This window comes from Pongo abelii, chromosome 4, assembly GCF_028885655.2.
Source record: "Pongo abelii isolate AG06213 chromosome 4, NHGRI_mPonAbe1-v2.0_pri, whole genome shotgun sequence".
Lineage (NCBI taxonomy): Eukaryota > Metazoa > Chordata > Mammalia > Primates > Hominidae > Pongo > Pongo abelii.
Window position 1 is genome coordinate 178425796 of NC_071989.2, and position 60948 is coordinate 178486743.

General features: G+C 37.8%; 1 protein-coding gene across 6 annotated transcripts; it reads left to right on the forward strand.

Annotated features, from left to right (window-relative positions):
* Window positions 1-27254: 27254 nt before the first annotated feature.
* On the forward strand, window positions 27255-48404 carry SPDL1 (spindle apparatus coiled-coil protein 1). 6 transcript variants are annotated; one of them, XM_024247501.2, is made up of 12 exons: window positions 27255-27512; window positions 31833-32014; window positions 34469-34645; window positions 36771-36965; window positions 37564-37713; window positions 37811-37909; window positions 37988-38098; window positions 39964-40104; window positions 42089-42192; window positions 42585-42772; window positions 44896-45241; window positions 47688-48404. In XM_024247501.2, exons 2-12 carry the CDS (start codon window positions 31856-31858, stop codon window positions 47833-47835), a joined length of 1818 nt encoding a protein of 605 aa, XP_024103269.1. In that variant the 5' UTR covers window positions 27255-27512; window positions 31833-31855; the 3' UTR covers window positions 47836-48404. The 6 variants fall into 6 exon arrangements, with proteins under 6 accessions (XP_024103269.1, XP_024103268.1, XP_024103270.1 ...); XM_024247502.3 differs by having other exon boundaries at window positions 27315-27512; window positions 39970-40104; XM_063724384.1 differs by having other exon boundaries at window positions 27338-27537; window positions 31754-32014; window positions 39970-40104.
* Window positions 48405-60948: the final 12544 nt, after the last annotated feature.

Sequence of the window (60948 nt, forward strand, 5' to 3'; positions counted from 1 at the left end):
TAAGTTATAATTGCCTTAGAATTATTAGGACAAAAAGTATCAGCTTTTAATTGTATTTAGAGAAACAAAATTTGTCTAATAAATTGAATGGAAATGAATACAACAGCCTTCATTTCAAGACAGTTTATCTGAGTGTTTTGTAAAAATAGGGCATTTAACAGTTTTTTCCCAAGGGCATCTCAATCATTTGATAGATTTGATAGCCAAATCATTCCCTTTTGAAACATTATAATTACTGTGTGTTTTTTGTTGTTGTTGTTAGCTGGCCCACCCTCTGATCAATAGATCTGAGTAGAAATCAAGCAGTTCTCTAAACATCATTTTCATTGATGTCATTAAATTTTGCTGCAGTAAGTAGAATTCTAAGACAGCTCCCAAGATTCCTGCCCCCTGGTCTACATGAACTGTATAATTTCCTCCTCACGAGTGAGAGTGGGGACTGTACATATGACGGGATAGTCACACCTGTAATATGTCATTCTTTTTGCAAGTCTCTGTTGTAGCCAACTGGTGTGAGCTCCTCTTGTTGGCCTTGGAGAAGCAATCTGCCATGTGTGAACTGCTGATACAGTTTGGGTATTTGTCCTCTCCAAATCTCATGCTGAAATTTGATCTCCAGTGTTGAAGGTTGGACCTAATGGGAGGTGTTTTGGTCATGGGGACAGATGCCCCATGAATTGCTTGGTGCCATTCTCCCAGTAAAGAGTTCTTACCCTATTCATTACCCCAAGATCTGATTGTTAAAAAGAGCCTGCCACCTCTTCCTCTTTCTTTCTTGCTCCCTCTCTCACCATGTAACATGCCTGCTCCCCTTCACCTTGCAGCATGAGTAAGGCTTCCTGAGGCCTCACCAGAACCCAAGCAGATGCTGGTTCCATACAAGTACAGCCTGCAAAACTGTGAGCCAAATAAATCTCTTTTCTTTATAAATTACCCAGTCTCAGATATTCCTTTATAGCAATGCAAAAATGGACTAAGACAACTGCCCATGGAGATGGTCATGTGCAAAGACAAGAGGGTAGCCTCTAGGAGCTGAAAATGATACCTGTTGCCAACCAGCAAGGAAATGCAGACTTGATTCCTATAACCACAAGGAACTGAATCCTGCCACCAACTAGTATGTTTGAAAGACAACCGCAAGTCTCAAATGAGATCAGAATCCCAGCTAACACTGTAATTTCAGACTCACAAGATTCATGAAACCCTGAGCAGAGGACCCAGCTAATCCATGCCAGGGCTCCTGCCCCATGGAAATTGTGAGATAGTAAATGTGTGTTGTTTTAAGCCACTAAGTTTGTGGTGATGTCTTATGCAGCAATAGAAAGCTAATATGCTTGCATTTTTTAAGTATTTATATTATTTGGTTAAATGTTTAGAGAAGCTCTCTATTATAAAAGATTGGCAGAGTTGTTGGCAAGCTAATTAGCATAGAATGTGTTTCTGAGTGAGAACAAATTTTATAAATGGTCAGCTTATTAACAAATATTTTATTGGATATTTTAATTCTCTATGATTTTTGCTTCCTTAAGTAACCCTGTAACTATAAGTCAAGGGACATGAAAACAAAGACTCTTTCCCCACCTTTAAGATAGAATCCCTACCCTTAAAATTTTTTGATTTACACTTTCAACAATGACAACAATGACACTTTCCCCTCACTTTCACAGGTTTTTATCCCAAGGGAACCCTTTAATAAACATCCTATACAACACACTGTCTCAGAGTCCTCAGAGCTGGCATCCCAGGAAACCCAAACTGCAAACCCAAACTTCTACAATGAATTCATGTGCAACTTATTCTAAAAGATCTGTACACACACACACACACACACACACACACACTTCCCGTCCTATTGCTCTTCACTACTTCCTTCATCTCTGTGCTACAATCTGGGATCATTTTTCTTCCCCTTGAGTAATTTATTATGTCTTTTACAGTGAGTCTGTTGCTCAAAAATTCTTTTAGTATTTATTTGTATAAAAAGTCTTAATTTTGTCTTCATATAAAATTGTGTTTGACACTCTATTACAAATTGACTGTTATTCTCTTTCCATGTTTTCCAGACATAGTTCCATTGTCTTCTGACTTCCATCATTTATGTTTAGAAGTCAGTGTTATTTTTGGCTTCTTTGTGAGTAATTTGTCTTTTTTCTTTGTCTACTTTTATTTTTTTATTTTGAAATAGTTTAAAAGTATAAAAAATTTGTACACAAACACAACAAACTAAGCAATATACATATATCCTAGTTTTATAAATGAATAATAATTTATTGTAAATTTAAGTCAATGGTCTTAAATTCTCTCACCCATTCTATTTTCTCTTTTTTCTTTTTATATCTTTCTTAGATTAAATATTTTTATTATTAAATTTTCTTTATTGTCTCATTAGTCATACATTCTTACCTTATAGTGGTCTTCCTGGAAATCACAATATTCATTCTTTATGTATCCAAGTCTAATATAAATGAGTATCTTGGCCACTTCCCAAGAAACTCAAAGATGTGCAAGCATTTTAACTCTATTTACCTTTCTCCTGCCTTTTTACTTTCATGTTACTGTGTTCAGATATATATTCCATTAGAGAACTTTGTCCATTTTCCTATTGAGTTGCCTCTTCTCCTTATTGATTTATAGCAACTTTTTTCATCTTTAATATAATGGATATTAGTCCTTTACCAGTTTTATGTATTGCAAATATTTTCTCCCAACCCATGCTTTTCTTGCTTTAATGGCTTTCTTGAGGTATAATTGACATATAATAAATTACATATATTTATGTGCACAAGTATGTATACATACAGTGTGCAATTTTATGAGTTTTAACATATCTATACACTCATGAAACCGTCGCCACAATCAAGATACTGAACACATGCATTATCCCCTCAAGAGTTGCTTCATGTTCCTGTGTAATCTATTCCCCCTCACCCTGCCTCCTCTCCATCCCCATTCACAGGCACCCACTGGTATGCTTTCTGTTGCCATAGATTATTTTGCATTTTCTAGAATCTTATATGAAAGGAATAATACAATATGGACTCATTTTTACCTAACTTTTTCACTCAGCATAACTATTTTGAGGCTTATCCATGCATGCTGTTGCCTCATCCCTGCTTACTGTATTGCAGAGTAGGAACTCATTGCATGAACATGATAAAAATTGTTTCTTCATTCACATGTTGATGGACATTTGGGTTGCTAACACTTGATATCAGTACTCTTTTTAACTTTAGTGGGTGTGAAGTGATATCTCACTGCAGTTTACATTTCCCTGATGACTAATGTTACTGAGCACTTTTTTGTGTACTTACTAGCCAAGTGTTTACACCTTTTGCCCATTTTTTAATTGAGTTGTTAGCCTTCTTACTGAACTGTAAGAGTTCTTTGTATATTCTTGATATAAGTCCTTTGCCATATAGATACATAGATAATATTTTTCCCAGTCTGTGACTTGTCTTTCAAAGGGTCTCTTTTCTTTTCTTTTTTCTTTGCTTTTCTTTTCTTTTTTTCATACATCTCAGCACCAGCAAATCATGCTCTGAGAGTTATTGAGTAAATCCCAGAATCCAAGCTCAACTGTTTATGCTATTATTTGAAAAAGAATAATTACTGTTCTGTGTTCCCACCAGTGAAGTATTTACACAATATCCCCTGATGTCAAATAAAATACTGTTTAGCACAAAGGGCTTTTATTTCATTGTCATAAAGTTGTTGGCCTTATAATACAAGCATCTCAAAAGTAGTGACGTTGTTAAGCTAGAAGCCTGTGACTGATTTAAAGTTCAGAAGTTATCAGCTGTAATTAATAAACTGAGCTCATTCTCCAAAAAACATTTTCAGAGACTATCAAAAAACAGACACTCTTAACTTGCAATATTTAATTTGAGACTGCTACTGAGGCTTTTAGCTAAATTAGGCCTGTGTGAAAGCAATTACTTCATTACCAGGGTCCTTCAAATTTTCCTCCACAATATCACTGATTTCATACTTGAATCACATAATTGTCCTTTAAAATTTAGGGCATGTCCAAAAAGTCCTTCCAAAAGCCAGCTAAAAGAATTTGCTCTCTCGCATCAATTGCAATAATACACCTGTAGGGAGGGAATCAGAGGAGAGAGAGACCAAGATGAGAGGGAAGAACATTGTCCTCCAGAAACTGAGTTCTGTAAAGCAGAACAAGATGACATGGGGGGACTGTCAAAAACTCTCACAGTAGAAGAATCCACTTCAATGAAAGATACAAATCCATTGGGCAGAACAATAATTGGAAGTGTAATATTAATATTAACTAGCGTGCTTTATTCCCCCTTCAGTCTTCCTTGGCTGGTACTCACTGCTCACAGTTTAGGCATCTAAATGCAAAAATGCAAATAATGACAAAAGAATTAATCTCTTGGATTCTAAACTTTAAAAACCAAGGACTAGACCTAAAGAATAAAATTAGTTTCTCCCTCCCAACTTTCACCTCCCCACTCACTGCTGTACTCTGACAAGATCATTCTTGGAGCTGATATTCTCAATTAAAGAAGAGTGAAGATCCATGATGACAGAATTCAGTCAATGATTTCAGATAGGATCCTAGATCAGAAAGAAAACATTCTAAGGGCATTGCTAGGACAAGTGAAAATTGTTGTATATGTATGTATATTGGTAATAGCATTGCATCGATACTAAATCCCCAAATTTGATAAGGTAGAAAAATGCTTTATTCTACAGAGACAAATGATGAAGTATTTCAGGGTGAAATGTCATGATGTAGGTAACTAACTCCATTGATATAGGGAAAAAAGAGAGAGAGAGGATAGAAACAAAGCAAATGAGACAAAAAACATAACCGTTGCTGTATCTATATAAAAGGTATACAAATGTTCACTATATTAGTCTTACAACTTTTGTGAAGGTTGTAAGACTTTTTGAGGTTTTTCAAAGCTAAACACACTTTTTATATGGGAGACAAGAGAATCAGAAAGAAAAACTAAATAGTGAGATGCTGGTCGGGGACTCTCAGCAAAGGAGCTAGTGTTTGTTGCAAAAGGAAAAGTACATGCCGGAGTATGTTTGGGAAAATGATGGTAGAGGGAATTTGTACCCCACTTCTCACCTGGATTCATGGGAGGCAGCAACCTTGCACAGAGGAATAAGGTAAAGAGGGCTGCATGGGATGTTGAGGGCCAAGAGGGCTGAGGGCAGCCAACCACATCACCCAAGGCTTTGCATCATTTCCCATACTGCAGAGGAATTAGTGAATGGCTGACAGTGGGCTTCTCTCCCTGATGCCATTACGCTACCTGCCATTCCAGGAAGAAGGGTAGAGCGAAAGAAATGCTCAAACTACTGAGTTTAATCTGGAAAGACTGATCTTACCCACAACTGACTAATTTGATTCCACTCCACGAAATTTATTCCACAGAATGGGGGCTCTGGATTGATATGAAGCTCAGTGCTTAAGAAAAAAAATGGAGTGTTACATTTTTTATATACCCGTGTTTCTGTGGCATGAGAGTCTATACTCACAGCAATATTTTCTAACAAACACATATTGTTTGGAGAGTAGTAATTTATTCTCTACTTTGAACACTGGTAATTTAATCTGTATTCTCTTCCCAGGGATCCCCTGTGATCAGTATTAACGGACTGGGGCGAGAAGAGAGAAGGTGACTTCACATTTATGAATATCAAATAATGAGGGCTCAGCTTTTTGCCTTCCAGCAGTCGAGTTCTTCTTCTAGGAAGTGCCTCTCTGTCAGGGTAACAAACATTTTTAAGTTGACTGATACATTTTAAAAGTAGTATGTAGAAAGGCTTTCTAAAATCAAAATCCAATTTTAGTGATTACATAGTTGTTTCCTTAAGCTCAGGCAAGGCACTTTGTATACTCATAGAATTTTGGAAGAATTTTACAGTTATAATTGTCAGCTTAAATTGTGTTTGAATGTCAGTCCTCTTTTAAAGAAAGAAAAGACAAGGAATATTCCCTCTACTTTGTGTCATTAAGCTGGATTTTTACTTGGCAGCACTCAAGGTGGGGATTTTCGCAACATTAAGATAACAATCTCTTCTCTGTAGATTTTTAGTACCCCAGGGATTCAAAGATCAAGTTGCTTAGAGACCCCATGGAATTTGCAGAAAAAGCAAACTCTAATCTTGACATCTGTAATTAATGTTTTTATCTTACTCCTAAAGTTTAGTTTGCTGGCAGCTTAGCTGCTCTTTGGAGCGGAATAAGGCTCTATCTACACCACGTCCCACATGACTTTCTATCCTGAGAGTGGGGTGGGGAGCTCTGGGGCTCTCTATGGGCTCTTTTCTCTTGGGCTCAGTGTCAAGCTCTTCTTCTAGTTATGTAGTGGTTGCATATATGCCTAGGTTTCCTTCCAATCAATTGTGCTGCAGGTTTCCTAAGCTAGGCTAATGCTTGCCTTGTTTCCAGTGCATTTTATATTGGGCTCACCGACCAATACATATGCATGCATAGAGCACAGGATCAATTGTAGGTTGTGAAAATATCTGTATAACATATTACTCAGTGAAATGTGAAAATATCTATAAAATTCTGGTACAATTTAAATATATATCTTTTTCTCAGTAACCAAGACCACTGGGCACTCAGGCAAAAACAAATTAACCTGAGCTGTATCTGTACATAAACACACACACATACATGCACATGCTCAAATATGTATTTGTGACTGAGGCATGTGCCAGTTCTAATCACTCCCACTTTTTTTACATATTTATATTGTAACTCTTTGGACTAAGGTGCACAAGTGCTTGGTTGACATACCAATGAAAATGAAGAGAGGTAATCTATCATCCCTCCCACCCTTAAAAGACAACATAGTCACTTAAGTAGCCAAAGTTGTCACAGAGAATATCATGATCATCTTTTGTACATTCCACAAACATTTATGGAACTTCTAGTCTGGGGCCTGACATCTTCACTCAGAATGCTACAGCAAGCAAGACAAAGTGGGTCCTGCTACCTCTCAAGTGCTAGAGGGAAGAGAGACAATGAACAAAGAACAGAATCGATAAAACAATCACCAGATGGTGGTAAAAGCCAAGAAGAAACTAAAATGGAGTGATGTCATAGAGCGACTGTAGGACTGCATCAGATTGAGAGATCAGGGAATGTGCCAATGAAGGTTACTTATGAGCTGAGACCTGAATCACAAGTGTTTAGGATATAGCTCTATGGTCTAATTTTTCAGGTCATTTTATGATGTGGCTCCTTCATGCACATTTAAATGAAGTGACTAGAATACACACCTGGTGGATAGGGTTCTATATTATACCCTCAGCTACCTCCCACTTCCTTTTTAAGCTTCATTCTAAAATGACATTTTAGAAACGTAAGTGGCAAAGCTAGACCCGTTAGCTATAAGTGATATAGAAATCCCAAAAAGATGTTCCAGCAGGGATTGAGCTGGCCTTTTAGACAAAAATAAAGAGGTCATTTCTTTGTCGACTGCCATCGACTTGCATATCTCAGCCTCTATCAGTGACCAAAATCATCCAACAAAATGACTCCTTAAGTGCTTATGATGAAGAACAGCTACCAGAACACCCAGGCAAGCATTCTTACACTCATATCTTCTGTGAATCCATCAGCCAGCAGTTCCCATGCTCAGGGTAAGGAGCAGACATATTTCTTGTCAGTAAGTTTATCTATTGAGATGCTGTAGAATGTTCTTATCTATCATCTTGTACATCATATACCATAACTCTTATGGCTTATGACTTGTAGACAACACAAATAGCCACCTGAAGGTGTCCTCATGCAAAATTCTGCTGTTGAGAAAATAACCACTAGTCTTATAACCCTGTGGCAATCCTTTATTCTCCCTAAATACTAATTTTTGCATGTCAAAAAAAGTTAAACAGATGAACTCTAAATTTGAATTTTAGTCTTTTAGATTTCCTAAAAATGATTCAAACAATATTTCCTTGCAAGGGAAGATATAAAACATTTGCTTGAATTCAAGAAAGAATAATATCTGAGCATTTTGAGCACTGTATCCATTGGGAACATGCATGGCTGCAACTAATGAAAAAGTAAACAGTGGCTTCAACAAATAAGGCTTTCTTTTTCTCTCATAACAAGAAGCCTGGAGGTAGACTTTAGGTGGCTTTTGCTCAGCAGCATCACAATGTTAGGGTCAGCATATCCCTTGCATATCCCTTGATCTTTTCCTTATCTTGTCACCTCAAGTTCACAAACTGGCTGCCACAATTGCAAAAATCATACCCTCATGACTGACTGAAGAGCTGGGAGATTAGTAGAGGCAGGAGGAGTGCCATCCAGGTTTATCTTTCTATTTGGGGAAAAAAAAGTATTTTATAGAAGCTCCTGCAGCAGCCAACTCCTTTGGTTTCATGTGTCACATGACCAACTCTAGGTCCAAAGTGCCTACGACTTTGCTCCTCCAGACTGAATTGTGGAAATCCCAGTCTTTTCTATGGTTTTTGGGTCAGCCAAGCAACCATGTCTACCACAATAATTTCTGTATTATATCTTCATATCCCTACGCATCTCCTTAATTACAACTCCCAGGATAGTTATCTAGGGTTTGACTAAAATACGGACATAGAGCCAACATTAAACTATTGAGTAATTGAGATTTTTGAAGGCACTGGCTTATAGGAAATGTTAGCAGGTAAAACCAGTACCAACTGAGTCAAACAGAAAAGACTGCCTCAATGTTTGCCAAAATACATTAAGGCTAGCAGTTGGCTGATTAAAAAAAAATATATTTTCTAATTGTAAAAGAAATATAAGCTTATTTAACAAGAATTTTTGATTGTAGGGAATCATAAAAAGAAAGTGAAAGTCATCTAAAAGTAACTCCCTACATATTTGGTACATTCCCTTCAAAACATTTTTTGTAAGCGTTCTACATATTTTCTTCCTTTCTCCACTCTGTTCTTTCTGTAACTATGCTAAGTTCTTCTGAAATCTGCTTTCATCTACCGAATATATCCTCGTTCCCTCTGCATATGGTTGCTGTGTTATATCCCATTATGAAGTATCATTGTTAAGAATACAGATCACCCCAGACCGTCTGGGTGTCACCCCCAACGTGACCACTTATCAGCTGCATAACTTCTTTGTGGTTCAAATTTGTCATATTAAAGATGAGATAATAATACTATCTATGTACAGGATTTTTGTGAAAATTAAGCTAGTTAATCCCTGTAATGCACTTAGTAGAGTGACAGGCAAATAATAGCGCTCTATAAATGTCAGCCAGTTTTATTGTATGGAAATATGTCAACGAATTTTATTAATCCTGAATTGGTAGATATTCAAATTATCTTAAAATATTTGATTTAATAAATGGCCCATCCATTAATATCCTTGAAAATATATCTTGTCAAATAATGTCCCAAGGATACATTCCCTCAAATATAATTGTTGAGCCAAAGGATATCCACACTTTAAATTTTGACACTTATTTTCAAGCTGCTCTTTAGAAAGCTTGTTCAAAGCCATGTAGGAATTGACTGTTTTTGGATAAAGGAAGGTCTGTCTTCCCATTCTAGACATTAATTTTTGCCAAACCAGCAGTGAGAATTCTCATTACTCTTTTAATTCACATTTCTTTAATATGTAAAAAGGTTTAAAATTTTCTAAGTGTTTTTTAATCATTCATATATATATTGAGATGGAGTTTGGTTCTTGTTGCCTAGGCTGGAGTGCAATGGTGCAGTCTCGGCTCACTGCAACCTCCGCCTCCCGGGTTCAAGTGATTCTCCTGCCTCAGCCTCCTGAGTAGCTGGGATTACAGGCATGCACCACCACGTCTGGCTAATTTTTTTGTATTTTTAGTAGAGACGGGGTTTCACCATGTTGGCCAGGCTGGTCTCGAACTCCTGACCTCAGGTGATCCACCTGCCTCAACTTCCCAAGTGCTGAGATTACATGCGTGAACCACTGTACCCAGCCAATCATTCATATTTTTAATGAATCATTTGATTGTGTCCTTAGAGGCTTAATGGATTTTTTGTTGTAGGGGTCAGGTGACCTATGTGCCCTTTAAATTAAAGAGTCCAACAGCAAAAGGGAGTCTGACAATATTTCAAACATTTCTTTTCGCATTCTCAATGACTGCTACCAAACTTTTCTCAGTTTGAAAGAAATAGCTGGTTAAGAGGAATTTTCAGCCTTTGTGAGATGTGCATCTCTTTAGAAAAATCTATGAAAAGGAAATAGTAAAAAGATGTGGGGAAAAAAACAGAAGAAAGCTATTTTAAATAAGAATGAGTTACTGAGTTATTTATTTGATTATTTTTTATTTTGATTATATTCGACTTATTATTTTGACATGCCCTGAATTGGCAAGGAGAAAAAATGAGACTACTGTCTTGCTAAGTATTGCTGGTACACATCTTTGTGGGGGTATGAATCACATAAGGCAACTTTTCAACTTTCCTAGGACCACTTGCCTCAGCATCACTCGAAGAGCTTAAATATCCAATTCTGGAATTTAATCCTCCAGACACTAAAGATGAGAGTCTTTAAAGATATATACCAGATAGCTTCATGTTGTAAAGGCCCTTTCTAGGAGATTCCTACATGCACCAATTTTGAAAAAAAAAAAACTTTGGAAAATACCCATTTAGTAACTTCAGTTCATTCAATTGTTCATCCATTTGTTCAAAGAGTAATTAAAATAATTACTGAGCAGCTACAATGTGCCAGCCACTGTTCTGGAGATGGAACAGTGAATTAAGCCCATGGTCTAATAGGGCTTACATTACAATGGAGGAAGTCAAACAACAACAACAAAAAACATGCATTGTTATGCAAGGTGGTAAGTGCTATTACAAAGACTAAAGCAAAGTAAGAGGAAAGACAGTGATGGGGGGTGAGTACTTCTGTAGGTTTATTAATAATCTATAACTTTCATTTGTCTCTTTTTTTGAACAATAAAGTTACTTTAAAATCAATCTTAGAGGCATTCCAACTTCTCAGTTCACCTGAGTTTGGGGCTGCCTCTCTCGTCCTCAACACATTCTTGCTTCCTTCCACCCTCACCTATTCCTGGGGACCTCTGGTCCTATGGGGTATTAGCAAGGGATAGACTCAGTGGCCAAAGGGCTAGCCTTCTCCATCAACAGGACCATGAACAAACTAATGTGTGGTAAATAAAGAGCCTAGACAGCAATCAAGCAATGATAAAATATGAACCAAGGCAATATTTACAACCTACCTACGCCCAATAAATTATCAACTGAAATCTTCAAGAAGCACACAGGCCAAGACATGGTGGAAGCATCCAGCACATCGGACAGTGCCAGTAGCGTGGTAAGGTACAGCTGTGGAGGTCCTGCTGGCAGCTGCCAATTAACTTCCTGAGCATTATATTGCTCAATGCTTGGGTTAAATGAAGGTCAAGGGGTGGGAGGTGGAAGAATGAACCCAGAGCTTCAAAAGACCCTGAACCAAATCTGGTTAAACCAAGCACTGGTCAAGGAGCTTTTAGACCCTAAACCTAAAATGCAGCCAGAAACCCATACCAACAGTTACTCCTCTTTCAGAAGTAGCTGCAACAGCAACAGCAATGGAAATAAATATCTGGCAAACAGATTATTTGGCAGTTAGAGTTGACCATGCAGTTTTGGGTATACAAGTAGAGGTCTGCTCAAATAAGACCAGAGTTTATTCTCCTCCTTCTCCTTCCCTTTCGTCCCTTCCTCCTCTCACTCCCCCTCCTCCTCCTCTTCCTCTTCTTCTTCCTTGTTTCTTCTTCTTCCCTTTTTCTTCTTCTCCTCCTACTTCTTCTTCCTTCTTTCTTCTTCTTTCCTCTTTCTTCTCCTCCTCCTCCTCCTACTTCTTCTTCCTTCTCCTTCTTCCTCTTCTTCTTCTTCTGCTTCTTTCTTCGTCCTCCTCCCTCTCTTCTTCTCCTTCTTTTTTTAAGAGACGGTCTTGCTCTGTAGCCCAGGCTCGAGTACATGGAGTGCAGTGCCACAATCATAGCTCACTGCAGCCTTGAACTCCTGGACCCAAGCAATCCTCCTGCCTCAGCCTCCTAAGTAGCCGGGACTACAGGCATGCACCACCACACACAGCCAATTAAAAAATTTTCTTTTACGAAAAGGGGTCTTGCTATGTTGCCCAGGCTGGTCTTGAACTCCTGGGCTCAAGTGATCCTCCCACCTCAGCCTCCCAAGTAGCTGGGATTATAGGCTTGAGCCACAGCACCCAGTAGAGTTTCTTAACTGGTATCCATGCACTGGCTGGTCCACAAACCCTATGATATAAGCAAGCCTCTCTCTCTCTCTGTCTCTCACACACACACACACACACACACGCACACACACACATTATCCATAGGTAGATATCTGTGTGTGTGTGTGTGTGTGTGTGTGTGTGTGTGTAGCAAGGGGGCTGTGTACATGTACATTATTTTTTCTGGGAAAAATTCTTATAGATTTCATCAGATTCTCAAAGGAGACTGTAACCCAGTAAAGCTTAGGAACTATCATCTTAGACCAAGGATGAGTATCCTTTAGAACTTGAGCTGGAATATATAATTCAGCCACAGAAGGCTCTTGGTTAGAATGAATGTCATGGAATACTACTTTCACACAAACCCCAGCTACTGACACTCACCCTCAGGGTTATAAAATGTCTCATGCCTTGTGAGTTCAGTCCTTTGGACAGGAAGCTAAAAGTTTTGTGTTTGTTATATATGAAGATCCGTGTTAGGGATTTTAAAAAACACATTACTATTTTAGGTAGCTGTCAGTGCATGGTAAACCATTCAAAACTTAGTGGTGTTATTTACTTACGAATTGGTAATGTCAGCAACATGGATTAGGTTCAGCTAGACGATTCTTTTGCCTAGGAATTACAAGGCATGGTTTAGAATCCCACATTATTTTTGCCACATTCATTAGTCAAGGTGCATTACAAGGCCAACCCAGATTCAAAGGTTGAGAAACAGACTACTTCCTCATGGGATGAGCTGCAAAGTCACACTGCAAAGGGGCTGCTCATAGAAGAATCACTGTGGTCATCTTGAAAACAATCTTCCACACCTACATGCTGAAGAATTCATAGTTAAAATAATATGTTATCTGTGATTTGCTTGAAAACATCCCAGAAACAAAACTGGTGAAAAATAATTAAAAGAAAAATGGCAAAAAGTGATCATTGTTGAAGCTCGATGATGGGCACATGAGGGTTATTTACATTAGTCTTTTTACTTTTGCATGCATTTGTAATTTTTTAAATTAAAAGGTTAAAATTAAATTAACAAAACACATGCTTTCTATGAATCCTTATAACAATTATCTTTTCCCCTTTTACATGTGTGGACAGTGACTAGGGGGCAGTCATGTGACTGGTCATTGCTAAGGTCACTCATAGAATAATAGCTAATATTTACTGAAGACATATAATGCACCAGCACCTTCCCAACATTGTACATCATATCTCATTTAGTCCTCACAATACTACGCATCAGGTGGTATTATTGTCTCCATTCCTAAGATAAGAAACACCAGAAAGCTGCCCAAGTTTACAAAATAAGTAGTGAAAGCATGATTTGGATCCAAGAAATGTGGCTTCAAAGCCTCCACCCTATGAAGAGGCAAAGCTGAGATTACAATCAAGCTCTGTATGGCTCCAGCAGCAGGACCTCCCACTCCACAGTGCTAGGCTGGGACTTTCAGAGCCAGTGATTCCCACGTCATTTTCCTTCGCTATACTGCCTGTCTGAATTTCCCTTCCCAAATTTGCACATTGCACATTAATACCGCACACTCAATAGGGATCTGACTAAGTGGCACAGCCCACTTCCCATAGGTGGAACACCTCTATTTTCTTCTACTAAATATATAATATATCTGTAAGTGCTTTATAAACTGTAAGGTAATTTGAAAGGTTCACTTGTTCTACAAATTAAGTAGCATTTTAAATGAACAACTAGTTGAAAAATTATTTTTAAGACTCTCCAAAGAAGTTAAATCTTGTGGTAAAGCTCTCCTTTGGAATTGTCCTTACCAACATCTGCAAGTGTAAGCGCGTTTTCGTTCAGGGTGAGAATTGTAGGTGAGAATCATCATTGTAGGAGGAAAAGCAAGAAGACTCATGAAGTGGGAGTTTGGGCTATCAAAGTTTGTTTCCAGGAATGACCTAAGAAAAACCAACTGGGAGCAGCTTGGGATTTTTCAATTACTCTTCCTTCAGAGTGAAGATACTCTGTGCTACTCCTAAATGCTCTCCTGTCTATGTGTTAGAGCCTCAGCCACTCCAGCCTGAGGCTGTAGCTTGTCATTCCCGACTCTGAGGAAGTAAGAGAGACAATGTAACAAAATACTTGGCAGGAAAATCAGAGTGGAGGGATTTCACTCCCATGTTATACGAAATAGCACTAGGCATTGCCTGAAAGGATCCTTTGTCCAACCCCATCAGCAGCAACACCACATCCCAACTGCAACGGAGAGGTCTATAGATGCAGAGTTGAAGTGTGTGTGGGTGTGTGTTTGTGTATGGATTCATGACTTATTTAGAAACATACCAAAACTTAAAAAGAGAACGTTCGCTCTAAGAGTTAGTTACTGATACAAAGAAATGTGACAGAATATTTTATAGAGATTCAGAATAAAAATTGTTCTTCTGGGGTCCCAGGTATCTGTAAGACAGGCCTGTGTTCCTTCCATGATAAAGGGAAAGTAAGTAAAATGGTGTCTTCCACACATACAATACTTGTCAACAGTCTTCTCCCAAGCATCCCAGCTGTGCAGAGGACATTAAAGGATTGAAGACATTAATTGATTGATAACATGGAGCTATGCAGTACTTTCCAATGCTTCATCTTTCAAGAAATCAAAATTAAGGAGCATGAGAAAGTAGAATCAGCTAATTACAAAACTTAACATTATATAAAAATATAGAATGAGAGATAGAGAGAGAGAAAGAAGAGAAAAAAGAAGAAGAGAGACAGAGAAGCAAACTTCTTACAGACAAGCTCCTTAATCACTCAGGTTTCAAACTCAGTCAATTACAATCACACATAAAACAGTCAAATATTTAATAAAAACACGGCTGAAACTTGACCTCAAATACTTGTAGGTGCATTGTATGTATCAGGTTTCCCAGAAACAGGAGTCATAAAAACACATTATTTATCAAGAAGTATTTTCTCTCCCCATCCAAGTAAACTCTTCCCCTGGAAACCACACAGCTGTCGCCTTTGGGAAAGAGGCTGGATTGCGGGTGCTAACTTTCCTATCTTTAAGTTCCCTCAAACTAGGCAAAGGCAAATCAAAATCTGAATTCTCTTTAGCTTTCAGAATTTCAGAGAAACCAAAAGGCTATACCAGAATATCAGCCACATGCTATGAAGGCATCATAGTTGAGAGAGTTGGAACTGCTGAGTTTTTAATTTTAAAGTTGGCGCTACTCAGCCTGGAATGCACTCTAGGTCACAGCTCTCAGCACATGCCCCCTTGCAATCACAGCCACCAGACATTTTTCTCTCACTGTGGGAAAGTGTCAAATCGTTTCTCTTTGCGTGTGTGTATTTGAGTCACAGGAAATGGTCTTTATATCCCACTCATAGGAATGAATGAAGTGTGAGAACATTTTAATTTCATACAAATGCTTCATGTCTTTATCAGACTGGATTTGCTTTGTTTCCTTTGCAGAGCTGCTTAAAAATTCCAGTAATTCTAAAAGTGATGCGGATTCATTATGGGAAGTGTGTACATACAGATAATAAAAGCAAAGAAGCAGAGGAAGCCGTCTAAAGACATGCAAAGACAACTACTGTTAGCATTGCCTGTTGTCTGGAAGCCTTTCTTAAAATATAAATTTTTCATTATTAAAGGTCATCTTCATATTTTCAAGAAAAATGCCTTTGAAAGAATTAAATATTTCATCACAATTCTGATACTTATAATTAAGAATTATGACATTATAATTTTCACTGTAAGTAATGCTTATTGTAATAAACAATAAAGAACATTGAAAACTAAGAAATAAACCTAAACCAGTATCTATGTAATTACAGGCAATTAAGGGTAATTAAAATATAATTGGCCTTGGTTAAAGTCAAAAGAGATATCATTTGGGTCCCAGCTCTGACACTAACCCATAGTGTGATCAAGAATAAGTTACTTGGCTGGGCGCGGTGGCTCATGCCTATAATCCCAGCACTTTGGGAGAACGAGGCAGGTGGATCACTTGAGGTCAGAAGTTCAAGACCAGCCTGGCCAACATTGTGAAACACCATCTCTACTTAAAATACAAAAATTAGCAGGTGTGGTGGCAGGCACTTGCAATCCCAACTACTCAGGAGGCTGAAGCAGGAGAATCTCTTGAACCCAAGAGGCAGAGGTTGCAGTGACCCTAGATCATACCACTGCACTCCAGCCTGGGTGGCAGAGCAAGACTCTGTCTCAAAAAAAAAAAGAATAAATCACTTTACCTCTATTAAGTTCAGTTTTATCTGCAGAATGAAGTGGCCAGATTTTATTCCTAAGGTCCCTTCTAGCATTAAAGTTGTCTGATATCAGTTAAAGCAGAGTCAACAGTTAAACACCTCTTTGCTATATTTTACCTGTATAGGCAATCACTTCTAAATATTCAAATTACTAATTTTATTTTTCATTTATAGATGAGCTTATCCAGATGATACTTTACTTCTTCATCAGTGAGAACACAAAGAAGTAAACCAACTTAAGAGTTATTATGTTAGTCATAAATTTATTCATATGCTAAGCAGACTAAATTGAAATATGACAAAAATGACTTTTAGAGCCACCACACAGTCAAATTTTTCCTCAAGCAGAGTATCCGATAGTCTATTGCAATGTTAAGAACTTCATTTGTATAAAGGAGAAGAATCCTAGAATCAGGTTGGAGTGATAATGTAATTGAATTTTGCCTCATGGCATGGATGGCAAATTCAAATGCATACAGGAATCACACACACAGGTAATATAAATATCTTCTTATATCTGGCCCTTTTGAGAAAAGCCGATGACAAAGTGACAGGCCTTGTGAACTGGAAAAAGCATACCCAGTATAAGATCCAAGGAACTGGTGGATTGTTGACATGAGGAGTATGGACACAAAATAGCCAAATCTGATTTTTCAGAATATGCTGGAAATCCACATTGTGTGTGTGTGTGTGTGTGTGTGTGTGTGTGTGTGTGTAAATTCCCAAGTTTCTAGCTTTAAATCAAAGATTTTTTTTTTCTTCTGCACTGTGTGTGGGCCAAACAGCACAATGGTGGGCCACTAATTTGCAAACCTACAACTTATACTGAAAAACCGACTTCATCCATTTTCTGGAAGAAGAGAGACAGAGAAGCAACCTTCTTACAGACAAGCTCCTTAATCACACAGACATGCAACTGAAACACCAAACAGTGGAAGACCAAACCAATCATCTGTGGAGGGGAAGAGTAAACCTATATTGTAATAAAACAACCACAACATTTATGCCTAAGGAGATAAATTTTGAATATATTTTCTCCAAATAGCTAATGATGATTGGATTGTTTTATCCACAGGCAAATAAACACGCAACTCTTTGCTTTTCAGAGTTGACATCCTACAAATACAAACTAACCATTTTTAAATGAACTTGGTAAAGAGCCTTATTATCAATGTATGTAATTTCCTCGAATTTAGGTTGGGCAATAAAATTATCCCAAAGCCTCTGACCAAGTCCCCACCCTCGTCCAGCCACAGTGAGAAAGGAGGAACAATGCTAACAAAGATATTCCACTGCTGTGCTAATGCATCCAACACTAGCACACTTTTCCCTCCTTCTTGTTCCTATAAAAACATCTGTGCAAAGTGGGCCCAGCTGGCTTGCAAATATGTTCCAAGACGCAGGCCAGTTTCTAGCCCTTTCGTATCACCCTTTGTCTTGTCTCCTTTCTGCCAGTGTGCATTTCTGTCTTAAGTAGCTAATGCTTAGTGAAAAAAATCAATGTTAACAGGTTAAAAGTTAATGTGCTTCACCTGTTTCACCTCCGTCCATTAGTAAACTTGGACCAGCAAAGGGGGATTTGACATATTACCTGTTTGCCTATCTCCTCCATGGGGGAAATTATGAGGGGTTCTCAAGAGTTATTCATCAAAATGTCAGGCTCCAATTTGGTAAAATCATTATAACACCTGCTTTCTGGGAATTATCGTGAAATCTCACTCCTTTTCCCTTTGTAGAGAACCTGCTGTTGGCTAAGAAATACACCCACCCACGACTTTTATTTATAGTTCAAGGTCTATTTGGGATGGTGGGAAGGAAGGAAATTTCAGGAATCAGCTAGTAGTGAACAGACCTTAGAGACTGAGGCAGAAAAGCATCCAGACTGCTTGGGAAGCCTCCTGAGATTAGGGGGTTCTTTCAACACTGCAAAGGACTTCCAAAGTTTCCATTAGTTCAGACTCACTGAGTTATAAGAGCAGTTCCACCTGGAAACTATCTCAATTTCAGCCAAGGCAGCAAGCATTTGATATTCAGATAGATTAAAGAAGAAATAATAACGTGTAAAAAAAAATGTGAAGGGGGTTGGGGAATATGGGAGCAAGTCTGAGGCACTTGAAATCATCAAAAAAGTTCAAAGTCGCAAAACAGTGATCCCTTAGAGAGTACAGAGCTGGGGTTCCTGGAACCAAAACCTATAATCAAGATTCAGGTCTTCACCTTTATCCACATCCTAGTTCTTGCAAAGTAAACCTCCTCGGTCTTCTTGGCTCACTGGGGGATTTTAGAAGTTTTTTAATTCCCAAACTGCTGGTGGCTCTTTATTTACCACCTTCGCAGCAAGACAGTAAGTGCTAAAAGGCCACAAACCCTGAAGTTTCAAGGGATGGTGCTCTCCTCAACCCGAATTCAGCTGCTGACTTTCCCAAGAATAAGCCATGCTCTCCCACCATTAGTGTTGCCAGATGTAGCAAATAAAATTGCAAGGTGCAAGTTAAATTTGAATTTCAAATAATAGTAAATAATTTTTATTATAATCCCAAATATCACATAGGCATACCTATACTAAAAATATCCATTTAGTTGAAATCAAATTTAACTGGGTATCCTGTATTTTATCAGGTAACCCTGCTATGAACAGATTCAGAAAGATGGTTGGACTTTACAGCCTAGTGCATTGAAGAAGAAAATTCATTCAACAAAGCTAGTGAAGAGGAATTTTTAAAATGTATGAAGCTCTTAACTGCCAGAAAAATGCCAAAAGATCCACCTTATGTGCCTCTTTATGTGATCAGCTAGACCAGAGATTCTATACCCTGGCTGCAGGCTAGAGTCACTAGGGAAAGCTAAATGTTTCTGATGCGTGCACCCTGCCCTAGACCTAATGAATCAGAATGGAATTTTATAAAGATGCTCCTTGATTCTAAAGAGCAGTCAGGTTAAGATGCACTGAGCTAAAGAGGCAATGAAGAAAAGCTGAAGTGTGGTAGAGAATGCATGATTGTTTCAACTCAAGGTTCCTAAACTTTGCTACATATTGGATTCACCCAAGGATTTTTGAAAATCACTGACACCTGGCACCCACCACAGACATTTCGGTCTATTAGTGCTAGGTACAGCCTGGGCATCAGGATTTGTAAAAGTTCCTCAGGCTTTTCTAATACAGAAGAAAGTGTGGAAAACACTGTGTGACCCTAATATACCTCTGTTTCTTAAGAAGAGAGCAGCTCTAATTACTTTCGTGGGAGTAGGAATGAAATCTGACCTTCCAACCATATTGAAAAATAAATTAGATGTTACTTTTTAAACCTATTTTTCCCATGTTGACTTCAAGATTTAAACCTTATTAATGGGATGTTGTTTTCAGGAGCTTAACTCTGGCTCTGTTTATAGGATGCGTATTAATCTCTTTGCCAGGAGTTTTATAGATGGGAGAACGACAGTCACCCAAGACCCTTCTATAACTCTCTGCTTTCAATCATATATAATGATAATGATTACACACTCATGAAACTCAGAGGCCATACTTCATTCGTATATCAAGATTGCACAAACTGATGGATTGACATTAGAAGAGTGTGATGCCAACCTCCAGACTAAGTCAAAGAAGGAGAAGAATAATCTGTGCCTTGCTAACGCAAATGTGGTCATAAGGGATGCTGACCTTTCTTACAAATTGCTAAATGCACACTGATCCCTCCAACATTTAAAAGGTTACTCACCCTCAAGAGATTATTCATCCCTGACTTGACAGAGAATGCAAGAACATTACTTGAGTGCCAAAGCCAATAGATACGAATTTCCAAAGAAGCATGCTTTGTGGGAGGATATGGGCTTTACCCCAGCTGTTTGGGTAATCTGAGAGCCAAAGAAAGATATGACTGTCAGAGAAGACACCTGATGAGTTCCAGAACTTCAGTTTAGGGAAGTATTTCACACGACTAAACAATTTATCAAAAGTGGCCAAATACTGCTAGCAGTGTGTAGTATGTCATGGGTGAGTTGATGGGATTCATTTGTGATGAAGCCAGAGTCCCAGCATCTTGCCAGGCAGTGGAGAGGTAAACAGACCAGAAAAGCAATGATTAATACAAAGAAAGGAACACATCTACTGTCAGGACCACCTCAAGTTTTATCACCATGGTAGGAAGAAAAGGAGATTTTGCTGTCTGTCTAGGGTATTTCAAGTCCACAAAACCTTCTCATTCTTCATATTTTGAGAAAACTTTGGAAACATAAAATTATTTTTTAAAAACAAACATCTAACATTTCTCATGACTGTACTTTTGGACTTTCTTACTTGCTCAGTTGATCATTTCATAACTAAAGGACTTTAAAGATTCCTGAAATTATACAATGTTTTTAATATTTTCTAGTTTGAAATATTAATATGACAACACGGGCCAGATTTGTTTTGAAGGATACACATAAAATCTATGACATGATAAAATATTAGGAAATATATGTTTTAAAGCTTTAAGTTCATCAAGTTATTGCTTTAAGATAACTTAATATGTGAAATTGAGTATTTACACAAAGGTGAACATTTACTTCAGCCAAGCATTCTTTACTTTCCAGGCCTCTTCAATTATTTTACGTAGCACATTCCCAAGTACATTTAAAAATGCTTGAATTACAGATACTACATCAATAAATAAATTCTTGGTGAAAAAATACTGGTTCAAGTGAGGAACACCTACATTGTCATAAGTGAATGAAGCAATTAAACTTGCAGAGGGTGTCAAATACCCCAAACTAGTTATTTGGTATACTGGTATACTCAGGAACATTTAATTGATTTCATGGAAACTGATTAATACATGCTCAGCACTTTTCACTCAGAATTAAGAATAACAATTCTTCTACAAGTTACTTTGATCTCTAACAGATATAAAACAGTTCATAGATTTCCCACTTAAATCAATGAATTTCATTTGATACTAGTGATTTGAGTATGCATTTTTTCATTCATTCATCAAACTTAACTTTAGCCCTTGGCATGCTTCAGGCACTATAGTACTTGCTGGGAGATACAGCTTAGAGAGGGAGGCAGACATAAATTACACAAATTACTACAAGCTATTATAAGTGGCCTGAAGAAGAAGCACAGGGTGTTATGAATTGTATATAGGGGACGTGCCCTAGACTAGGGACTCAGAAAAAGAGTCCTGGAGGGAGTGACATTTAAGCTAAGACAGCGCTCTTAATAATAACAGCTCCTATTTACTGACATTATGCTAAAGGTGCTTTGAAAGTGTTAGTATGATCTATTGAATTAGATACTTTGATTTTGCCATTTTGTGCATGGGGAAACTGAGACTTAAAAAGAGCAAGTGGCTTGTCAAAGGTAGACACATCTAGGAAGTAACAGAGCCTGCAGTTAAACCCAGATGCTGACTCCAGAACACGTATTGTATGCTTAACTATTAGTTATAGTACCTCTCCAGAGAACAGGATGAGACGAGTGAATTAAATAAAGGGAGGAAAAGAGTGTTCCAGATGAGAAATAACTATAATCTCAAATGACTAAGAGCGCAGATTATAACAAATATGTGCACTTGGCAAATCTAACTGAAACTAGCAAAGAAACATTTCCCAGCAGAATCTAATTTCTGTTACAGAAAGAGGCTGCCTTCGAACAAAATATTTGCAAAGATTGTCACCTAGTGGCAACAGGCAGGAGGTGGGTTTTGGGCTGGTATTTCTGAACAGGTGTATACAGTTGCTTACCTGGGGATGCTGATCATCAATTTCCATGTCTACCGTGTGCACTGGGCAATCCCAAATGGATTTTCCTAGAAATAAAATACGTTAACCTAAACATTATGAGATCAGCAACCACTTCTTTCAACTGAATTGAGATACAAACAGAAAAGGACGGTGTCACAGTCTCAAGCCCTCAGAGACAGAAAAAGACCCCAAGTTTTATCCTATCCCTCTGTGACTTGGGCCAAATAAATTTGGGCCAACAGAATGGTGAGCAATCTAAATCACGGCTAATGAATATGTTTTATTGGACAGTGAAGTTTCGGGTTGCTTTACTGGATAAAGAGCCTCCAAGTAGTTGAGGGACTGTCAAAAAATATAAGGGATATGTAATGAGTGCTAGAAAGGAGGAATCCATAACAACTACAGTCTTTTAAATGGTTGCGAAAGTTAGGACTTTCGTTTTTAATATCATGTATATCTTAAATTAACCAGAGTGAGTACACTTCTTAGCAAGTAAAAACTATAACTGATATAAACATGCAGTCTTAATTCTAACTGGCTTAGGTGCTAAAATCACCTGAAGAAGTTAGTTTAGAGGTGTGGCGGTAATCTGAAGTGAAACAAAGATTCCACGTAAGCTGTTTGAATCTTTATTTTCTTCCACAAACGATTAAGCCCCTTTAGGATAAGCTTTCTTTTCATTCAACTAAGACATTTTTCTCAAAGAAGCCAGATCCAGTCTCTGGAAATTAGCAACTTTCCATTTTAGCCGAAATGTAGAATGGGAACTTGACAGGTTAAACGTCACAGGTTAGTCTACTCAAGATCAGACACAAGTATTGCTATGTGTATTGGTTAAAACCCTTTACGTTGCTGGCTGGCCACAGTGGCTCATGCCTGTAATTCCAGCACTTTGGGAGGCCAAGGCAGGCAGATCATTTGAGGTCGGGAGTTTGAGACCAGCCTAGCCAAAATGGCGAAACCCCATCTCTACATCTCTACTAAAAATACAAAAATTAGCCAGGCTTGGTGGTGGACACTTGTAATCCCAGCTACTTGGGAGGCTGAGGCAGGAAAATCGTTTGAACCCGTGAGGCAGAGGTTGTAGTGAGCCAAAATCACACTACTGCATTCTAGCTTGGGTGACAGAGTAAGACACCATCTCAAAACAAACAAACAACAACAAAAAACCTTTATGTTGCAAACAACAGAAAACAGAAAACTCATAGTGACGCTGTGTGGTTTGAGCAAAAACTGAACAGTCCAGGGATAGCTCTAGCTTCATGAGAGGCTTGATGCAGGGCTCAAATGGCATGACCAGAACTCTTTGCTCCCTCTCCTTCAAGCAGATTTGTCTTTCATGAACCCAAGTTGGCAGCTGGAAGCTCTGGGTTATAAAGTTTAAGTACAGAGGGTATATTAATCTGCTCAGGCAACTGTAACAAAATACCACAGACTGGGTGGCTTAAATAACAGACATTTTCTCACAGTTCCGGAGGCTGGGAGTCCAAGACTAAGGTTGGTTTCTGGTGAGGTCTCTCTCCCTGGGTTGCAGACAGCCTCCTTCTCACTGTGCGCACTTGGGAGTAGTGGGGGAAAGAGAGGGAGAGATAAAGAGGAAGGGGATCTATCTCTGATGTCTCTTGCTCTTCTTATAAGGACAGTAGCCCTATCAATTAAGGCCTCACCCTTGTGACCTCATTTAACCTAAAGGGCCCTGTCTCCAAATACAGTCACATTGGGAATTAGGGTTTCAACATATGAATGTGGGGGGGGCAGGCAATGGGGGTGAGGACACAATTCAGACTATAACAGAGGCAGTTAACAAAATCCATTTTTCCATCTGTCCCAGTGAAAAATCTCTTTGGCTTAGATTCCATCACATGCACATCTTTGAATCAATTACTGTAACCAGGGTGATGGGATATCCTAGAGATGAAAGGTAGCATCAATTTTAAAGAATTCATATGGCTGAAAATTGAGAAAATAGAAATTATACAAAAGAATAATCAGAATTCTCTTGATGGGAACAGGAGGAAAGAATTCATGCTAGGATGTTAGCTGATAAATGTCTACTATATTGGGATGGTGCACTCTTTCTCTGAGAGAAGATTCTCCCTATTTAAAGAAAAAATAGTATAGCTATAAGTCTCATTCAGAGTTCAAGCTGGTGCTATACATTGTTGATATAAGAGAGATCGCAGACTGGGTTTCCTTATCATTATTACTATTAAACAGTCAAACCCACCTGCCTGATACAATGATTCATTCTGATATCTAATTATCACAGTGCAAGTTGTGACAATTCAATTTCCTGATCTCTTCTCATATGGCTCCTGTTTTTCTTGTTGGATCCTTATTCTCCTCCTGTGCCATGGATTAGGACAATCCCAAAAGTCCTGCACACACCCCTCTGTTCTCTCTCAAAGCTTTTTTTCTTCATCTCGGCCATCCCCCAAGTTTCAGTGACCACAACCTTGAGTGTAACTTTCATAACTTCATATTCCAGCCCATCCTATAAATCACAGAACTCTACATTTAATCTCATTCTTATTTGCAGACTCTGTGTCTCAGAGTCCTGAGCTTGTTTTTGCTTGATCCCAGTGAAGACTAGCTTGCAGCTCTACTTAATAACATGGAGGAACAAGAAAGTCTAAGTCATCCTCTAAGTAAGGATTTACTGTTTATTGTTTGGTAAATGTCTCTTCAACTAAACTCTAAGTTCATTTAATACAGAGACTATTCATCTATAATGCCCAAAATAAATGATCATTCAATAAGTTCCTGTCAAAATATATGCAGCTTTCAATACAACGTTAACAGTCTAATCCTCTCGTTTCGTCTAGAACAGTCAAAATGAAGAAATGATGACAAGTTCACTACAGGAGTCTATCCCAGTTTTGAACAGCTATAATATTAGGAATTGTAACTGAGGGCCACAGAGTTGGGGGGTGGATGTTGTTTCCCAGAATCTGAACTCCCATCCTATGCTTGGTGAATCCACTACTGTGTGAGGAGGCCAAGTCCCATCTCTCCTTACGTAAATGGAAAATAACAGATACAAGGTAGCTGTTTTTTGCTTCTTCCCGACCTTTGGTATTTAGGCCATGGTATGCGGACCTTGGCTGAGTACGGAGATCTGCATCTGGTACTGTGAATCAGAAGTTCCATGTAAGTTATCTTAAAAATAGAACCCATCTAGAATTCATTTCACTTGTGACATCTAGCGTCCAGTGGTGGTATTGGCAGTCCTGTATTCAGGCCATCCCTAAAGAATGACCTTTACTAAGACATGGGGTAGCCTCTACGACTTTGCTAATGCTGTCCCCTCCCCTAGAATGCACCCCTCCTTAGCTCTGCCATCCTTCAAGGCCCTGCTTCAAGTGTCACATGCACTGGAAGTTTTAAAGGAACATTCAGACAAAATATACCTCTCCCTTCACACAACTCCTTTAGTGTGGGGCACATACCACTTGTATAGCATTTACAGCCCTGTAAGTTCTATTTATTTTTTAAAATCTCCTACTATATTGCGAGCATCTTCTAGGCAATAGTCGAGTTTACCACATCTCTGAATTCCTCCACTATGCCTAACACATTGCGGTCACTCAATTAATAGTTTAAAATATATATTTTAAAAATAGAATAGGAAGAAACATTAATAACATCGGGTATACTTTCTCTTGTAACAAAGGAGAAAAAAATAAGTTCAGATCGATTTTAGATTACCTAATTGCAGCCAGTCATGATTGGCCTAAGCTAGAACAATCTTGTCCTGGCTCCTGAGTTAAGGAATCTTTGTTCAATGATAGGGAAAACGGTATTTGTTTCATTTATCCAAGAACATAGGTGTGATTACAAATGAATGAGCATCTGGTTCATTGGAGTCCCAGACAAATCTGTGAGACTACACTGTGAGCAATTTGTTGCCAATCTTAAAGCTCAGATCAACCCTTTGAGTCTGGCTTAGCTCAGGCAGAAATTGTAGTCTGCAAAAGAAACTGAGAAGAGGAGGGCAAGGAGAGTGTGGCATCCCAAGACATAAAGACTCAAATCAACGAGAGCAAGCAACTCTGTCAAATTTCACCAGAAGTGAGGACTAAATATTGACTACCGAATTTTGCAAGGTAGGAATCACTGGTAAACCTAACAAGAGCCACTTCACAGTATTGGTTGGGACCAAATCCTGGTCAAAGTGGGGAAAACAAACAAAAGAACAAAAGGTAAGAAAATGGAGATAATGGATGTAAAGATTTTTTTTCCCCAGAAATTGTGTTATAAAGAGAAGAAAACAAATGGGGTCGTTGCTGACTGGGGTCAAGGAGGATTTTTTATAAAATGAAATCATGAAATGATTTTATGGCAATCACTGCAGCATGTTTATGAGCTGATAGGGACGATCCAATAGAGAAGAAAAAACTGAAGATGCAAAAAAGAGCAGTTAGAGCCAAGTTCTCAAATAGGCAAGAAAAGATGGGCTCGAAAGAACGACATGATCCATGTAACAGTTACTAGGACTCATCAGTGCTCATTAAATGTTAGCTATTATTATTTCTGATCGCTTCGATTTTTGAATAGGCTTACAAAACATTATTATAGGTTTTGTAAAACATTATTATAGGTTTACAAAACATTATTATTAAAAACACATGCAAACAGCTTGGACTCTAAGTCAGACTGCATTCAATTCTAGTTCTACCACTTGGACAAGGCACTTTTTTTCTTCGGGCTTTTTCTCTGTAGAAAACGAGGAGTAATATCTGCCTCATAAGGCTGTGGGCTTAACTGAGATAATCTGTAAACTTTAGCACATGGTGGGAACTCAAATATTAACGCCAGTATTACCACTGGTAGGGTGCATGAGATCGCACGATGGTGCCAAAGGTGACTCTCCACCGCCCAGCCCAGCGACACTGTTCCCCTAGAAGGCACTGTCGTAAAAACAAAAAAAAAAAAACCAACAAACAAAACACCAAAACACGGAAACTAAAAGCAAATACTTAGAAGACATGCGAGAAACCAGCCCAACGAAAAATTTATGTGAAGGAGCCACGTCTGCGCCTGCGCCTGCGCCAAGCTCACGGTGCGCCACTTGCACATGCGCAGTAGCTGTAGGAGGGGGCGGGCGCTCCATTGGGCGTTTCTCTTAGTTTTTCCTTTACGCGCGGCTTGGGCGGACGTCTCGTGAGATGTGGGACTTCTCGCGGGAACTGCATTCAAAAAGCCCAGGCGCTTACTCGAGGGTTAGCTGAGTGAATGAGCCGGCGACTGTGGAGTTAGCGTCCTGAATGTGAACGCCCTGATCTCCCATTAGGAGCCGCTGGCTGCGGCAGCAGGGGACCAGCGTGAGAGGTAGGGGCAAGGGTCCTGATGGGAGGTGGGTGTAGAGAGCGGCAGTGGGGAGGGTCGAACAGGCCCTAAAGAAAGCTAGGGTCCGGGGTCTCGGCCGAGGCCTTTAGCTGAAACATCTCCTTCCCCAGGACTCTGGGGTCTTATACACTGGGTTCCGAGCCGGTCTCATCTTCCGTTGGACCGCCTCGCTCCCCTCAGGGATTCCGGACAAATATGGAAGGCTGGGTCGGTTGCCGGGTCCTCAAAACGATAACCGCCACTAGATCTGCGCTGTGCGGTACGGTAGCCTCTAGCCTGCACTGAGAAATGGTGCAGATGGGAGATACACACTGGGTTTCAGAGATAGCGCACAAAGAGTAATATCTCATTAATAATTTTTATAATGATTACATGTTGAAATGATAATGTTTTTAATGTATTTGTTTAAATAGGTAAATTAATTTTTCATCTGTGTTTACTTTTTAAAACGTGATGGCTCCTAGAACATTTAAAATCACGTACATGGCTCGCGTTATATTTCTGCTGGACAGCACTGCCCCAGCCGTGTGTCAGATTCTACCCTAATTGCTTTTCATTCGTTATCTCATTTAATCCTTTCAATAACCGATTAGGTGGGTGTTATTGCGCTTGTTTTTATAGATGATTAAACAAGAAATTAAATAACTTGTCCAAGTTCATGCAGCCAGTGAGTAGTGGAGGCGGGGTAAGAACTCAGGCAGTTTGATTCCCAGAGTTTCCTGTCTCCCAAATGCTTTGTGTGTGCTATATTTTTGAGAAGCAGGACAGAAAAATGGTTGCCGCACCAGGGTTTGTAGGTAGATTCTAGTTCCCATCACACTTCGCCTTTTAACTTGCGGGTAACCCTAAGCAAGTTACCTAAAACTTTCTATGCCTCAGCTTGCATGTGTAAAATGAGGGAAATACCTTCAACCTCTTGAAGTTGTTGAGATTGAATAAGAATGTGTATAAAGCACCAAGCACAATGTCTGTCACACATTAGTAGTTTTTAATCAACCACGGCTATCTCTCTTTGTAGATCGATAGATTAACTCTTTCTCATCCGTTAGACCTCTGCTGAAAAGTTACCTCCTCAGGAAAATTTTTTTGTCCATGTTCGCTTCTACGCGCTGCCCCCCAGATTAGGACAGCTCCCCCTTGTTACAGGCTCAGGTAGCATACATCTCTCTCTTGCACTTATCATACTTGTAACTTGATAGTTCAATTACTTGATTTAATGTCTTTTACTAATAGATTGTAGGATTCAAGAAGACAGGAATATTGTTTTAGGTTACCATTGTGTTGTCAACACTAGCACAATGTCTGACACAGTAAGAATTCCAGCAAATCTTTTGAATAAACTAGAGCAAATTTTTTTTGGCTTCTCTGGATATGCCTGGCTGGAATGTCTTGAGGTTAACCCTATTTTTATTTTGGTAGTTGAGATGACAGTATTTACTTAACTCAGGCTTATCAAGATAATTAGATGAGATAATATATTTGAAGCACTTAGCATGGCAAATGGTAAATCCTTAACAAATGTAAGTTATTGTAAACAGTACAACATTTAGTTGGCTGGCCCTATCATGTACAGGCTTTGAAAAGGTCTTGCATTTTAGAGCAGTGACTGCCAAGCTGGGATTACCTAGAACACCTTTTTTTCTCTTAAAACCCTGTATCTCTTCCCTTGTCTTCATTCTCAAAGACCTTGCTTCCTAATTCATTGATAAATTGAAGCAGTTAAAAGGTTACTTACACAGACTTCCACCACTATACCTGCTTATCAGCATCCGAACTCATATACTTTGGTTTAAATGAAATATCCATACTTCTATTAAAACCAGTCTCTGCATTAAACGTCATCCTGTTTATTCAGGGACATCACTAGCAATTCTCCAGTGTCTTCTAGATCATCAGTTTTTCTTCTCTCCTGGATTTATCCCATGGCCTACAAAATAACAGTGTTATTTTTTTCCATCTTAAAAATAAATTAAAAAACTTGTCCCTGCTTCCTCTCCAACTGCTGCTCCGTTTATCTGTTATCCTTTGCATCAAACCTGTGCTTGCTGTCTTTATTTATCTCCTACCATTCTCTCTTGAAGGCATTCTAGTTAGGCTTTCACCCCCACCTGTATATCAAAACTGCTCTTGTCACCAGAGACCTCCAGGAATTCAGGTTCAATGGCCAGTTCTCTGCTCTCACCTTAATTGCCTTAGCAGCATCTGGCATGATTGATTACTCCCACCTCCTTAATACACTGTTTATTGCCTTCTAGGACAACACATACTCCTGGTTTTCCCTTTACCTCACTGGTCACTCCTGATTCTCCGCTGTCTTCTTCCCTACCTCATAACAGGGTTCAGTCCTTGGTCCATTTCTCTTTAAATACTTTTATCCTCTATAGACTGATAATTCTCAAATTTACATATCCAGCCAAGATTCCTCTTCTCATATATCCAATTGCCTACTTGACATAGTTCATGTTCAAAACTCGAATTCCTGATTTTATTTCCAAAACATTATTTACATCAGTGCTTCAGCTGATAGCAATTCCATTTTACTAGGTGCTCAGGCCAGAAGGCTTGGAGGCATTTTTTACTTTTCCCTTTTTCACACATCCCAAATTATATCTTTCAGAAAATCATATTGACCTTACCTTCAAAACCTTCACAATCTGGCTATTTCTCACAGCCTCCAATGCTGCCACCCTAATCTGAGCCATTTCACATGGTCTCTGCTTCCAGCCTTGTTCCCCTTCTAAACTAGTCAACATAGCAACCAAAATGATTCTTTTAAATTGTATCAGATCCTCTACTCCAGACTTTGGAATGACTTCCCATGTCACCCAGAGTAGGAGCCAAAGTCCTTATAATGGCCTGATTTGCCCACTCTCTACTATCTCTTAGCCAAATTTCACTCCCTGGGCTTCTTCCTGCCTTAAGGATTCCCCTCTTGCTGGAACATTCTTCTTCTAAATAGCTGCATGGCTGATTCTCTCATCTTCTGCCTCCTGGTTACATCACCTGTCTCTTCTTCCCAGATTCTTATTCTGTTCTATTTTTTCTCATCTCCCCTTTCTAATTTATTAATATTCTGTTACTTACTGTTTATCTTCCCCTCCTGGAATGTAAGTTTCATGAGGGAGGAGCTTTTTTTTCATCCATTTTGTTCCCTGATGAATCTGAACTGCCCAGAATGGAACCTAGTATATAAGGCATTCAAGAAATACTTGTTCAGTGAATGACTACATTGACTTGAGACATGGGGAACATCTTGTAATGGCCTGGTGCCCTTTGAAGGCAAAGGTGAATTTGAGTCTTGCTTAGGAGGCTGGGACCAAATAGTAAAGGATAATTACTAAGGTTGATTAAAGTGGAACGTTTCTATATATAATGTTTAAGTCTTTGTTTATAAATCTAGAATGAAAGCAACATCCTTTAATTCTTATGGATATGGTTTCTATTTTTGCATACTTTTATGAATAACTAGAAAAATACTAGTGAATCTCTTTCCAGGAAAGCAGATTTAATATATTCAGGAAGTTAACACTGTTGTGAAAAATTACAGACATGATATTCCTTACTTTACCTTATGAGCCTCATTCACAGCTGCCTTTTTATATTTTATGTGTTTATAGTACCCAGACCTTCCTTTTCTGGTGGTATTATTGTTATTATCATTATTATTTCTCAAGACAGTGTCTTGCTCTGTCAGTGCCATGATCATAACTCACTGAAGCCTCTAACTCCATCAATTTTCCCTCCTTAGCCTCCCAAGTAGCTAGGACTACAGGGGCTTGCCACCATCCCCACCTTATTTCTATTGATTGATTGATTGAGATGGAGTCTTGCTATGTTGCTCAGGCTGGTCTCAAATTCCTGGCCTCAAGTAATCCTCCCTAGTTGTTGGGATTATAAGCATGAGCCACCATAACTGCTACTATGAGGTTTCTTGATTACTTTTTTTGTTATTCCCTTAATTTTGATTATATGGATAGTGGTCCAATTATGAGACCAACCTTACCTTAACGTATTGGAAGCTTAGCATACAACAATGAAACAGTTTTCTGATGGTGAACTGTTTAGAAGCAAAATTAAACGTATTCTATTCCACTCTTTAATTTTTGATCCCAAATCAGTAACAGAATTGTCAGAACAGTTCTTGCTCTTGGAACAAGAATGCAAAATACTTATTAGTCAGGAAGAAAATTTTAATGTTTTTATACAGCAGTAGTATTGAGTAGATATATTTCTTCTATTATTGATATTATTGCATGGAGTTTTTTGTATAAGCTTAAGTAGTTTTATTTCCTCTATTTACAGTTGGCTAAAAAAAAGAAAAGAACATGGAGGCAGATATAATCACAAATCTTCGATGCAGGCTCAAAGAGGCTGAAGAAGAGCGACTAAAAGCTGCACAGTATGGTTTACAACTAGTAGAGAGTCAAAATGAATTACAGAATCAACTGGATAAATGTCGTAATGAAATGATGACCATGACTGAGGTAGGACTCTGGACTCCTCTGTCTGCAAGAGTGTGCCTAGCTATTGAAGATTTGTCCTGTTTAGTAATTAATAGTAGTAGTAGTTTATTCTTTTCTGAAGATTTTAGATCTAGTTCCCGCCCTGCCCCGTCCCTGTTAAAAAAAAAAATGAACTAAATGAATTCCTGTTATTCTTTCCAACCTAGTATATTCAGAGTTTGAAAGATCAAGTTATCATTACTCTCTTTGCCACATTTACTACCAGATTTTGCTTTGTCTGGACACTTCCTAGATGACCTCGCTTGTTTTAGACCTCTAAACATCTAAGTGCCCCATGACACTACACCAAGCCCTTAGTTCCCCCTCTGAAATCTGGGTTTGTGTTCAACTGCACACTAATAGACTTCTCAAACTTAACACAGACAGAAGAGTGGATTCCCTGTCCGTTAACCAAATATTCTTTTACAATTTTTTTTAGCTTATTTAGTAAATGTAATAGCATTCAGTTTCTTGAACACCAAAAATCTTTGGTATATAAAGATTTTTGGTATATTTTTGGTTTCTTTATATACAAAAATCTAGAACTTTTAGTCAATATCTTCCCTTTATTTCTCACATTTCACTCATTAGTAAGTTCTAAGAACTGGACTACAAAGCATGTATCTTTGCTACTGGCACTGTAGTCCAGATCACCATCATCGCTCCTAGACAAGTAATGTAGCCTTCTGTCCGGGTTGCCTGCTTCCATTGTTGCCATTCACGCCATTCATTCTTCACTCAGAGTCTAAGTGGTCATGGAAGAATACACCAAAGGTCATGCCACAGCCCTGCTAAAAACCATACAACAGCTTCTGATTTTATTCTGATCTGAGCTCCATCCTTGGATTTGTAGATCCCTATGTGACCTGACTCCTGCCAAGCTTCTGACCTCACCTCAAACTGCTTTGCCTTATTCTTGACTATACTAGTCCTCCCTTATGGGCTTTACACCAGCTATTGCCTGTTTTTGAGTTGTTTGCCCCTCACTGCTCTTGGGTTGAGTCCTCAGACTTCAGCTTTCAGTTAAATGTCACCTCAGCAGAGAGGCCAACCCTTACTATGTAATGTAAAGTTGCCCTGATTCACTTTTTTTTTTTTTTTTGAAACACGGTCTCGCTTAGTTACCCAGGCTGGAATGCAGTGGCGCAATCTTGGCTCACTGCATCCTCCACCTCCTGGGTTCAAGAGATTCTCCTGCCTCAGCCTTCCGAGTAGCTGGGATTACAGATGTGTGCCACCACATCCGGCTAATTTTTGTGTTTTTAGTAGAGATGGGGTTTCACCATGTTGGCCAGGCTGGTCTTGAAATCGTGGCTTCAAGTAATCTGCCTGCCTCAGCCTGCCAAAGTGCTGGGATTACAGGCATGAGCCACTGTGCCCGGCCCTGATTCACTCTTAATTATCTGCATTGCTAATTATCTCTAGATTATAAACTCCATGAGAGAGGGAATCTTGTATGCCTCGTTCACTATCCTGAATGCCTGCCACACAATTATTTCTTAAAAGAATGAATGAATAAATCTGGGTAATTTAGCAAATGCTCAGTAGCATATTTAAACTTGAATCTCAACATTGTAAATATGGCAGGTAAAAAATATCTGTAGCAGGTAAAAATAACTAGTGATGGCAACCTTTGTGTTTCTACATAGTACTGTTGTAAACCAAGAACTGAGTGCAAAGTCATAAAGGCAAAGTAAAGATTACAAATATCACTAATAGAAAATAAAACTGTTATACTTAATCATTTGGAGTCATAACTTATATTTCAGTGTTTAACAGTTAATACTCTTTGCCTTCCTTTAAAATAAAATGGTTTTTGAGGGGAATATTTTATCATTTTTTAAAGCCTCTTGAAGGAGTTCATACTCATAACCTTTTTAATGTCTAAACTTCCCTGTGAGTAAGCAAAAGCCCTTCTAATTACTCCTTTTGTCTCAGCACTGCATTCATTTTGATAGACATTTTGTGAACATTTCTCAGATGACTACATTCTGAAAGTAAAGGCTAATTCAGTATTTCTTTTTTTTTCAACTATTATTACTACTACATTGTGTTCAGAGCTACAAGTAGAGCATCTCATTATCAAACTAATAATTCTCATGAGGAAAGCTTAAGTGCTGGTAAATCTTTTTTTGTTGTTAGCAGAGATTACTTGACTTGACGTGTTGACATACCATGGAGCACATTTTACTTCTTGACAAGGCACGGAAGCAGTAAGGTATCCCTTGCATGGGTTTAACATAGTCTCGAAATACATCTCAGGGGTTTATTAAGACTGATTAACTACAAAGTTATTCCAGGTTTAACATGTCTTCGTTATTTGGAAAGCAGCAAATGCTTGAAATAAGAATGAAACAATTGAAGTTGAAAACTGATTATATGTAATGGCTTTAGGCTATTTTTATGTAATTGAATTGTAATTGAATCTGTTTTCAGAGTTATGAACAAGAAAAATATACCCTTCAAAGAGAAGTTGAACTCAAGAGTCGAATGTTAGAAAGTTTGAGCTGCGAATGTGAAGCTATTAAACAACAACAAAAAATGCACCTGGAGAAATTGGAAGAACAACTAAGCAGAAGCCATGGACAGGAAGTGAATGAACTAAGAGCTAAGGTTGGGATATCTGCGTTTTTCAGCGCAAAATAGTCCATATTTATGCAGCCATCTGTAAACTTTAGATGATAAAGATTTTCTTAAGTGTCAGCTTTGCAAAATAGCCAAGATCTAAGTCTTCATTATCTTAATATTGGGGATGGGAACACTGAGATACAAGAGTTTGTCTAAGGGACTTGTATAAATTATATCCTACTACTTAAATACAATTATTTAATTTTGGTTGCTGGATATTTGTGAAGGTTTAGTTTAGTGACTAGCATGGCCTCTTTGCTGATAGTGGGTACAGCAGCCCCTTGCAGAAAGCCTGGTCTCCTAGCCTTCCCTGCAGTCAGTGGTATGCTTTGTAATTCTGTAAAACAGACCAGTAGTTTCTTACTAGTTAATGTGTATTACAAATGACACTTTATAGTTTGTTTACTGAAGATAAACTAATACATGTGATCCAGTTCTTACAATAATTATGTGGGAAGGTACCATTATTATCTCCATATACCAGATGAAAGAGCCAGTGTTTAGACAGACTGAGTAAATTGGACGCAATTCAAGAACTAGAAATTCTCCATCTAGATTTGAACTGAGGCTGTCTGACTCCAAAGGCTGGGTTACTGAATCACTACATAGTCTAACAGCATGTTACACTGGCTCCATTTCAAACATAAATGCAAGATAAATGATTGGTCAGTGGTTTTCCCTTTTCCCAGCTACCCAACGCTTTCAGGTTGCTTCTAAGGAATCCAGAACTTTTTATCATGGATCTGCTTTGTGTATAGTCTATACTCTGACTTTTCCAGACACTGTCTACCAAAACTTGCCTGACTTTTGTCCTCCTTTCTCAGAAGTCTGTTACCCAATTTTCAGCTTCTTGTATAGCAGCCTCTAAGATTTTTCTTTTTCTGTATGCCACCTATACTATTACTTAATTTCTCATTGACTCTCTTTAAATGTTTACTGATTTTAAGAAACATCAATGAAATTCCTCTTTTTTTTTCTCCTTTTTTTTTCTGAGGCAGAGTCTCACACTGTCGCCTAGGCTGGAGTGCAGTGGCATGATCTCGGCTCACCTGCAACCTCCGCCTCCTGGGTTCAAACGATTCTCCCACCTCAGGCTCCTAAGTAGCTGGGATTGCAGGTGTGTGCCACCACTCCCGGCTAATTTTTGTATTTTAATAGAGACGGGGTTTCACCATGTTGGTCAGGCTGGTCTGTAACTCCTGACCTCGTGATCTGCCTGCTTCGGCCTCGCAAAGTGCTGGGATTACAGGCCTGAGCCACCATGCCTGGCCAAAATTACATATTTAAGCTTGCTTATTTTTTCGTAGTATACACTAAAACAAACATAGCTATCTAAATATACCTTTGTGTAATATATAATCATCTTGCATACCACTCTGACAGGTAATATCATCCAGCTTGTCTGAAACTAGTTGGATTTGAGGCCCTAATGACTGATAATGATGTGCTTTTTTCCCCCTCTGGTTGTTATTTTTATTTTTGTGATAGTTTTCATCACCTAAACAAAAAAGAGTAATAAAGGGAGTATTCAGGGACTGAGGTAAGGCTAATTATAGAGATGGCTTTTTTTTTTTTTTTTGTGGAGCAAAGAGTACATTAGTGAAATATTTTGTTTTACTGATTTTCTCAAATCACTTATGCCAAAATTTGGAGTTTTTTTCAGTACCTTTTCTTCTCTTATTTTTCACATTAAATTCATCAAGTTCTAAGAACTTGACCTACAAAACATCTATGATGCTACTGCCACTCCAGTCCAGACCTTCATCATCTCTTCTCTGGACTACTGCTGTAGTCTTCTGACCAGGTTGCTTGCTTCCATTGTTTCTCTTCATGCCACTCATTCTTCACACAGTAGCCAAGTGGTCAGCATCATAGTGCCTCCAGATTGCTTCTGAAGCATCCAGACCCACCCTGATTACTCATGGATTATTTCTATGTTTATTAAACAAGGTGTGTCACTATCTGTTAAAAGATGCCTAACCTTGGGCAAATAGGAAACTCCAATAGTATCATCATTCAGTAAGTTTGGTTCAATCAGTTCAATCAGTGATGTTTTTTTAGAAAGAAAATGACTTTCAATTTATGAATTTTTTTTTTTTTTTGGCTTTAGATAGAAAAACTGAAAGTGGAATTAGATGAAGCCAGGCTTAGTGAAAAGCAGCTGAAGCACCAGGTAGATCATCAGAAGGAACTCCTCTCTTGTAAGTCAGAGGAACTGCGCGTAATGTCTGAACGTGTGCAGGAAAGCATGTCTTCAGAGATGCTGGCTCTTCAAATTGAGCTGACAGAAATGGAGAGTATGAAGGTAATTTTTAATGGCATGTGTTTCTCAGGGTTTTCTCTTTTTTTTTCTGGCATATTTTTACATGTTTTGGTAATAATTCTTAAGAGCTAGTTTGAAGGCTGAAACATTTTTTGACCTAACTTGCGTCTAACTAATTAAAAAATGGGGTTTTTTTTAGGTGGATGACTTCATTCGTAATATAATTTTAGATTATATGATTATGTAAGGCAGCCTTTCTTTTAGATTAATGAAATCTCTGGAAGAATTTAGAGGCATATACTCTGATCCCAGATTTTATCATAAGAGCCCAGTGTAAAACGTTGGCTCAGTGGAAGTTGAAATGCATGTGAACTTGGTTTTTTCATTGAAAGCTAAGGTTAATTAAAAATTAAAGCCTGAAATTCATAGAGGAAAAAGGGCAGTCTCTAAAGCCGTTTGTTTTCTTGCTGAAAAATGTAACAGTACTAGTAATTTCTGTTATTTTAGTATGTGCCTGACAACTTTTGACTGGTTCTTTAGTTTTAATTTTGGATGTGAACCACAACTGAGATAAACTGAGCAGCTGCCAAACGAAAGATTATTCAAGAGAATTTCCTCCTTTTCAATTCCTGTTAAATAGACCACCCTCAAAGAAGAAGTGAATGAACTACAATACAGACAAGAACAGCTGGAACTTCTTATCGCTAACCTAATGCGCCAGGTAGACCGGCTTAAAGAGGAAAAAGAGGAGCGAGAGAAAGAAGCAGTTTCTTACTATAATGCCCTGGAGGTACTATGATTACAGTAACATCATATTTTCATTTATCATAACTTATTTTCTTGCTAATCTAATCTCTGTTGCCTATATTGTTTTCTTTTGAATTTAGAAAGCTCGTGTAGCAAATCAGGATCTTCAGGTACAGTTGGACCAGGCACTCCAGCAAGCCTTGGATCCCAATAGTAAAGGCAACTCTTTGTTTGCAGAGGTACTTATAAGTATCCTAACTACTAAGTTGGTATTTTCATTTACTACCAGAACAATTAAGCATGTTAATATTTTGTAGGTGGAAGATCGAAGGGCAGCAATGGAACGTCAGCTTATCAGTATGAAAGTCAAGTATCAGTCACTAAAGAAGCAAAATGTATTTAACAGAGAACAGATGCAGAGAATGAAGGTATAGAACTTTCAAAGGTTTATTAAACATTTTGTGTCAGCATTACATGTACAAATACATCAAAGAAACTAGCTTTTTCTGCAAGGAGTGTACTTATGTAGTTATTTCTAGAACTGCATGATTTCAAAAAATCAGTTTTGAAATTAAAAGATTCATTTATACTTTAAAAATCTTGGAATAAATATTTAGTAATAGTATATTTAGCAATGATTTTTGTTTGTTTGTTTTAATGGTTACTCACTAGCTTTGACTTAAATCTTTCTTTGTGGAGTAGAAGAATTTATTTCTTATTCTTGGCCTGATTTCTTTCCAAGCATAGCCCTAGGGTTCCTACTTCAGCTGAAACTCGCTGCCTCACCATTCCTCTGCTCTTTCACCAAGGCTTATTATGGAGTGAAATTTGGATTATTCAGGGTTCCCTTTCCTTGTAGCCCCTCAAGTCAAGCACATAGACCCTTTTAATTTTATGGGTTTTGTTGGTTGTCATTCTAGCCAAATAAGAGGTAGCAGAAAAACATGTGGAAATTAGAAAGATTTCAGTATTGTAACAGTCCTTAGAATCCTGATCCCTCATCCATTGTGCCTCACTCTACTGAGGTAGTAATTGGAATCTGAAAAGGCTTCCTTCCTTTTATTCAGAATGATGGGCTTTGCCAAAGAAATGGGAAAGGTTAATGGTTAAACTTGGGAGTTAGGTGGATTTGGGTTTGAATCATAGTTTTGTCACTTGCTAGCTCTGTGACCTTGGATAAGTATTTTAACTTTCAAAGCATCAGTACCTCATCTATTAAGTGGAGATGATAGAACCCCCTCTTAGAATTGTCCTACAGTTCAATGAAAGTGTAGTAAAATACTTACCTGCTGCTTAGCAAATGAGTGTTTAATGAACAACAGCTGTGAATTTTATTTCTAAGGATTTCCAGACTGTGCTGCCTCATTTCCTGAGACTCTCCCCTGTCTGGGAAGTATTTCTTTATAAATTTTCTCACGTTTACTTTAGTTTTCTTACAGAATTTGTTGGGGTTACTTTTAATCTACCAATGTGGCATGATATTCCAAACTATCTTTAGAGACTAGAAGCATTGTGAATCTTAGGCTAAGTGGGCCTAGCCTCCAATTTGAAACAGGAACAAAAAGGATATCCTTTAAAATGTTAAAAGTCATCTGCAACCTCATATCATTGCTTGCTTTACTCAAAACTATATTTAAACTAATAGGCACTCTTTTCAACTCCAGAAATTTCCAAAGGCAGAAAGAAATGCTAGATTTAGAGTCTACTTAATTTCCCTCTGGTAGCTTTGTAACTCCAGATTTGGGGTGGGGGAGGTATAATTAGGTAAGTTGAGTGCTGCTCTAAAAAAATTAAAACATGGTATATTGAAGATTACCCCAGTATACCAAGATAGCCTTTTATCTTTGCTTTTCATGTCATTTGTGAATCTAACATTTGTGGCTGTCAGTAGCTTGGTTTTCCTCACTTAATTAAAGTTAATTAAAATTTTTGAGAAACCCATCAGAACCTTAATAAGAGTGAGTGCTTATGATAAGCAGTCTGCAGCATTTGGCCAGGCTTACTTACCGGTTCAGTGGTGTGCTTTCAGACCATAGCCATGCAAGTCAGTTTTATGTTTCACAGAAGTACAAATAATTACATTACAGACTTCAGTTATCATTCATAAGTAGTCAAAATAAGTATTCAAATGTTACGTCTACAAAAAAATTTCTTATTAGATTAGAAATAGCTAATTTAGTTAGTTTCCAAAATGAGTTCAAAGTAATATAGTACAAATTATGAATTGTATCAAAAAAGTAGTTGTTAGAACCTTTCTCTCACTTAATTAGAGGGGGTAATTTTATTTTTCTAGTTACAGATCGCCACGTTGCTACAGATGAAAGGGTCTCAAACTGAATTTGAGCAGCAGGAACGGTTGCTTGCCATGTTGGAACAGAAGAATGGTGAAATAAAACATCTTTTAGGTGAAATTAGAAATCTGGAGAAATTTAAGGTATGTATAACACTTAAAAAAACACACATCCAAATTTTGATTTGAATACCTTAAAATTTGGTTTGTTTTTTAAGTTTAAATTATTAATAAATATCTTGTGGGAGATACTTTGAGACTAAGTAAATGCCTGTTTCTCCTTATACTTAAACATCCATTGGTGATTCTTGCCTGAAACATAATTCTGTGATGATTGCTAAATGAGTAATTCCATCACTTCTTCTATATTTATTAGTTGGAATTTTAATACAGGGACAGAAGAGAAAAATCTTTTTCCTCACTTACTCATTCATTTATTTATATCTGTATAGCCTCATGGATTCTTATTTTATCCTATGAGTTATAATCCATTGCTTACTTTATTTACTCTGATACTCAAATTGTCCCAGATTTGATAGTCAAAGTGCTCTTACTTGAATACTTCCTTAATCTATGGCACAACAAGGTTTTCCTAGCTCACCTGCCCCACTTCTGGGATTAGCATTTCTTCAAGGAACATTGGTTTATTTTAGTGGAGAATGGTATTTGTGTAAGCATTTGTGTGTGTGTGTGTTTAAGAATTCACCCATGTTTTCTACTAGTACATGTGTGGTTTCATTTTTTTTCATTTTTTACATTTAGAGATCTGATCCCCATTGAAGTTCATTTTTGTATATAATTTGAGGTATAAATCTAATTTTATCTTCTTCTAAATAAGTAGACAGTTGTCCCAGAGTCATTTGTTACAAAATCAATCTTGATCCCAGTGATTTGAGTTGACACCTTTATCATACATCAAGTTTCCCTATATACTTGAGTCTGTTTCTAAATTTTCTGTCTACGCCATTGGTCTGCTTCTCTGTGTGTCAGTACCACACTGTTTTATTAATTATAAAGGCTTTTAAGTATGTTTATCTGGTAGGACTATTTCCTCACTGTACTTTTTATTTTTCAGTGTTTTCCTGTCTATTTTTGAATGTTAGCTTTCATTTACAAACATCTTGTCTAGCACCAAAAAAAGCTTGTTGGCTTTCTATTAAAATTGCATGCAATTTAAGATTGTATAAATTAACTTACGGAACATTGATATCTTCATTAACCTCCTAATGAACTAAAGTTTTAAATGACAAATTTTTGTAAATGTTAATAACCTCTTAGGCATTCTAAATTGTAGCCATTAGTATGTCATAAAATCTTAATTAAGTTTACATAACTTTATTTCTGTGTCTTATAAAAACTGTTGAAAGAATTACAAATTTGGTTAAATTGGCAGCCTTATGTGTTCCATCAGTGGCCCCAGAACTATACTTTGAAAATTATGGCCTAAAGTATAAGAATAATAATAATAATAATAATAATAATAATAATAATAATAATAAAAAGAAAAAAAAATAAAAAAATAAAATAAAATAAAAAAAGAAAATTATGGCCTTAAATCAGGGGAACTTTATTTATAACCTGAAATTGTTTCAAGTTTTCAAGCAGATTTACCTTTTTTATCCCACTAGAGAAATGTATAGTTTCCATCAGTCTCAGAAGAGCTTGCACTACATTCTTGCCTGGGGTGGGGGGAAGAACCTCAGAAGAGGGGGACACGAAATATAAATGTAAGGCTCTCATCTTTCTGTCATATTTTTCCAGTTTATGGTTTTGTTGCAAAGGCCAGAACTCAATCCAGCAGGCATTTATTTTTCTATTTTCAAAGCCAGGAGAGGGAAGGCAGAGCATGTAGGTAAGGCTAGAAGCCTAGGCCTTGGAGTCAGATTTGGGTTCAGATTCTCTCTTCTTGGTTTACTTTCCTCTGCATTCGGAGCCTGTTTCCTTATCTGTAAGAGAGGAATGTTAATTATTTACCTACTTCAGAAGGCAAATAAGTTAAATGGGTAGTTCTTAGCGTAGTACACACCAAGGGATATAAATTCAGGAAGTGATGGTGCTATTATTAATAAACATACACTAACCTTATTTGTTATTTATTTTAAGTAATACAAATTTTTGCTTTTTTAAGAATTTATATGAAAGTATGGAATCTAAGCCTTCAGTCGACTCTGGTGCTCTGGAAGATAACACCTATTATACAGATTTACTTCAGATGAAGCTGGATAACTTAAAGTAAGTGTCTGGGTTGGTGGATGGAAAGATGGACATGTCACTTGCTTACTATAGTAGTGTCAGTGACTACAAAGTTTTTTTGAAATTGCCAAAGGAAATTTTCCGAAAAGAAAGGTAACAAAAATATCTTTGTGCAGATATTCATGCGTGAATACATTTGAAAGACTATTTCCTCCTTTGTCCATTTCCTTTCAAGAATGCATGAGTATTTTTTAAATTTAACACTACTGTTGTTAAGGATTATTTAAATTGTTTATTGTTTCTTTGTTACTAAAAACCCCAGAAAAATGTATTTTTAACTAAGAATTCAAATATGCAATGAAATATTTATGCCACTACACTTATTATATGCTGTTTTAATACTCGTTGGTTCTCCTTTTTTATTATCATAGCAAAGAAATTGAAAGAACTAAAGGTGAATTGTCCATACAGCGAATGAAAGCATTATTTGAGAGCCAACGGGCTCTAGATATTGAGCGAAAACTTTTTGCAAATGAAAGATGCCTCCAGCTTTCAGAAAGTGAAAATATGAAACTGAGAGCTAAACTAGATGAATTGAAACTAAAATATGAACCTGAAGGTATGTATGTCTCATATATTTTTGTCTTTTAAATTATGAGTAATCCTGAGAAATTATATCAAATTATTTTCTTACTGTAGTTTTATGCAAATCTGTTACAAACTCATTTGTAGTTATATACCTATAGTTAATAAAGCAAATTTATTGTGTAAAATAGGTAGGAAAATTCCGAGAGAACTGGATACTGGGTGTGCATGAATATAACATGTATCGTTTTTGGATATCTAAATTCATCATACTGTATAGTAGAAACTTGAGATTTGAGACTTTCCCGTTTTAAGATTACAGTATATTATGTCATACCTAATAGTTTAATTATGTTGAAGCAGCTGATGTTTGGAAGCTATAAGAGGTAGGACTGTTTATCGAATATCTAAAGTAATGGAGACTTTAAAAAGGTGGGTCTTTATCTCTGCCTCTGATGGAAGTCTGGAGGAGGCCTCCCAGGACTGGGAAAGCACTCCATGGTATCAAGATTCAGGCTTCTTGTGTTTGTTGGTCTGCTGCCATCCCGTTGAGCAGAATTTAATCATGCAGCCTCACCTGCTGACAGGAAAGGCTGAGAAATGCAGTCTTGATTCTCAGGGACCATGTTCATAACTAAATATTGGGAATTCTTTTCTTAAGGAAGAACAGTTAGCTAGGCATGGTGGCTCGTGCCTGTAATCCCAGCTCTTGGGGAGGCAGAGGGAGGAGGATAGCTGTGCCCAGGAATTTGAGATTTGCTTGGGCAATATAGCAAGACCCCATTCTCCACCAAAAGGGGGGGAAAAAGGAAAGAACAGTGAAACATATTAGGGAATATCTAGCAAGTTTAATGACTGAGCTAGAAAGTAGCCTAACCATACAGTCTCTGCATCTTACATACTACAGAGAGTGAAGTTTACTGTATGTAAATTCAAAAACAAAAGGCCAAGTGTGAAGGAGTCTAAGAATGTGATGGTTCTACAGCACCCCTTCCCTAAAAGAGTGTTACATGTTTTAGGTTAAGGATTCTCAACAAGCTTTTGTCCCTGCACTCTGCACATGCCTCAGTCTCTCTTCGTATTGTCTCAGTGAACTGCTATGATTCTCACCAATAGTGGGGAGGTTGCCAAAAATAGGAAGGTTTTTACACAATTTTAAAAGGCTTCTCTTGCTCTTACTCGTTTTGTTTCTTCCATGATTCTGATAGGTTCCCCTGATTAAGAATTATCTGTTATGAATTTCAAACATCTGTTGAACTGAACACAGCAAATAGACAGGAGGCAGGGTAGTGAATCCTGATAATGTGGGTTTCAAAGGAGCAGTGCCAGAAAAAGGGGAAATCATGGCCTAAAAGCAACAATGTAGAGCAAAAACAGCAACCCCTTGTGCTACCAGGGTTCCTCAGACTCCACTAACATTTTGATTTTGAAAATGAAACACATTGATAATGGTCATAGGGAAAAGATATTAGAGCAGTTAATTCAGTGGCTGTGTGTATGACCTGTTTAGATAGAATGGTATTAGGCCATGAGGATAGAAGATATTGCAGTAGTCTTTGATGAGACATGATAGGATTGGACTAGGGAAGTATCCATCATAAAAGTAGTCTGATTCTGCTTATATTTTGTAGGTAGAGCTAACAGGCATATATTACCAATATTCAGAAAGTTTGGCCTATTCTTATCATTTAATCCTTCTAACACACAATACCAAGTGAAGTGGGTGCTTTTAATCCCCATTTTACAGATAAAATGAAGCTCAGAGAGGTTAAATAATTCCCCAAAGACATGGCTGCCAAATACAAGGATTAGGATTCGAACCTCAACTCTGCCACTGTCTCTTCATCTCCACACTGAGATCTTATGAACCACCTTTTTCAAAACACCAAGAGAGAACACTGAAGCATTCATGCCTAGAGTCAAAATATTGAATTCCCAAGGAAAAATATATAGCCAAATAAACTTTAAAATATGTAGTTTATATAGATTCCATGATAAAGAATAAAAGGTTGAAACAAACGATGCATTTCAGTGAGGAGATGGTTGCATTTTAAAAGAATGGAAAAAGGTATACATATAACTAGTTCTGGCTTCTTGTGTTGATTGTGTCTTTGCTTTCTTAGATTTTTTCTTTTCCCCACTCGTTTTTATTCTCAGAGACAGTTGAAGTGCCTGTACTGAAAAAGAGGCGTGAGGTGCTGCCTGTGGATATAACCACCTCTAAAGATGCACGTGTCAACAACAGTGCTGTCGGGGGAGAAGTTTATCGATTACAACCTCAGAAAGAGGAGACACAGTCCTGCCCTAACAGTTTAGAAGATAACAACTTGCAATTAGAAAAATCAGTTTCTATACACACACCAGTAGTCAGTCTCTCTCCTCACAAAAATCTGCCCGTGGATATGCAGCTAAAGAAGGAAAAGAAATGTGTGAGACTCATAGGAGTTCCCGCTGACGCTGAAGCCTTAAGTGAAAGAAGTGGAAACACCCCTAACTCTCCCAGGTCAGTGTCCTCTTTTCTTCCAGGCAGCCAGCAGACCTCTCCATCTCTCCTCTCTCGCTGTATGAACTGTGCTGTCTGTTTCTTTATCTACTTTCTTACAATTGCATGCAGTATAATTCCTCAGTTTCATCTACCTACCTTCAACTTTTCCAGAACTTTAAGAAAGACTAAACTGATTGGAAAGGGAAAGGACTCCTGAATAAGGCAATCACATTAAAAAGTTACACGTTTCTGTTTCATGAAAGGGAATATCACAGTCTAACACGTCTCTGAATGTTTTATCAGTTTGAATAAATGTACTGTTATTTTTCTCCTGGTTCAAGCATGGCCATGAAAGAAAAATTAACTTACTGTCTCAAAGGGCTTTCCAGTAGTCTAAGAAATTTCAGCCTTCTAGGAAACTTAGGTGAATTTTTTATGTCTTTTGAAGTTGCTTATCCTAGGCCTTCAAAAATGGGCTTTAATACTTATTTTGACATTTTTACATATCAAAGCTAACTCATTTTCATTGTTTCCAAAACTTGAAAGCCCTAGTTTCTGCATAATTGAGTTTGTGACTAAAAGAAATAGTGTCAGATATGTGTGTCTGAAGGAATTAATGTCCCAAGGGCTTTGTCCTTTAAAAAAATAAAAATAATCGAGGTCAGAAGGTACGAGAAAGTGAATGGAAGGGAAAGGTAAGTAGCAGTGGCTGAGGCTCCAGTTCTGGATGTGTGCAGCAGGAGAAGTGAATGAGGAAATTGAAGAAAGTAAAAGAAAGATGAAGGATGTCTGCTTGCAATGGGATTGTTAGAGGCATTTAAAACAAATATCTAGACTTTCAAAAAGATGTGCCAATAGCTAGCCTGGATTATCTCCTATGAAATGAGATGTTGAAGGTGCTACTAGGGCTACATTAGTCTTAGAGAGTAGAGACAGATTAATAAGACATTTTACTAATGTGCATTTGAGTAGAGAGAGTAAGACAGCCCAATGTAAAAGGGCTTCCTTATATGTTTTATCTGATTTCTCTCCAAGTCTTCAGTGCTACTAAATGTAATAGTCAACAGTAAAAGCACTTTAACAATGTTAGCTGCTGTTATTATAAGGCATAGGAATTTTATTACTCCTTCCTTGGATTTTTATATAATGTTATAACCTTTGAGTCACATAAAATAAAAGCTTGCCATTCTTAAGGAAAAAGTAACTTCAAATGAGTGTCTGCCGCATACCCATGGTTTCAAAGAGTTCTGAAATGAATCCAGCAGATTATGCCTGTTTATATGTGATGCATTGTATAAACATCCTTGACCAGTGTATATTTCTAGAGGTGGATTTCCAGAATTGATAAGTGCCAGCCTTGCTATCTGTATTGTCTTCATTCCTTTTTCTGCCTTTTTTTGCTTGATAAAAAATCACTTAAGCAAATGTATGTGGCTAATTGACTCAAGTAGCACGTTGGAAACTTTTTGTCTTGTTAGTTAAACAAAAAATAAAATAACCACGAAACATTTGTGTGTGTGTGTGTGTGTGAGTCCATCTGCTAACTTAAGATGTTTCCAACTCTTTGTTTTCTGCCTGTTTAACTTAGATACACAATCCTAAGATAATTTTGGAAAAATAAATATGGCTTTTATTGGGAACTTCACTATTGCATGCTTTACAAAACTAATTGGTGTTCTTGTTACCAAGAATCTTTACATGCCTTTAAGAATATCTCTCTACTGTTTATCTTTTCTTTATTCTACTAGTTGAAACTCAATTTTTTAATATGAAACAAATAGACATCTATTCATGCAGCCCAAGATTCCATGTTATTTTTGTCTTTTGTATGTCATGTTAACATTAAAATATTGCTGTAACATTTCAGTTTTTGTGTTAGGTGTGCTTATCATGACAGGTGCCCTGTCATATTTTAATTCTTTAATTTAGACCTTGCCATGACTTTTTAAAGATATTCTTTAGACTTAAAAAAATAATTGGCCCAGCGTGGTGCCTCACACCTGTAATCTCAGCACTTTGGGAGGCTGAGGCAGGTGGATCATGAGGTCAAGAGATCAAGACCATCCTGACCAACGTGGTGAAACCCTGTCTCTACTAAAAATACAAAAATTAGCTGCGTGTGGGGGTGCACACCTATAGTCCCAGCTACTCGGGTGGCTGAGGCAGGAGAATCGCTTGAACCTGGGAGGCAGAGGTTGCAGTGAGCTGAGATCATGCCACTGCACTCCAGCCTGGTGACAGAGTGAGACTCTGTCTCAAAAAATAATAATAATAATAATTGAGCCTATTGATCTAAAAAGACTTTTAGAGAGCCAGTGACTTGATATTCTTACAGTATTAGAGTCAACTATATTTTTTTTCTTTGAATACCATGCCTTATTGGAGGCCCATTATACTGGGGGTTTGTTTCTTCAATCCTTCATAACCACATTTGAATTCAGAGTGGATGCTTTAATGCCTGTAGGTTAGCTGCTGAATCAAAGCTCCAAACAGAAGTTAAAGAAGGAAAAGAAACTGCAAGCAAATTGGAAAAAGAAACTTGTAAGAAATCACACCCTATTCTATATGTGTCTTCTAAATCTACTCCAGAGACCCAGTGCCCTCAACAGTAAAGACTTTTCTTTAATAAGAGTATGGTACCACTTGCCTCAAAAGTTACTGTGGTGCTTAAGATTGTCTTTATCTGACGTATATCACCTTCTGGGTTATTTACTCATTGTGCCAGAACCTGGCATTTTCACGTGCCTTTGACCAAGTGTTCAGAATTTGCTTGACTCTAACCTGGAGAGCTGCTTAAGTGATGACCCTTCATGGAGCTTCTATGACAGTGAATAAACTATTAACTGAAGGAAAATGTTATAATTAATGTATCTATTTGCTGCATTGTATATGGATTAAATGATAAAAACAAGTAATCTACCCTCAGAGCCATGTATTTGAGAACGCTTAAATCATATTTTCCTATGTACTTTTTTTTATAGACTTAGTTTTAAACTAGTTGTAAAAATAGGAAGGTTGTAAACTATGTTGTAAAAATAGGAAACGTGGCTAAAAATATAAACATTATATTGTTTCAGGATTTTGTCAGTGTTTAAACAACCAATGTTCATCTTTGTATTTATATACATGATTTAAATTTTGTCTAAAATTTTAAATAAAACTGCAGTGATTTATCCTTAAATTTCTTACTCTCTATAGGTAACAGGATGTTATCAAAAGGGAATAAAAAGCACTTTGGGAGGCTGAGGCGGGTGGATCGCTTGAGCCCAGGAATTTGAGACCAGCCTGGGCTACATGGCAAAACCCCGTATCTACAAAAAAATACAAAAAATTAGCTAGGCATGATGGTGCACACCTGTAGTCCCAGCTAGTCCGGAGGCTGAGGTGGTAGGATCATCTGAGCCCAGTAAGGAGGTCGAGGCTGTAGTTGAGCTGTGATCATACTGCTGCACTCCAGCCTGGGCAACACAGCAAGACCCTGTCTCTAAAAAAAAGTGGGGGAAATAAATAAGGGGAAAAAAGAAACCTCAGGAATTCGTAATTCCCTTATGTATAATTTTATATATAATTTTATGGTTAATTATATGTACATATACAGACGGTCCCTGACATAACAATGGTTTGACTTAATGATTTTTCAACTTTTCAGTGGTACAAAAACAGTATGCATTCAGTAGAAACTGTACTTCAAGTACCCATATGACCATTCTGTTTCTCACTTTCAGTACAGTACTCAATAAATCACATAAGATATTCAACACTTTATGATAAAATAGACTTTGTGTTAGATGATTTTGCCCAGTAGTAAACCAGTGTAAGTTTTCTGAGCACATTTAAGGCAGGCTAGGCTGAGCTATAATGTTCATTAGGTTAGGTGTATTAAATGCATTTTTGACTTAATATTTTCAACTTATGGGTATATCGAATTGTAACTCCATTGTAGGTCAAGGAGCATCTGCATATATACATACATACATACATACATACATACATACATACAGGTCAAGGAGCATCTGCATACATACATACATACATAGATTTAATTCTAAACTTTCCAAATACTCTTTCATTTAAATGATTATAGTTTTACAACAATTTCATATATTCTATAGGTAGGAGAATTAGGGTTTTCCAGAGAAATAGAACCAATAGGATGTGTGTGTATATAAAGATTTATTTTCAAGAATTGGTTCACATGCTTGTGGGGGCAAGTCCAAACTTGTAGGGTGGGCCAGCAGACTGGAGACCAGGGAAGGGAAGAGCTGATGAGTTCAAGTCCAAAAGCCATCACACTAAAGACCCAGGGAGATAACTGCCACTGCAGTTCAAGTTCAAAGGCTGTCCGCATCAGAATTTCCCTTTGCTGGGGTAGGTGAGTCTTTCCATCTGGGACTTCAATTCATTGGATGAAACCCATTCACATTAGAGAAGGCAATCTGCTTTAAGTCCACTGATTTAAATGCTGATCTCACCCAAAAACATCCTCACAGAAACGTTCAGAATAATGTTCGACCATGTATCTGGGCACCGTGGGCCAGCTAAGTTGACATTCGCAACGGATATCTGTTCCAATTAGTCTATTGAAGCTGGGTGCAGTGGCTCACGCCGGTAGTCCCAGCACATTGGGAGACCGAGGCGGGTGGATCACCTGAAGTCGGGAGTTTGAGACTAGCCCGGCCAACATGGTGAAACCCTGTCTCTACTAAAAATACAAAAAAATTATCCAGGCGTGGTGGCTCATGCTTGTAATCCTAGCTAGTCGGGAGGTTGAGGCAGGAGAATCGCTTGAACCTCAGAGGCGTAGGTTGCAGTGAGCCGAGATGGCACCACTGCACTCCAGCCTGGGTGACAGCATGAGACTCTGTCTCAAAAAAAAAAAAAAAAAAAGATAAGATGAGTCTATTGAAACATAGGTAAAAAGAAATTATCTTTAAATTACATAAGCTTGTTTAAGTTTATAATAAATTAATAAACAAATTACTACATAAATCTACATAAATTAATAAACTACTTTGAATTTTTTGCAAAAAACATACTCTAGAATATACATATTAAATAATATGTCTTGCAAGAAGAAGCTGAAGGCACTAGAACTGCATTAGTCTGTTCTCATACTGCTATAAAGAAATACCTGAGACTGGGTCATTTACAAAGAAAAGAGGGTTAATTGGCTTATGGTTCTGCAGGCTGGTAGCATGGCTGGGGAGGCCTCGGAAACTTCCAATCAGGTGGAAGGCAAAGGGGATGCAGACACATCTTCACATGGCTGGAACAGAAGAGAAGGGCCTGGTGCTACACACTTTTAAAACCAGGTTTCAGGAGAACTCACTATCACAGGAAAGGGGGAAATCTGCCCCCATGATTCCATCACCTACCACCAGGCCCACCTTCCAACACCGGAGATTACAATTTGAGAAGAGATTTGGGTGGGAACACAAACCCAAACCATATCAGGAAAAAGTAATTTCAACCTGAGGATATCAAACGAGTGGCCATATTCATACTGCATATTAGAGAATGTAGATCAATTCCTTCCAACATGAGCTGTGTGCTAGGGATACAAAAATAAGCCCTTAGAGCTCACAGTTTAAAATACCCATGTAGCTGAGAAGTGGTAGTGGTGGTGTTGCTAGTAATTGTTTCATCTGAAATTTGAATCAATCTAATGTGCTGGGCATTCTTCCAAGCCCTTTCATGTATTACCATGTTAAACCCTCCCAGCATCTCTGAGCTAGATATTACAGTTATCGCCATTTTAAAGATGATGAAACCAAAGAAGTTAAGTTACTCATCCAAAGTCACAGGTGCTTGTATATGATGAAAAAATTAAAAGAGTGATAGAGGTTATGATGACATTGTGTACAAAGTGCTATAAGAACAGAGAGGGAAATGAAACTGCCTAGGGACATGAGAGATTTTTGTCATCTCTAAGAATAGGTTGTTTAAGAAGTTTCCTGAACCAAATAGAGAATAGCACTACAAGGAGAAGAAATGGCTGCTCAGAACATAAAAACATGAAATGACATTTCTAATTCAGCAAACTGAAGACTTAGAAATGGCTGGAAGTTTAGGACTTGTGAATAGCAATCAATAGTAAATTAAATCTGAATAAATTACAAGCAACATTGTGAAGAGCTCGAATTTGGGAAATCCTTTTACAAACAAAAACACAGACATAAACAAATTAAGCAACTGTGATTGAAGGTTGAACAAGGATGACAAGGGAACCTTATCCATCTAGCTTTTGTCTTCCCTCCCTTAGAAACAGGTATTCTATTAAGTCTTGAGTCCTAGGAATGTATTTTGAAAAATCATCCCTGTAAGTGACAGGAAGCAACTGTTAATTATATTAGCAAAATAGTGCCATTATTCAATTTATTTTTAGTAAAAGTCCAAAGGCATAATAGAAAATAAATATAGAAAAACATTAAAATGGAGGCAAAAAAAGACTAGTTTGGTCATTTGATAGTCCAAGTAGGAAATGTAATCACAAACTGAAGCAGTCGTAGTGGGAATATAGAACGGTAGTTGGATTCAAGACACTGTTTAAGAAAAGCAAAGTTGTCAGGAGTTGTTGACAAATGAGATGTGGGACTCTGATGTTAGTGGACACATAGTGATCTGAACAGAAAACAGAAGAAGTAGAGGTATTTCCATTTTGATGAGCACTTTTGTTCAGGTACCCAAGGATTATACAAAAATAAGTCTGTTGAGCAAATCTTTGTTTTTTTTTTAAGGAAAATTTAAGACTAACTTATTACCCTATTCCAGTAGGCACATTTTTTCCCCATTATTACTCAAAAAGTGACCTTGTTGGTCAAAAGTTTAAAATCATAGCCTTGATTTGTTCAGTTTCCACAATTAAACATAGTGAACCCTTAGTATGGGACTAGAAGGAAGATAGCAAAGCAATTATTAGTATTTGTTGTCTCCCCAAGTAAGGCATTGATGGAAGGGAGCTAATGTTTATTGATTTGCTAGGTGCTTTACCTGTTATGCCTCTTAATGTTTAGCATAGTTTAGCATAATGTTATGCCTCTTAATGTTACATAGTTTAGCATCAAGATTGTAGTTAGATTATCTAAACCCAAATCTCAACTCCTCCATATAAATGTTAGACCTAGGCAAGTTTATGACAGAAATAGTTTATATAGATGCTGCTTTTTTAATATTTTAATTTTTTTATAATTACATAAATATGTGGAGCCAAAGTTAAATCTACAAAACATAGTATATTTAAAGAAATATAGCCACCTAACTTGGTCTATCTCAAAACTAAGGCCTTGAGCCTCTTCTCCTCTAAGCAGAACCAGTGGAAGCCCATTAAATGCATCTCCACCCAGAGCCAGAAGCTCAGCCTGGCCAACATGGTGAAACCCCATCTGTATTAGGGTCTCTAGAGGGACAGAACTAATAGGATAAATACATATATAAAGGGGAGTTTATTAAGTACTAGCTCACATGATCACAAGGTCCCATAATAGGCTGTCTGCAAGCTGAGGAGCATGGAGAGCCAGTCCAAGTCCCAAAACTGAAGAACTTGGAGTCCGATGTTCGAGGGCAGAAAAGGTCCAGATGGGAGAAGGACGTAGGCTGGTTTGCTCGGCCAGTCTAGTCTTTTCACGTTTTTCTGCCTGCTTTATATTCTACCTGCCCTGGCAGTTGATTAGATGGTACCCCTAGATTAAGGATGAGTCTGCCTTTCTGAGCCCACTGACTCAAATGTTAATCTCCTTTGGCAACACCATCACAGATACACCCAGGATCAATACTTTGCATCCTTCAATCCAATTAAGTTGACACTTAGCATTAACCATTATACCATCTCTACCCCTGCCCCCAAAATACAAAAATTAGCCAGACAGGGTGATGCACGTCTGTAGATCCAGCTACGCAGGAGGCTGAGGTGAGAGGAGTGCTTGAGCCTGGGAGATCAAGTCTGCAGTGAGCCAAGATGTCACCACTGCACTCCAGCCCAGGCAACAGAGCAAGGCCATGTCTCTAAATCAATAAGAGCCAAAGGCTGAAGAGAAGTAGACCGATGTGGAAAAGTCAAGACGGAACAAAGATCATAAGGTGGTAGGGCAGAATGATTCTATGGTGCAGCTTAAGGTTAAAAGGCATATACCACTTACTAAACTAATGAAAGCCTATTGAGAATGACATGGTTTGTCGATAAGATTCCAATTTGAAAGCCAATCAATGAAACAGACATACGTCCACAATTGTAAATAGAGGATGAAAATACAGCTGATGTGTTCCAGCAGAGGACAGAGGCTTCTACTAAAAGGAGACCTACTGGGTGGGCACGGTGGCTCATGCCTGTAATCCCAGCACTTTGGGAGGCCAAGGCAGGTGGATCACGAGGTCAGGAGATGGAAACCATCCTGGCTAACACGGTGAAACCCCGTCTCTACTAAAAATACAAAAAATTAGCCGGGCGTGGTGGCGGGCGCCTGTAGTCCCAGCCACTCAGGAGGCTGAGGCAGGAGACTCACTTGGACCCGGGAGGCGGAGCTTGAAGTGAGCCGAGATCGCGCCACTGCACTCCAGGCTGGGCGACAGAGGAGACTCCGTCTCAAAAAAAAAAAAAAAAAAAAAAGGACATGCTACTTTACTCCAGACTGTATTCTTACAGACCAAGAATGCATTCTCAATTAGAAACACCACAGTTTGGTTCCACTTCATTCTGACTCCTGCAGTATAGTTTCCTCAATTTTTTTTCATTTTCTCTTTCTGCATTCCTTTATTGTACATAAAGTAACTGATGTATGTGCACAGCATTTTTTTCTTTTTAACTAAATGGCCAATGGTATGTTTTGATTGACATCAAATGGAAATAAGATGGAAAAGAATACTGGTTCTGTGAAAATATCCCTTTTCTTCATTAGTGGGTTGCTCATTCAGCTCTTATCTTTGTATTCCAGTAAATTATTGTGCTCTCATTATTTTAACAAGGAAATGACATAAAAATTGTTGTGCACCTTGTTCAACTGGAGAATTTTAATGTTTTTCATTTATTGTTGTAAATTGTTTTATGGTCAATTTTATAACATTTTTGCACATAGCTGTTACATGTAGGACAATCTGGGTAGGGTCTTTTTGTTTGTTTTTGAGATGGAGTTTCACTCTTGTCACCCAGGCCAGAGTACAATGGCGAGATCTTGGCTCACTGCAACCTCTGCCTCCTGGGTTAAAGCGATTCTCCTGCCTCAGCCTCCCACATAGCTGGGATTACAGGTGCCCCCCCACCATGCCCAACTAATTTTTTTATTTTTAGTAAGGATGGGGGTTTCACCATGTTGGCCAGGCTGGTCTCGAACTCCTGACCTCAGGTGATCCACCCACCTCGGCCTCCCAAAATGCTGGGATTACAGGCAAGAGCCACCATGCCAGGCCGGCAATCTGTCTATTTTTAAGTAGGGATAAATTGGCGGGGTGTGGTGGCTCACACCCGTAAACCCATCAGTTTAGGAGGCTGAGATAGGCAGATGGCTTGAGCCCAGGAGTCAAGACCAGCCTGGACAATATGGTGAAACACTTTCTCCACAAAAAAATTTAAAAATTAGCCAGGCATTAGTGTGCAACTGTAGTTCCAGCTACTCGAGAGGCTGAGGTGGGAGGATCACCTGAGCCTGGGAGGTCGAGGCTGCAGTGAACTGAGATCACACCACTGCACTCCAGCCTGGGTGATAGTGCAAGACCTTGTCTCAAATAAATAAATAAATAAATAAACAGTGATAAATTACTCTATAAAAAGTAGATAGCTTTTCCTTTAAGTCAAGCATCTTGTTTAAATAAACTTCTTGTTTTTTTAAAAAAAAAATCTAACTCCTATTCCTGTTTCCGCCCTTCTCCCACAGGGAAACAAAACCAAAATTTTGTTTGGATTTTATGGCTTCTTTTTGCTTTCTTTTTTTAGAGGATATAGATATGTAGGTAAGTAGATAGAATCTTAATTCTCATTCTTAGATAAAAGAATACTGAGTGATGTCAGAGGAAAGTGGTAGACAGTGTACTACAAAAGCCCAAACGACCCTCCGCAAAATCAGCTAATAAACTGGCAACTTTATTGAAACTCCAGAAACTAATTAAGGGTTTACAACAGCCAGATGAACAGTTAGTCAAGAAAAAAAACAGCTGAGCCTTGGCATTTAAGGAAATCTCTGATGAGTCACTAGCTGACCACTAAGAGACTCTAGTGGCCACACACAAAAAGAATTAGGACTTTACTAAATTAGTGCTGAAAGTCATTAAACAACAGCAACAACTACAATGAGCAGCAACAATAAATTTCCAGTTTTCAACATAAAATTACAAGCCATGCAAGAAACCAAGGGTAGCTCACGCACAGAACAAAAGAGTAGAAACTGTTTATGAAGAAGCCCAGACACCGAACTTAACAGACACAAACTTTAAATCAACAATTTTAAGTACGCTCAGACAGCTGAAGGACAGCATGAGGACAATGCAAAAGAGACTGTCAATAAACAGCTAGAAATCATAAGAAAGGACCAAACATAAACCCTAGAGTTGAGTTCAATAACAAATGAGAAACCTAGAAGAGTTTAACAGCAGATTTGCATAAAAAGAATTAACGAGGCAGGGCGTGGTCAATCACGCCTGTAATCCCAGCACTTTGGGAGGCCCAGGCGGGCGGATCACAAGGTCAAGAGATGGAGACTACCCTGGCCAACATGGTGAAACTCCGTCTCTACTAAAAATACAAAAATTAGCTGGGGGTGGTGGCACGCGTCTGTAATCCCAGCTACTCGGGAGGCTGAGGCAAGAGAATCGCTTGAACTCGGGACGCGGAGGTTGCAGTGAGCTGAGATTGCGCCACTGCCCTCCAGCCTGGTGACAGAGCAAGACTCTGTCTCAAAAAAAAAGAAAAAAAAAAAAAAAAAAAAAAGAGTTAATGAACTGGAAGATTGGTCAACTGAGATTATCCAGGCTAAGATAGAAAGAAAGATGAACAGAGCCTAACAGACCTGTGGTATACTATGAAGCATAGCAACATATTTGCTATAGCTATCTCAGAAGGACAGAAGAGAGAAAAACAGGAAAAAAGAATATTTGAAGAAATAATGGACAAAAAAATCCCCAAATCTGATGAAAGACATTAGTATATAATGTAGTATGTACTACATTAGTATAGAAAGACATTAGTATATATTTGATGAAAAACATTAGTATATAGGCTGGGCGCAGTGTATCAAGCATGTAATCCCAGCACTTTGGGAGGCCGAGGCAGGTGGATCACGAGCTCAGGAGATCGAAGCCATCCTGGCCAACATGGTGAAACCCGTCTCTACTAAAAATACAAAAACTAGCTGGGCGTGGTGGTGCGTGCCTGTAATCACAGCTACTTGGGAGGCTGAGGCAGGAGAATTGCTTGAACCAGGGAGGTGGAGGTTGCAGTGAGCCGAGATTGCATCACTGCGCTTCAGCCTGGCAACGGTGAGACTCCATCTCAAAAACAAAAACAAATAAACAGACAAACAAAATACAAAAACATTAGTATATAAAATGCACTTGTTTGTATTGGTATATAAAAGATGGCCTCTGTGTATTGGGTCCCAGCTTATTTCTTCACTGCAGGCTGAGACCCAGAAGTTCAAAAGGCTATCAGCAGCAAACCCAAGTTTTTACACAATGAATTATTTTTAAAATAGCCCAAACAAGGATATTCTTAAACATTTAGTGCCTACCTGCTTTGCATAACCAGCAAAACCTCACTCGCATCAGCTCTTGCTTATTGATAAGAGAGAATCTTGCAGTTACGAGGTCCTAAACTACCGTTACTGTTTAGAGTTCTCTAACCCAGAAACTTCCCATTGTGCTGCATCACCTGGACATGTTAACCCACTCTCTGGCCTCTTTATCTCCCAGGAGTTTCCTTGCCTTCCTCCCCTCTGGATGATGGCCCCAGCACTGCTGTAGGCTCTGGGCAATCTCACGCTATGAGAGACTTACCTCTGATGCAACTGTCTATGCACCACTCAATAAGGCTTTTGTGTAACTGCTTCTCATGGTCGTGTCTTTGTCCTTGATCAGCCCCCAAATCCTGGAACTCTCTGAAAACATGAACCTAAACATCTAACAAGGACATAGAATAGTAAATTGTCAATCCATCAAGAAGAAACAATTATAAACATATGTGCCTAACAAAAGCACCAAATATCTGGAGCAAAAACTGCAAGAATGGAAGGGAAAAATAGACAGTTTAATAATAGTTTAATAATAGTTTAATAGAGACCAGCACTCAGCAGAAAAGTTGGAGACTTTCTTCAATAATAAATATAAACTAAATATAAACAAAGAAATAGAAGACTTGAATAACACTATAAAGCAATTAGACCTAATAGAAATATGTAGCATACTCCACCCAAAGGAGAATACACCTTCTTAAGTGTACATAGAACATCGTGCAAAACAGACCAATGTTATGCCACAAATCTGGTTTCAATAAATTTTAAATTTGAAAAAGTACCGTCTCTGACTACAATGGAATGAAATTAGAAATCAACAACAAGAAAATCTGGAGAATTCACAAATACTATGTAGAAATAAAACAATACACTCTTTGAACAACAGATGAATCAAAGAAAAAATCACTAGGGAAATATTCTGAAGATGAATTTTAAAATATTTTAAAATGAGTGAAAATGAAAACACAACAATAACAAAACTTGTTAAATGTAGCGAAAGCAAAAGCCCTCAGTGGGGAATTTATATCTGTAGATGCCTACATTTAAAAAAAGAAAGCTCTCAAACTAATAAGCTAACTTTATACTTTGAGGAACTAAAACAAGAAGAGAAAACTAAAAAGCTAAATCCACAGCCAGCAGAAGGAAGAAAATAAGAGACAAGAACAAAAACAAAGGAAATTGAGAACACGAAAACAATAGAATCTATGGAACCTAAAGTTTGTTCTTTGAAAAAATCAACAAAATTAATAAACTTTTAGCTAGACTGATCAAGGAAAAAGGAGAAAAGACTCAAATTACTAACATAAGGAATGGAAGTAGGGACAATACTGTCAATCTTATAGAAGTAAAAGGGGTTATGAGAGAATGCTATAAACAATTACAAATTATGTATACTAGATGACATAGTCAAGTTCCTAGAATCAAACTATCAAAACTTATTCAAGAAGAAATAAAAAATCTCAATAGAGCTATAAAAGAGGGAATCAAATCAGTAATCAAAAAAACTTTCAAAAAGAAAAGCTCAGAACCAGATGGTTGCACTAGTGAACTCTACCAAATACTTAAAAAAGAGCTGATCTTTCTAAAACTAGTATGTCTCAATCTCTTCCAAAAAATCAAAGAGAGATTATTTCCTAACTAATTCTATGAGGAAAGTATTGCCCTGATTCCAAAGCCAGACAAAGGCATCAGAAGAAAACTACAAACCAATATCCCTTATGAATATAAATGCAAAAATCCATAACAAAATACTAGCAAATTCAATCCAGCAGCATACTGAATTATACACCATGACCAAGTGGGATTTGTCCCAGGAATGCAAGGGTGGATTAAAATAGGAAAACCAATGTAATATACTGTATTAGTTTCCGGTGAAATGAATTACCACACATTGAATGGCTTAAAACAATAAAAATGTACTGTTTTATAGTTCTGGAGGCTAGAAGTCTGAGATCAAGTTGTTGGCAGGGTCTTGATCCCACTGAAGGCAATAGGGAAGAAATATTTTCCTACTTTTGGTGGCTCCCAGCAATCTTTGGCATTCTTAGCCATCACTCCGATGTCTGGCTGTCTTCACACAGCCCACGTCTCCATCTCTTTGTGTCCTCTCCTCTTCTTATAAGGACACCTTAACTAAGTATGATCTCATCTTGATACCTAACTAATTATATCTGCAAAGACCATACTCAAAATTAGGTCACATTCTGAGGTTTTGAGTGGATAAATTTTGAGGGGATACTATTTGAACCAATACACACACCATAGTAAGAACAAAGAGGGGGAAACCCCTGACATGATTACCTCAATTGACACAGAAAAAGCATTTGAAAAAATCCAGTATCTGTTTATGATTTTTAAAACACTCAACAAACTAGAAATAGAAAGGAATTTCCAAACTAATTAAAGGGCATTAATGAAAAAAATAATGAAAGTATGAAAAAAATCATACTTACTGGTAAAAGACTGAAAGCTCTTCCCGTAATATCAGGAACAAGAAAAGGATGTCTTATCTTGACACTTATATTCAACATTGTACTGAAGTTGATAGCCAGGTCAGTTAGACAAGAAAAAGAAACAAAAGGCATCCAAATCAAAAAAGAAGGAGTAAAAATATCTATATTCACAGATGACATCATCTTTCACATAGAAAATATTAAAGAATTCTCCAAAAATCTATTAGAGCTAATAAATGATTTCAGTAGTTGCAGTATACAAAATCAACATATAAAAATCAGTAGTATTCTTATACACTAGCAGTGAACAATTAGAAAATGAAACTAAGAAAATAACTTTATTTAAGCAGCACCAGAAAGAACAAGCTCTTAGGAATAAATTTAACCAAGGAAGTGAAACTTTTACACACTGAAAACTACCAAGTATTATCAAAAGAAGTTAAAGACCTAAATAAATGGAAAGATATCTCATGTACATGGATTGAAAGACTTAATATTGTTAAGATAGCAATACTTTCTGTCTTAGTCAGTTTGGACTGCTATAGCAAATTATTGTAGACCGGGTAGCTTAAACAACTAACATTTCTTCTCACAGTTCTGAATGCTAGACAGTTCAAGATCAAGGTGCCAGCAGATCCAGTACCTGCTGAGGGCTCACTTTCTGGTCTGCAAATGGCAATCTTCTTGTATCTTCCACATGGTGAAGAGCAGAGACAGAGAATAAGTTTGTGTCTCTTTTTATAAGGGCACTAACCCCATTCACGAGCGTGGAGCCCTCATGACCTAATTACCTCCCAAAGGCCCCACTTCCTAATGCCATCACACTGGGAGTTGGTATTTCGAAATATGAATTTTGGCAGGGGATACATTCAGTCCACATCACTACCCAAAGTGATCTACAGCTTCAATACAATTCCTGTCAAAACCCCAATGAAAACATGATTCTAAAATTTATACAAAATTGCAAGAGACTCCAATAGCCAAAACAATCTTGAAAAAAAAAAAAAGAAACAGAGTTAGAGGACTTACATATTCCTATTTAAAAACTTACTAAAGAAACAAGAAACAAAACAGTGTGGAACTGGCATAAAGATAGACATAGATAATGGAATATAATTGAGAAATAAATGAGACCATAAGTAAATCAGAAATAAACCTATACATGTAGATCAATTGATTTTTAACAATGGTAGCAAGACCATTTAATGGGGAGAGAAGAGTTTCTCCAACAAATGATGCTGGAACTACTTGATAACCACATGCAAAAGAATGAAGTTAGACCCTTACATCACCTCATATGTAAGTATAAGTTCAAAATGAATCAAAGATCCAAATGTAAGACGTAAACTATAACACCCTTAATAGAAAACATAGGGCTAAATCTTTGTTACCTTGGATTTCACCATGATTTCTTATATATAACATGAAAAGCACAAGCAACAAAAGAAAAAATAGGTAAAATGGTCTTCATCAAAATTAAAAACTTTCGTGCATCAAATGACACTGTTAAGTGGGTAAAAAGCTATCCCGCAGAAGGGTGGGGAGCAAGATGACAAATAGA

Excerpts from the sequence above, each read along its gene's own strand:
- SPDL1 (XM_024247500.3), top strand. The coding sequence starts at position 31,856 with ATGGAGGCAGATATAATCACAAATCTTCGATGCAGGCTCAAAGAGGCT. Across the intron at positions 36,966-37,563 it reads CAGAAATGGAGAGTATGAAG|ACCACCCTCAAAGAAGAAGT; the intron begins GTAATTTTTAAT and ends CCTGTTAAATAG. Across the intron at positions 38,099-39,963 it reads AACAGATGCAGAGAATGAAG|TTACAGATCGCCACGTTGCT; the intron begins GTATAGAACTTT and ends TTATTTTTCTAG.